This window comes from Vitis vinifera, chromosome 12 (assembly GCF_030704535.1).
Source record: "Vitis vinifera cultivar Pinot Noir 40024 chromosome 12, ASM3070453v1".
Lineage (NCBI taxonomy): Eukaryota > Viridiplantae > Streptophyta > Magnoliopsida > Vitales > Vitaceae > Vitis > Vitis vinifera.
Window position 1 is genome coordinate 7494456 of NC_081816.1, and position 67354 is coordinate 7561809.

Consider the following 67354-nt stretch of genomic DNA (forward strand, 5'->3'; position numbering starts at 1 on the left):
GCACATGGATGGATGAATTGGAGGAGCTTTGGACAGTCATGCATGAGGCAAGAATGGGCTACAGGTTGGTGGGGTGAGTGTATGCATGGAGGTATAAGATATGGGTATGGTTTTAGTGTAGAGAGAGAAAAGGTAGTGATGGGTATGTGAAGGTTTAGAGAAAGAAAGGTGGCGAGATGAGTGCTTAATGGGAATGAGAAAGCTTAAAAATATGGGTATGGAGAACGTGGTGTAGAAAGAGAAAAGGTGGTGATGGGTATGTGAAGGTTTAGAGAAAGGAAGAATGAAGATGGATATGGTGATGGAAGGGTTTGTGATTACTACTCATAAAGTACTATTTCATAGCTTGTAATTAACTTTTTAAAACACTTTTGAGTAGTAGTTATCACCTTTTAACCCAATTAACATATTAAGAACACTTGCAATCAATTCTAATCAAATTGTGTTAAGTTTTGATGTTTTGATAGCCAAAGCAATCCGAGATTGAGGAGAGTTCTTTGGAATCCATGGCAAAGCAATGGAAAGCTCAGAAACATGAAGAATTGAAGCTTTGAAGTCCTTTTCCATGAGCAAATCCAGAATACAAGGAGTATGGGATCCTTAAAATTTTCGCATCCGGACACACCATCGGAGAGCGGCAGAACATAGGTTGTGGCAGGCTGTCGGAATGACGTAGCAAGGCTTGTACACTTTAGTCAATGATCCGGACAACATATCCAGATAGGATATGCTATCATCCGGGGTGTGATGATCGCGAGTGTCGGGTGCTTCTCCTTGAGGGAGTCCGGATAGGGGAGCGCGCCACGTGTCCTCTTGGGGAATTCGGATGGAGTTGCTCCGGATAGCGATGCGCGATCCGTGTCATCAGGGGGAAGGGTCCCTACACCATGCACATGCAGACGGTCACCCTTGCGACGTTCCATCTTCTCCGAATATCTCACATCCGGAATTCTGTCCGGCTGACGTTCCACCTTCTTCGAATATTTCACATCCGGTGTCTGATGCCGGATGGGAAAGGAGGGCGTTTCAACTTCCCTGGTCAGGCATACCCGGATCTTTTGATAGCGCTTACTCGGAGAGTTTCGCAACCATTTTACACAGTGCCGTAGTGTTCTCCTGAAGCTTCCCGATATGTGCGACCGACATTTTGAGATATTTTGCTTTAAATATTTGATGTCTAAATCCCTAAACTCTCCTTATAAAGCACCTATCATAGGATTCCTTAGTCTTTAAGCAAGAACAAAGGGTGAATAACCTCTTATATATAGTTTGTAATCTTCTTTAGAAAAAACATCTCTCGGGAGCTTGTTCTCAAAGACGCGTCCTTTGTACAATTTTGCAAGAAATATATTTTACAGAGCATTTGCTCTGTTTTTCCTACATATTTTTGTTTTCTCATTCTTTTTGTTTCTAGCCAATCAAACTCTGAGGATTTTTCCTCAGAGGATGAGAGGCTAGGCTCTTCCTCTCTTGGAGTGAAGAAAGCCGGGTAAGTTTCCAAATGCATAAATTGGAAGTTTTGTTGTTTTAGTTTTTAATGAAGAGAAAGTGTGACCCGTTAATGGTTTTTATCTTTTTAGTTAACTTAAAATGCCTTTAAATCACCTGGGCCAACACTTGATAAGGCAAATGATCTCCGTCCATTGAGATGCACTAGTTTACCTCTTGCGAGCCTTTGGGAGGTGGTTTAAAGGTAGGATTTTCTAGAATAGCCAACACTTGATAAGCTTTTGGACTCCACGGAGACATCCATTAGTTATCTCTTGCAAGCTTTTGACGGGTAATCCAAGGTTAAGGATCATCTTGAATGGCAAATGCTAGGTGAGAGGCACAAGACATTGCAAGATGCATCAGTGAGAGGGATTTAGTGTTTGAACTCATTAAAGGGAAGCATCTGTACCACACCGGTTAGAGAATTAACTATATGTTAATTCTCTAATGCGAGGAAAAGAAGCAAGTGACCGGAACTCTTCTTTTTGTATGAGGAACTTGAGCCTAGTGATCTAAACTCCAAGAAACACTTTTCTTAGTAAGTAATTTCCATTACTTTATTTTTTATTTCACTTAAAAACCAACCTTTTTAAACATCTTTATGTTTTCTTTTAGAGCTAACCTTGAAATGAAAAGGCACCAATTCATCTTTGAATTAATATCAATTGTGAAGTGAAAACTCATCCCAGTGAACGACCCTAGAGCCACTATGCTATGCTAGCTAAGGCTATCCTAGTACATGGTGTAATAGGTTATAAATTTTGTTGATTACTCCCTTCTGAGGACCACAATCAAGGGACACCAGTTGGACACGTATCAAATGGCACCATTGTCAAGGACCATTGAGAGGATGTGAATCAGCTGAGACACCAATTGGGAACGAATCAGTTTGCATGGGCCTCTTCTACGTGGATGAGTGGATTGGAGGAGCTTTGGACGGCCATGCATGGTGCAACTGACGTGATATAAATTGGTGGAATGAGTAGGGTGTTTTAAGCTAAGAAAGGAAATGAATTTAAAGGGGAGTTGTGGGCATGAATGAACGGCTTGTGAGGGTATGGTAAGTGGGGGTGTGGGTGATGGGTATATGCATGGGGTGTATGGAAGATAGGATATGTATATGGAATGGGTACCTGAGGAGAAGCCGCAGGTAGTGAGAGAAGGGTAATGGTGGGTATGTGAGGTAATGGAAATGAGAGTGAGAAGATGGGCAATGGGTATGATGGAATATGGGAGATGGACCTAAGGGAAAGTAATGGGAGTAAGGTTTGTGGTGACATTCAGTGCTAACAAGCGGGGGTGCCATTTCGGCACATCTTGAAGTACATGAACTTACATGCCCCACAGATGAGTACCAGAAATAGGGAAGTAACCAAAATAGAGCACAAAGTGTAAGAGTGGAGACGAATTCACAAACTACATCTCATGCTTGAACTCGTGAGCTTAGGTGTTGGGGTAAGTTGAAAATGTATCTCAATCAAGTCTCAAAGGAGAATCAAAGCAAAAATACCAAGAACAGAGCCCAGAAAATAGGTTAAAAACCAAGCATAAAATGGAGGCAAACGAGCCTAGATTCCACAAGAACATAATAAAATCCTCAATGCTCATATTCAAACATCAGAATAAATAAACAAAAACTTAGTAATCCCCAGAAATCGTAAACAAAACGATATGGAAGCAAAGAGATCCAACTGACAGAAAGCATACATGTGCTATCTCCCCCTCGGCCAAACCTCTCTCTCAAGAAGACCAATCGAGCTCCTCTTTCTGACCAGCTGGAAATAACCCTCTCTGAAGCCAAAACCTGCCTCTCCAGAAAACTACCATGCCCTTCTAAAAATATCTTCCCCCCTCTTTCTCTTTCAGACCAGCACTCTTTCTCTTTCAGACCAGCACTCTTTCCCGCTCCCTAGCCTCCTCTGCCAGATAAGGAAGAAAAACTCTCCTCCTCTTGGTCAAAACTTTTTCTGCAAGCCATGGACCTGCTCTCCTGTTCACCGCTCAGCCTATCGCCGTCCCAACCACCATGGTGATGGTCAGTTCCCCCCAGCCACGCGTCTCCAGCAGCTCGCCCTTAGAAGCTGTCCCCGCCCAGCCATTCCTCAAAGGTGGCGGGAAAAAGGTTGATAGTCAAAATGGGGGTCTACAGATGCATTTAACCCATTTAATATATAAGTTGAATTTGAATTGTGCATAAAATAACACATATAACGAATTAACATGATTGAAACTCATTAAACCTATTAACACAATTCCAACCTATTAAACCTATTAACTTGAGTCCAACCCATTAAACCTATCAACACAATTATAACATGTATAATCTATTTAAAATTGTAAATGTATAAATATATTATTTTAAAATATTTTTTAGTTTTTTTTAATTTTAAAATTTTAATTATCTATATTAATAATATGAAAATTAAATTAATTTTTTACACTCAATTACCCTTATTCATTATTTTTATTCGATTATTTAATTATAAAATATTTTTAATCTTTATAATGAAATATATAAAATTTTTGTTAGTGTATTTAATTTTTTAAACTATATGATATTTATAATTAAAAAATTATTTTTAAATTTTAAATATATAAAATTAAATAAATTTATATAAGTTAAATGATCATAATTGGATTAAATCATACAAAGGTCATCAATAAATTTAATTGTCAAATGGATCAATTCGACACGATTAAGTGGATGGGCTAGATATGTTGTGCAATCAAATATGTATATGATTTGTTTATATATCAAACAGGTTGTATGAGTTGATACAAGCATAATACAAATATAATTATAATTAATCCAATTTGACTAAAAATTATGTCACTTTTTAATTTTGTTATCATTTTGTGTCAAAATTGGCCACCCTTAACCTTTAGTTTCATTATTTATGGTTCATTTAGTCTAGCTATTTATGCTTAAGCAAAGCACTAAATTCAAACATCTAGTTAGCCATGTGGCTCAGGCTCAGGAGGCTTGAGTTAGGTAGTGTTAACTTGTCTAAATTGTATTCCTAAAAATAAAAAAAAAATAAAAAAGTGTTTAATAAACTTTCAAATTAATATTCACTATCTGTATTTAACTTAAACTTGCTCTCTATATATGTTGTGGGCATCTTATCATCCATGTGAGGGATCTCAAAGATCAGAAAAATATCACAAATTCTTATATCGTGGGCCAAGTTCCTTCTGTCAATCCCTCCCTTAACCTTTTTTTTAATGATTCAGAATAAAGACAAAAGGGTCAGAAGTAAGCAAATCACGTTTTACTCCTTCTCAGTAAATGTAGGAGAAAATGCGTGCATCCATCTATTCATCGGACGATGCTAGTCTTTATGTCGGTGATGGCAGCTATCATGTAGTCAAATGATCCCCACTCAGCGTGCGGGAAAATAGGTTTTCTAGCTGTCGACAAAATGAGTTTTGAGACACAGAAGAAAAACGGGCAGGGGAGAATGGGTTTACACTTCTTTTCAAATATAAAATATTATTTTTACAGCATTTTAAAAATTAATTTTCCGATAACAGTACATTCATCAAAAATCCTATTCTTAAATATCATAAATAGTCTTTTAAAAAAAAATTATTTAAAAAAAAAATCCATTCCTTATAGAAACTACCATAGATTTAAAATTATTTTTCTTATTATAATAATTTAAAAATTATTTTTTAAAATTATCGTACTTTTATAAAAAATTCTCTTATCATTACCAACCGTATGCATTTCTCACAAATTTATCATCTTTATTTACTCTTTGTTAAGTCACGGAACGTGCAACACGATGTTGAAGAATCTTTGAATAGAAATCACTATTGTAAGTACTCTTACATTTTGACACGTAACATACCCTAATTCTGATGAAGTAGAAAATTACATGCTTTTTTTTGTTTTAATCAAGGAAAAAAAAATATTTTTATTCAATTAAAATTTTAAAAAAATATTAAAATTATCCTTACCTTCAACAAAAAACATTTTAAAAATAGATTGTCCAATCATAAAAATCAAATTAAAATGGTAATAATTACTTCTTCTATCACAAGCATCCAAACCAACCCTACTCAAAAGAGTCAAAATTAATTAATCACATGATAAAAAATATTAGCATTGGATAGTGATCTCTTTTCACGTGGTGCGTGGTCATATGTATGATAATACTATTAAGCATGATTTAGGCCAAGGCCTTAGCCAAACTTGGCTATATATATGCGTGGGGTGTGTCTGAGCTTAGCATTCAGATCAACTACCTATCTTCACTTCTTTAGGTTTGAAACTTAGCTTAGAGCTCTCCAATGGAACTTACTCTCGCATCCCTCTCACCCTTGGCCTTTGGTGCCGTCAATTGTCGTAAAATTTTTGCCCTGGCACCCCCAAGAATGAGAATCAAACAAGGGAGATCAGAATTGCCCTACCTCACAATCACATCCAAGATTGATGAGTTGCAAGTGACCGAAAGACGGTCGGCTAATTACCATCCTAGCATTTGGGATCCCAAATTTATTGAGTCCTTAAGCACTCCCTATACGGTAAGTGTAACATATATATACATATATGTACATAGTAAACCAGGTTTGCATATGAACTTTTGAATTGTTTTGCAGTCTGACGACTTTTCCAACCGATTAGAGGACTTGAAGGAAGAAGCTAAAAGGCTAATTAAGGACGCTAGAGACACTTCCTCCCGATTAGAACTCATTGATTCGATTCAACGGTTGGGAGTTGCTTACCATTTGGAGGAGGAGATCAAAGAGGCTATTGATCTTGTTCATTTGGATGATACCACTACCTATGATCTTTTCACAACTGCACTGCGATTTAGACTTCTACGACAACATGGCTATTCAATTAGCTCAGGTTTTTTTCTTTCTTCATTTTTTTAGTAGAACTATATACAGTAATAGTTAATGTTTTTGTGATCAGAGGCAAGTCCCTGAAAATTTTGGCCTTTTGTTGACTCTGAAAACAGATGTGTTCGATAAATTCAGAAGTAAAGATGGGAGATTCATGGATGGCATAAGCCAGGATATTGCTGGGCTTTTGAGTTTGTATGAAGCTTCCCATCTTGGAGTAGAGGGAGAAGATGACTTGGAAGAAGCCAGGAGGTTCAGTACCATGCATTTGAAGGGACTGGTTGGGAATTTGGAGGGTGATTTAGCTGATCAAGTGCAGCAGTCCCTGGAAGTTCCCTTACACTGGAGGATGCCAAGGCTAGAAGCCCGAAACTTCATCGATATCTATCAAAGGCGCAATACAAAAAACTCAGCTCTCCTTGAGCTAGCCAAGTTGGACTACAATCTAGTCCAATCAGTATATCAGAAGGAGTTGAAGGAGCTAACAAGGTAAAACTGTACTAATTAAAACCCCAGTTGTTTCATGGCAGCAGGTTGACATGTCATATTAACATGTTTGAGACTTGATTCACTAGGTGGTGGACAGACTTGGGATTTAAGGAGAACCTAAGCTTTTCTCGGGATCGATTGATGGAGAACTATTTGTGGTCAATGGGGTTCACTCCTGAGCCCCATTTCTCCAAATGCAGGATAGGACTCACCAAATTCATATGCATATTTTCCGCCGTGGATGACATGTATGACATATATGGATCACCAGATGAGCTTAGACGTTTTACAGATGCTGTGAATCGGTATGAAATATATAACATCATAATAATACAAGCTGCTAATCTTTTGTATGTCTTGTTCTGTGTTACACTTGGATGCCAATTGCCTTAATCATTTTACCTTTCTTTGTTGTGAGCAGATGGGATATTGAGGCACTGGAGGACCTTCCAGAATATATGAAGATATGTTACTTGGCCACATATAACTTTGCTAATGAAATGGTCTACGATGCATTAAAAGATCATGGCCTGAATATTTTACCCTACATCAGAAATCAGGTATTAAGCTAACATTTCGGATACTCAAGAAAAATGAACATGTATAGTCCTGGAATATTTAAGCATTATTTCTCACTAACATTGGCTGATTGATGTTTCCTGCAGTGGGTAAATCTTTGTGCAGCATACTCAATAGAAATGCAATGGTTTTACAGTGGGCACAAGCCAAGCATTGATGAATACTTGGGAAATGCATGGACTTCTGTGGGTGGTCCTGGAATGATGACCCATGTCTATCTTCTCATGGATTGTGTCACCAAGGGAAACTTGAACGATTGTTTGGATCAAGCCTCTAATCTATTTTATTGGTCATCTTTTATCACTCGACTCAGCGATGATTTGGGAACGTCTTCGGTATATTAACTATGCTTATTCCGTTAAACCAAATTATTTTGTTGTTAAGAGACGATTAGATGGTATTGCAAATTGAAACTTCTCTTGTTCTCATCCTAGGCCGAGATTGCAAGAGGCGATGTAGCAAAATCTATCGAATGTTTCATGATTGAAAAACATATATCCGAAGAACAAGCTCGTGATCAAGTGGGGCAGCTGATAAGTCATTCATGGAAAAAGCTTAATGAAGAAAGTGCTAAAAGTTCTCTCCCAAAGTCCGCGATAAATTCTACATTGAACATGGCAAGAACAGCTCAATGTATTTTTCAGGTTGGAGGTGGCATTGGTACATCAACTGGGGTGACTGAAGATCGACTGACTTCATTCATCATCAAGCCATTCGACATTTGATATGATTTAGCACTAGAGTCTAAGGTTCCTCGCTTGGAGATCCAATCAATAAGGCAACTATATTGTCATTTAAATATTAAATCAAGGGAGAGTTTGCAAAATGTATCTTGATTAATTTCTGTCTTCTAAATTTATGAACTTGATTACGATAAATGACAGAAGGTCAAGAAAAAATTAATCTCTTTTGTCAAATCCTGACCAAAGCTTAGGACTAGCAGTGGTGCTCTCCATTGCAACCATGTGCTACGAATTCAAAAGCTATGTGATGCAAATATATACTAAGTCAATCTCAACGTAACAAAAGAAAAACCATGACATAAAACAATACTATAAAGAAAGAATTACATAATTAACCATACAATCAAAACAAAACTCCAAAAAAAAAAAAAACCTAAAATAAATAAATACAAACAAGGGTGTTCTGATGAAGAACGAGTCTTGAAAAATATGAAAAATAGATCAAGTCTTGAAGATATTTGACGTTTTTGCAAGGTAGACAAACATGAGTTTGATTTTTATTTGATTAATTTATTAAAAATGATGAAATTATCCTAAATTCGTATATCTAGTTAACTTATCTCATATTTGAACTTGAAAAATAACGTACTTCTATATAAATACTCTTGAGAGTATTTTTACTTTGAAAAAATATAGAATGAGATTTATAAAATGAGGATTATTTCATCTTTTTAATCAAATAACTTTTTCTTAATTATTTTATGTTTTTTCCCCTAGTGTTTTTAAGAATAAATTACATAAAACCTACCTTCATTAATTTAGTGATGTAAAAGCATATATCATTAATTTTTTCCTAAATTAATGAGTTGAACTAATCCTTAGTTCTTACTTTCTCCCTTGTTTCCCACAATTTTTTTTTTTTTTTGGATTTATCCTTTTGACCCTTGTTTGGGTTTGGTTTTTTCTTTTGAATTGTCCAACTTGAGAGAGAGAGAGAGAGAGAGAGAGAGAGAGAGAGAGAGAGAGATTTGAATTTTAATTTGAGGGAAGTAAAATGCAGTGAATTTGTAGGGATTTGTTTCATTCCGATTTGTTTGTTTGGTGAGAAAATTTTGATGAAGAATATGAATTATGAAAAGGAGAATCAGATTGTACATTAAACCAACAATGGTACCAAGAAAGAAGATAATAAAAGTGCATATATTTTGTACTTTGTTATTATTATAATGGTAATTGACATAAGGACAAGATGAAATAAGAAAAATCAATATAGAGTATATATATTTTGTACTTTGTTATTATTATAATGGTAATTGACCTAATGAGTAATATAAAAAAAATCAATATAGAGGTTTATTAATGACTTTACTTTAAGAAATGTCTCCCATGGTGGAGTGTCATCCCTTTAATCCAAGTAATTTTTTGTTGTTCATGCCAAACTATGGACCAACTTAAATAAGGAAGAGTCAACTTGCATACATGCTTTGGTCATGAGTATCGATGTATGTTAGAAAAGTATCATCAATCAAATGATATCATATGTGGAATTCAAATCTCATTACCTCACAATTGAGTTTTATTGTTTAATATCTTATACATAATATTATTATTCTATATTGTAATCTCATTTTTTATATCTTAATTTTTTTATTTATATTATAATCTCTTTTTTTTTTCTTTTTTTTTTAGTAAGTTGTTTTCATTCATTTATAATATAGTCTCATATGTATGTGTCATCATTCAACGATCTAAATTTAATACATATTTTGAATGATTTGGATTAAAAATTTGATATACCAAATATCTTATTATGTATATGAGAGAAACTTTAAAAATCACCCATTTGTGTCTTGAAAAGTAGTAGTGAGAGTTATTTGATTAGTTGTCAACATCATTTTTCACACCAACTTCTATATTGTAAAAGCTTTTATCAAAAATCATCTACTATCTTGATAAGGCACATAAAAAAAAACAAAAAATAAAAAATAAAAAAGGTAATATTAATTTGTGTTAAAAATGAATTTTGTTATATATTTTACGAAACACCTAATCCCTAAAAATTAAAAAGAAAAAAAAAAGTTTCCAAACATTAAAAACCACTGTGTCATAGTCATTATCAAATGTACTTTAAATATAATGAAGTATATAAAGTTTTATATTTATTTAAACTTATCCTTCTTAGTGTAAAATAGGAAATAAAGTGAAAACGATGATAAAAGAAATAGCTAAGACACGACTTATTTTAATTTTTTCTTATTTTCTATTATTCAACCTTTCAAAATCCAAACTTCAAATCAAGTTAGGTAATTAATCTCAATAAAAGGAAAACAAATATCACAAACTCTATTTACATTGAATGTCCGACAATTTAACCTCAAATCAGAATATTATATGCACTAAGCCACAAATTGTCATGGCTCTATATAGATGCAATGTATGTGCTGTCAATCATTGTTATGTATGATCCAATGATATATAATCACATTGCAAATGTGTTTCCATGCATTTGAATTAAATTTTACTTGTTTGGATTTGAAACTACAAGGGTTTAATTGGTATATAACTTAAAGACTAGAATATAATTTAATTTAAAATTAATTTAAATCATTAAATAATAAATCTTAAATTTTATTGAATATCTGCTAAAAAAATGTTTGATAAATTAATTTATTAACTTAATAAAATTTAATAATTTGACTTAAAAAGAAAACGTGTCACCCTATGTAACTTGAATCCCATGTTATTAATGTTTCATATCTGACATTTATTATTATTTTGTTCCCTAATCTTGATGTTATTCATCTATAGCATGATATTAGGGGGTTGGGATTCAATTTATTATTTTATTTTCTATTCTTCAACCTTGGAAGGTACCACATAGCCTTAAATCCAAACAAGTTGTAGTAATCTAGAATTAAGGTGATCAATGTCGATAAAAAGATCCATCTACTTGGAAGGGCTGAACCCTGACTATTAATCTCAAATCAGTATATAGTAACAAAATTTTTTCACTAGATTGCATGTGTGACCTAAATTGGACAAGGGAAGGGGGTTGTTTAACCATTCAAAAGTTAAAAGCACCTTTTACTCATTATAACATGTGTTTTTATTTTATAAGTGTTTGAATTTTAGAATTAATTAAACTGCTTAGAATTAAGAGTTGTTAAGATGGTTTTAATTGCTTTTTGATGGAGTTTTAAAAATCACTTTTAAAAATTTAAAGAATCACTTGGAAGTCGTTTTTGTATTAGCATTAATAGCCTATTTGAAAGTAATTCTGAAAAGGTTAAAAGCAATTTCTAATCCAATTATGATACATGGTCATAACTCATAAGCGTGTTTTTACGTGTTTGAATTTTAGAATTAAACTTCAAATCAAATTCTTCTTGTTTAGGCTTAAAATTAAGAGTTGTTTAGATGGTTTTAATTCTTTTAGAAGTAATTTTGAAAAGGTTAAAAGCAATTTCTATTTTAATTATGATACAAGCATGGTCGTAAGTGTTTTTACGTGTTTGAATTTTAGAATTAAACTTCTAATCAAATTCTAGTTGTTTAAGGTTGAAAGTAAGAGTTGTTAAGATAACATCTTTTATCTCATAGAAAGCTGCTCAAGTCTTTAGTCGGCATTTATCAAGTCAAGAGCAATTTTAAGCCATACCAAAGCCCAAGCTACATTAAAGTCTAAGTTATACCATCGCCCAAATTATTCCAAGACCCAAATCACGCTCAAATCCAAGTCACACCAAGACCCAAGTCAAGATTCAAAACTAAATCAAGACAAAATTCAAATGAAATTCAAACTATTCAAGATCAAACTTTTTGAAGCCCCTAATTAACAATAGGAAAGGAAAATTAGAAAACAAAATAAAAATTATACTTTCATTATTCTTTCAATTAATAAAAGCGTAATATGATCATGTATTATATTTTTTAGAAGAAATCGGTGTGTATAATAATGCATTATTAAAGACAATCATTTTTTTTTTTTTTCATTTATAACCAAATACCAAGTAATTCTCATTAAAAGTGTTTTTAATGGAAGTATAAAAATTGATCTAACAAAGATTTTATGAAGGTTAAAAGTGCTTTTTAATACTTGAAGCTCTTCTTTTCAATCACTTTTAAAAATCTAAAGAATTACTTGAATTCCTACACAATAACTTGTTGTATGATTATTTCAAAAAATCAATTTGTTTGCTAAATTATACATTACCAAAAACACTATCCAAATGGGCTCTAACTCTCACATCCTTAATCCTTCCAAAATCACACGGCCCAAAACACTATCCAAATGGGCTCTAACTCTCACATCCCTAATCCTTCCAAATTCACATGGCCCAAAACACTATCTAAATGGGCTCTAACTCTCACATCCCTAATCCTTCCAAAATCTCTCTCTCTCTCTCTCTCTCATTTTGGTGATATTGATTGTCATAGAAATTTAGTCCTTGTGTTGAAGAAATCAAAATAAAAATTAAGAAAGAATCAAATATGGGCTCGAACTCTCACGTCCCTACATCCCTAATCCTTCCAAAATCACACAGCCCAATGGGCTCTCTCTCTCTCTCCTTTTGGTGACAATCAACATTACCCTACTTCATGATCACCTCAAAGATTAATGGGTTTTACGAAGATCTCTAAATTTGGTGTAATTATTTGATCCAAGTTGAAAATGAATGAAAGTTTTAAAAAGAGTTTATATTAAAATTCAATATCTAAAGCCCATGGACTTGAAGAGAGATAATGGAGGCTTATGTGTGAGTACGAGGCCCAAGCCCAGAACCAATGAAATTTTAAGGGCCCAATATACACATGGACCTAAAATTGAAAGCTAAAATCTTAATTAAGCATAAGGAGGCTCCTCCTATATTTTGAATTGAGTATAGATGAAGATATACTACTTATGATGCCTTATGGAGAAACCATGCCTTGGTATCATCCTATCCTAGATTAGGCAAGGGATAAAGCTAATGTCTTTTATGATACTCTAAACAAAGGAACGAATAAGTATAATGTTGCTTTCTTCAAAACCAACTCTTTGAACAACCTTTTCTGATACCACAACGTTATTTTTCACTAATATTAATTAATTTATGTTCATCGTAGTTGTCAAATCTTTGAAAATTATATTTGATAAAAGCAAAATATTTTTACAATAAGTAGAAGTTGAGTATCATGAATACTCGAAAAAGCATAGGAATTGATTTCTTATGACTAATTTAATCACATCAATATGATACGAATCATAAAGCAACAATTAATACTATTTTGTAATTGAAGATGACTAAATTATATTGCATATATCCTAAGTTCACCACAGGTAACATAGTCATAGCATCTATCTAATATCACATGATCAAAGAAATCATATTAGAAGTAGGAGAACAAGTGACACAACTAATAAAGGTCTGCAAAATGAAAAGAAATTAGTTCAATTTTTTACGGACATGGAGAAAGAAAGGAAGAAGTGTGAGTTGATGAAAGTTTACAAGTGTCATTCTAGCTTGATAGAGAGAAAGAGAGAGAGAGAGAGAGAGATTAGTAAAGTTCTAAGAAAAAGAAAAAAGTAAAAAAGTGGGGGTTAAGCTTAAGCATGACCACCATGCTTTTCTTCATTGAGAGCGGCTGTGGCAGAAACGTAATAAGCAACACAAAAGAGGGCATGCACAAAACACAGAATGCCTCCAATGGACAGAAAGTGATGGTGTGAGAAGCCACAGGAAGTCCTTGACTTGTGGTTTGACAATGTCCCTATCACCAGCATGGAGAATCCAACGGCTAATATTATCCTGATCAATCATTCCAAAAAATTAAAAAAATCAAAATCAAATATGATCTTCCTTGCCCACAATCAGTGGGATAGAAAATTAGAAACAATGCATAGAATCATACCAATAATTCACACCCAAACAAGATTACTGTTGACCCACACTTTCTGAAAAAGGTTACATGCCATGAGAGTATGGGTTTTGAATCATTTTGAATCAAAGTCTTGGATGATCAAGCAATACCCAAATGAAATTTTTTGCAAAAATTCAAAGAGAGGGAGGTATATATACCAAGAGAAAACGAGGCAAACCACTGAGAGTTGCCTGTTGGGGGAGGCCTTCTGGAAGTCTTCTTGGCTGCAGATGCACATGCAGCCACCAAGCAAGTTTGAAAGAATGTGGGCAAAGGCCAGAAGGGCTGCTGCAGCTAACCCTAGCTTGAAGGCATCCTCACTGGGCTCTCTACACTCAAATATCCACAGCCTCAAATGCTTAACCTAGACCCAAAAAGAAAAAAAACAACATTCATAACTTCAAAAACTTTACTCTTTTTTTTTGTAAATCTAAACTAGAAGAAGAAGGAGAAGAAGAACACACCTTGTTTTGAGCAACTTCTGCTTCGATGCCTAGGATGCCTGCTCCTACATCCATGGCAACAATCAACATACAGACAAATAAACCACAAAGTTTAGCCATTTTTGTGGGTGAAGAGGGAAGGAGAGGAGGAGGAGGAGTGGGGTTTGATGGGGGAAGTTGGTAGTGTGAACAAGGATATAATATATAAGGAGGATTGATTGATATTGGAATGATAAAGTGAGAAGGTGGAGATAAATAATGTAAGGGTAAAAGTTTCTTTTGTCCACACCGTTCCAATTCGACTTTAGTTTTCTTTTTTCATTTTTTTTTTTTTTCATCTCCTTTTTTCTTCTTATTCTTTCTTTTCTTGCTGTCTTGGATTCCATTGATGGGGTACAAGGAAAGTAGGGTATATAACCAGCTCATAGATGTGGTGCCCTAGGCATCCAACAATGACAAAAGAAGAATCGGTGGGTAATCATTTTGAGTATTTTTGACTTTTAAGCTGATTCCCACTGGTAGGGCGAAAGATGGGAGAAATGAAACAAACAGGATTCAAGAAAATTTCTCTATCTTACTTTCCTTTTTATTCTCTATCTATTCCAACCAAATATGAGGAATGAGGGGTTTTGTTTTTGTTTTTCCTTTCTTTTTTTCTTTTTTTTCTTTTTTGGGTTTTTTTGATAAAAAAAAGGTTATTTAATTAAAATGGATGAGGTACTCACATATTTTGAAAAATAACTTCTATTTTTTATAAACATGAAATATAATCTGTTTTAAACAAAAATATTCAATTTTTTTTTTAATTCAAATATTCAGATTATGTTATCCCTTTGTTACAAATATAATTCCTTCAAAGAATACAAGGGATAGAAGGCCTTTCATTTCTCATATTTTTTTGGGACGGATATAAAACAATTTTTATGTCAACAAAAAATGAGAATTTGTTTGATTATATAAATTAGAAATAATTTTGAAAATAATGAAAATATTGTTGTAAAATAAAAGAATTAGAAGAAGAAACTAGAAGATTAATTATAAATTGAAATGCTGAAAGAAAAATAGAATAAAATTTTATTAGCAGACCAAGTCTCCCTTAAAAGATAGGAAAATATAGATGAACATCCACAAGTTCTCAATATGATAAATTTTCATGTTTTATAACACTCTCCCTTAATTATCATAAGAATATATCATATTAAAACTTTAATAGGAAAAATCCAATGGGAAAACCCTAGTGAAGAGGAAAAAATATAAAGTTTTTAAAATTATTTGACCATTAAAAATATCTCATTAAAAACCTTATCAATAAAACTTAATGGGATAAAACCTGAATGAAGGAAAAAAGAATACAATATATTCATATTAGTATTTTCTCCCTCATATAAACATAATGATATATGTTTTCTTTAACACTTTAACAGACTAATCTCTCGTTCCTTGCATTCCAATATCATATTTTAATTAATTTTTTCAATGTAGTCAATGGTAATATTTTTGTAAATAGATCTATTAGATTATCATATGATTAGATCTTTTGAAGATTAATTTCATTGTTTTCTTAGAGCTTGTGAGTATAGAAGAATTTGGAGATATGTTTAATTTTATCACCTTTTATAAATTCTCTTTTAATTTATGCATACTAAGCAACATTATCTTCATATAACTTAATAACATTATCTTTAATGGAGGATAATCCACGTGATTTTTGAATATATTGGATCATTGACTTTAGTTATTTATTCACGACTTGCTTCATAAATTGAATTGAAAATACCTTTAAATGATTTGAAAAAGCAACTATCATTGGTTGTTTGATTGATCTCATGAGATTATTGCACTACCATAGGTAAATATGTAGCTCATTTAAGATCAAGCTTTGTCAGGGTTTGAAACATAACCAACATCCACATATCCAAGCAAGTGAGATTCTTCTCTTTTTAAATAAAATGAACTCATGTAAGTTGTTCTACAAATATATTGTAATACATGTTTAATCTCATTCCAATGCCTTTGCATTGGTGTAGAACTTTATGTTAGTAGCAGAATCACAAAAAATGCTATTGTGATTGGGTACAATTTGCAAGATACATCAATATGCCAATTCTTATGAGATATGGTATCTCTAAACCTAACACTTTTTCATTTTCTTCTTTGGGATAAAACATATATTTGTTCACTTCAAGTGAAAAAACAATCATAAGAGAGTTAAGTGAGTGTGATTTGTTCACATGAAAGTGCTTTATGACTTTCTATGTATGCTAACGGATGGCCTAATATTCCATTTCACAAGTATTCGATTTGCAAATTAAGACAAAATTTTAGTTTTCCAAGATCTTTCATTAGATAATTAACCACTCTTATAAACTTTTCAAGAGTTCTAATAACATTGTAACAATTACAAACCTCTACTTTAATCTATACAAGGATATAATTTGGTCAAGTATGTTATCATCATGACTTGATTGAGAATACAATATGGGATTTTCAATCATTGTTTTAGAAATTTTTTATCCTTTAAATAATTATTTGCTTCAAGTATGTTAATTATTCAGAGAATTATTTGCTTCAAGTATTTTAAATCCTTCAAAGACTTGGTTATTCCATACATTTTAAATCCTTGAGAGATTTTAACATCTATGAATTCATATACATTCTAAACTATATATCAAGTTTTTAGGGACTATGAATCATATGATTGAATCATTATATGTATTGATACTAGATCTTTGCAAAAAAAATATTTTGGCGTAATTTTTTTTTTATAGCATAATAACCTAATTTTTAGTTTTATATATGGAGGTATCCTTGCCTCTTCAGGAGACCATTTATTTAATTTGTATATCTTTAGTTGTTATTTATTTAATATGTGCCTCTTCAAAGGCTATCCGTTTCAGTTGTACACCTCTTTTAAGGGCTACAAGTTTCTCAATATCTAACTTATCAATTATTTTGTGACTTCTTTAACGATATATTTGCTTCCCAGAAAATATTAGGGAAAGAAAAAAAAATGTTAAGGAAAATGATTTTCTCATATTTAGTTTTCTTATAAAAAAAATACAAAAGAAAGTTAAATATAATTAAAATTATTAAGAGATTCGTATATTTTTAAATTATTTAATATTTACATAGAAGAATTAAATAAATATAAAAAGTTTGACATAGTCTATAAAAATAATTTATTTATTTTAAATCTATTTTTAATTTTCCTTCACTTTCTCTTTCCTTTTACTTTTTCCCTCTATTTTCTTTCCCTTGCATTTTCCCTCAAACTTTTCAGAAACCAAACATAGCATAAGAGTATCAATTTTTTCATGTGTTTTTCCTTATGTTTTCTTTTTGCAAGAAATCAAACCATTTGGAATGACAAATCTACCACACTTCAGACGTACCTTGGATTTTTTTGTCATTATAATAACTACTTATCCTATCAAGACATTAGTTTTTGCTTCAATTATTTTACCATGCTACAAAACATGTGTCTACTACTATGTCAATTAATTATCCTTTAGGACATTAATTTATCATATTCACTAGTATAAAAAATTCCACGAAATTTCATGTCATTTTTCTAGAATTAACTTTCTCCCCTACCAATGGGAAGATTTGTTTTATCTAAATAATAGTTTACACAATATGTCATACTATCCTTTGAGGGTACAGATAAACTAGTCATTAAGTAAAAACTTTTAGTTTTATAATATATGTTTACATGACTTGTAATAAGTTTATGTATTATTGTTCATCCCGAGGACCATGTCGGTCATATTGGATTCTTTTGGATCTGACAAAATGTATGGTGTCATTCACATGGGATTATATGAATCACAATTAACATAATTTTATCTCTCCTATAGCCTATAATCAAGTTTACTTTATACATTAATATATATGTTGTAAAATTAAGGAGACAAATATTTTAGAATAAATCTTTTTTCAGAGTAATAATAATTATATAACTTTTAGTTATGCATGATAACACAATATTTTCATAGCCATAAAGTATTTTTCACATAATTATTGGTTCTATGAACTTCACAAAGGTGTACAAAATTGTTAATTAATAATTTTGTTCTTTATATCTTTATATGAATTTCAATATCTATTAATTTGCTAGCATGTTCTTTATAATAAAAATAATATATTTATTTCATTATCATTTTTATTTTTTATCAAATTCATTTAAAGAAATAAAATTATGACTTCAAATTTTTTGTTATCCCTTTGATAAAAAAAGTTTAATTCTTATAAATGAATTAAATAGATTTTGTTTAGAATAATAAATATATTATATTAAATAAATAAGAATAAAGGATATTATTTTAAAAGAAATTTCATTACAATATAAATTAATTAAAACGTGAAGTTTTATTTTATATATTCAATAAATCAACCAAAATGGGTTCTTGGATAACTTTATTTTTATTACAAGAATAAACTAATAATAAAAATTAATAGCATATCATTAAACTTTTACCTTCAATAAATGATAACATTTTTTATCATATTCAATCATGACTTACCATTTAACCAATTTTCTAAAATATAGGGATGTACATTGGGCTCTGCAACCCATATGGCCCTGGTCAAAGCAGGCCCAAGTCCGAGGTGGTCTGACTGCCGATTGCAGAAATATTCAGGCCACTGGGCCTCACATAGGATAGAATTTGACCCTCAAGCAAGGCCCAAAAAGATGAAACTCAAGCCCAGAAGAGCCCATGTGTGTAGCGCAAGGATTTGAATGGGACATCATTGGAAAGGACCATTTTTATCCACGAGCCCAGAAGAGAGGGAAAAAGGCATGAGCCAAAATTTTCCTCTGCAAACTGAAAATTTTCATCCATATAAGTTCCTACAATTCCCTTACGTGAAAAATTCTAACCCAGAAGTTTCAAGAACTAGACAAATATTCTTCAACTTTGTTCATCTACTGTGTCTATTTAAAACAAAATTGAAAAAATAAAGGAAGGAGAAGACGCTAACATACCCATGAGATTCCCAAGATCCGAACCCGGTTAAACAAAACCCGAGATTCGCAAAGCATCCGAAACGTAACCCGCGCGAGTGAGCAGCACGTTTGATCACCATGAATAGTTCAGGAGAGCTTGGAAGGATCGAAGAGCAAGTGCTGGAGAAGAAGCCTGCTCTCGGCTAACTTCTTCAGCAGGATCAACTGCTCCAGAGAGAAGACGCAGCATCCCCTCGAGTATAGCATCGTTTGAGCCACTGGCGAGTTCACCAGAACCTGAAGCAGCTGTTGCCGGTTGAGCCGCGTCAGTCCGCCGAAGGGGCCGGTGTCGTTGATAGGGTCGTGCGGAACGAAGTTGGAGTCGCATGGCATGGATTGCAGTGCTCTGATCTGCGCCTGGAGGAACTTGATGTACTTGTAGGCCTCTTCGAGCATCGTCGCCATGTCCATCTTCTTGTCCCACGGCATCAGCTTCTGCAAGCATCGAGTCTTGTCGCTGATTTTCTGCCGCCTCTGCCTCGCTAGACTGCTCTGCGGCACCACCGGCGGAGGAGGAGGGTCCGGCCATCTGTACGGTGCGGAGAAGCAGTTCGATAGCTTGAAGCTCTTCACTATGGCGTCGAGCGTGTACGAGTCGGTCGGCGAGTAGGATCGGACGCGTTTGTGAGACGACTCGGCATGAGTAGAAAACTGTTCGACAGAGCGGAGTTCCGGCAAATGTTGAAAGCTCGAGTCACAAAGAATAGGAAAAGTATCTGAGGCGTTGGAGGTGAATGTAAATGGCTCACTAGACTTGTCCGTCTTCTCTTCATTCTCCACCAGCTCTTTCTTCGGCATTTTGAGCTGCTTCGAGCACTCGCCAACCTGTTTCTGATGCAACGCCGTGAAATCCTCGCTGGAAAAACCAAAACCAGTCGCATCGGTCACCGGAAAAGTGCTGGTTCCGTAGTCCGGTAAAGAACCCAGGCTCTTCTCCTGATTAAGGCTGACAAATGTCTGAAGACTGACCCCTGAAAACATGGCGTTGAAGCAAAAATCATCTGTAGTTTGTCCAGCGAAGGCCATAGGGTAAGCCCCAGAACCCTCACCGGTGGGCAAACTCGCTTGCAAATCCCTCTGCATACGTTAAAATTTCAAGACCCCACCCCCCAAAAAAAATGGGAAAAAAAGGAAAAACAAAGCGGAAGAGAGAGAGAGAGAGAAAAGAACCCTGAGAAAGTCCCTAGGCACAAAGTGCGGCGATTATATAAGCTAACAAGGGGAGACACGTGTCAAATTCATATAGGGGCAGAATGTCCGTACAGGACCGGTTGAGCGGCTACAAGATCGAGAATGATTGTGCGAGTAAAGGTAACCGACAGCTGGCGACGGCACTGCCGTTTATTGTCGGTTCAGGTGACCGGAAGCAGCCTTTTCGCTCTCCCTCGCAATTTTTGGCATTTGAACTTTGGAAGCTGCGGTGAATATGCACCGTTGGATGAAGGTAATGGGATGAGGTGGAGACCAGATAGGACGAGTAACGTATGCAGCGTGATGTAAAGCAAAGCGGTTAGTTATAAAGTGGAGGGCGTTTTAGGGAAATCGTAACTGATTAGCTAACGACAGAAGAAGGGAATGATAACGTTTATGGGGGTGAGTGGGTTTAACACGTGCTGCCTGGCATTGCCAGTGTTGTCACATAGTGCTGATGAGCTCCGCCAATGGTAGAAGTTGATAACAATTAGCATGAATCACAAATGGAAATATTAATGAAAAAGTTTATATAAAGATAAGAAGAAAAAGAAAAATGGGAGAAGAACAGAGACATCAAAGATGGGGAACTGCCTTCAAATACCTTTTTCTTTGCTTTCATCTTTCCTTTTTTTCTACTTAAATTAAAGAACCAGAAAAATGCCCTAATAATAATGAATACAAATTACGAAGATGAATAAGCAAAAACTGTACACAAGAATTGAGGATAAAGCAGCGCAAGGAACCCTATGGACTATTCTTGGAAATGACTACCAACTCCCACGTTAAAAGGGGCAGCTGTGAACTAATAATACCCGAGGGATCATTCCAAAATATTGCTTCTTTACCCAAGCCCCCTGCAAAAAGTTCGTCCGTATCACCGAGCGAGAGATGGCAAGCTCTGTTTCTCTCTCTTCTTCGGCCAAATGTGTGGCAGCCTTGAAGCCATGACAAGTCATTCCAAATCATAAACCAAGCACTGGTTAAGAATCCCATTGTCGCTTTCTCATCAACACCTACAATGGTTCGTTCATCTATCCCACATGGCCTGGAATGTGGCGGGTCTATTCTTCAGCCAATGCAGCATCTCTCTGTCCAATGGAGAATTATGCAACACGGCATCCAGCATCGGACTGCCAAAAATTTTTGGACAACTCTTGAATGACCATATCCGATCCTTGGGCCACTGCCTCTGAGGCTGTTTTTCCTGATGAAACAACATAACCATGTCAGATAAGCAGCTAAAACTCTACTAGGAGCTCAGAGAGTAAAAATCAGTCTGGCAACCACTCAATATGGAATGATCCAAGCCACAACAGGGTAAAGTCCCTTCCCAACATAGGTAGGTTCTTGTGGGTTGGGTTATGCAGTAATTCAGAAAACATAAAACACACACCATATGATAAAATATTAAACAAGTATAAATATACGCTATTTTCACACCATTAATAACCATATGGGGGGCGGCTTCTTCAAGTTTACCAATGGACTGCAGGGCTAGTCATCATGTATGCCAAATATCAAGTTCATTGGGAATAAAAATTATCCTATGAATAAAACCCTCAAAACTCGAGTTCATTTAATTTTTTCACATGGTTATGGATTAAATAGACTACATTATATGTTCAGTAGGATATCCAATCAATTGGCAGAGTACACATGAGGTTATAACTGATGCCAGGAGTAATTTGATCTAGACATACGTTGGAGTGAACATAAGAACTTACCATCCTTGCCAGCATAAATCTGAGAGTTCTTGGGCCATAAACACGCTGTCGTGATGGCTTCTGAACCTTGGCATAGAACGAACCAATGTCAGGTAATGACAAACAACCCCTACTCGCTCGGGCTAGGTTACAATCTGGATCAGCATTAGTCTGGTTATGCCAATAAATCAGCTGTCCTAAACAATAGTTCTCACCATATGTTTTGCAATACTCCTGGATACCTGACCCTAGTTTATCACTGTACTTGGGGCCAAGATCAAGAGGGCTAATATAAACTGGTGGAGAAGTTACAGATTTGTATTCCTGCATGCAATAGTAAAAAATTTGCTTTGAATCAATCAGAAGACAAGCAAGACAATCCTATGCAAGACAAACACAGTTCCCAGAAATCCCAAAAATTACACTGCTTGATAACAAAACTCACCCGTACTCTAAAGAAGCACTTGGTATAAGCGTAAATGTGGATCAAGTCAGCAGCTGCATCATGCCGACACTTGTAATTACATGGAAGGTTTCGAACTTCATCCCTCAACCTAAGAGAGAAAGAACAAGTTTCATAAAAATTCCATGTTATACAGGGTTGTGGCAATAGTTAGAAAAGAGAAAAGGAAACAAAAGCCAGAAATGCAGTTCAGAAAATATAGGGGATATGTGACATGAGAAATAATTTGAAATCAAATGAGGAACTAACAGGAAACTTAGATATATGAACATGAATCCAAGAAAGTTCATATTGGAAACCAAAATCTAAATTTTAGGGAACAACTAAACTGTTAGAAATTTTTTATCAATTATTGCAGATGAACTTAAAAAACATGTAAAAAGAGGGAGTCTTGTGGTTATGGGGAACAAGTTTCTCGCAAGTAACACAAGGATGTCCTCAGAGCTTCCACAAAATCTCCTGTAAGTTATCCAAGAGTTTCTGAATATTTTCTAGAATGTCCTCCAAGGGTACCCAAATCATTTCCAAAAGGTTTCCTCTTACATTCCTCAAATTCCCTCCCAGCTTCCAAAATGGGCTCAGGGAAATGGTTACCACCAGAAACTTAAGTTTCCAGAAACTACAATTTGCAGCATGACATGCAAGGAAAAAAATATAAAAAAAACCAAAAAAAAAAAAACAGAAGCTTAAAATCTGATGATAAAGGCTTAAAAGAATTAAGGATGCTAACCACAGCAGAGATTTCTGAAGTTCTTTGTGAATGTCATCAGAGCCAGATGGATCATGTGCACGAATCTTGGGCTTGAGCTCACTCAACATACCATCTTCCATATGAGGAGCCATGCACTGAAGAAGTTCCTCAACTAGTGATCCCTCTCCATTCCAAAGGAAGGAAACTACTTCTTCAGCACTGAGCCTCTCCAAAGGAGGTGGAGCTTTCTTAGGGTCACCAAAAACACATCTCATGACATACCTCACCTGTGAAACAAATTTCAAAATTTTTTTACCAAGCAAAGAAATTAAGTGTCATGGTTGATCTATATGTAATGAATCTAGAATTTGAGCAATAATACCTCGTTAAGAATAGAATATCATGAACGCATGGATGTCAAGTTGAGAGTAAAGACTAACAGATCCAAATATTCCTAACAAAGTGATAGACAGTAAAAAGAATGTGTAGAATAATCCAGTGATTTTGTATAGTTCTAATTTTATATTTTGGTTCCAAACAACTGGGTTTGCATTATTTTTTGTTCTGAAAATCTCCATTGCAAGTTTCATCCATGACGATATTAACCATCATTCACCTCTCATGAATCATACTGGGCTTCAGCACCCAATGGTTTTAATAGACAAAAGATGCTCCATTTCACAGAAGACAAAAGAGAGAAGTAAGAAGGATAAATAGCTTCTCTACAAAATAAAAAGCACCCACCTTATCCAGAGTAAGAGCCAAATTTTGAAGCCTTTGGTTGTAAACACCTTCAGCCTGCTCCAATCAAAGAGACATGATGAATATCCACAAAGAAACAGCAAGCATATCCTTACAAATGCATATCAAGAAGTGCATGACAAACTGACGCAGGGTACATTACACCACAGAGAGACAGATAAGGGAGATGAATAAGTTGGAGTCAACAGCATTCACCTGAAGCTCAGCATCACTTTTTTCAACCTCAAGACTGATATCTGCAAAGTATTTCCTCTTTTCATCCAAACTATGCCTTAAAATCTCCTCCGGAAGCTTTGTTCTTTCAAAATTTATAAACCTCACCTTCATCCAAATAGGTGTGTCAGAAAATGTAAGTTCAAAAGGTTAATCAATGAATGAAAAAAGAAGGAAATAAATATACATACCAGGCGAGCTGCATAAGCAATTAGCCAATCAGGCAACCCACCAAGCAAACAACTGCCCAAGCCAGCCCTTCCCAAGTCTATGTAGTCTTCTTCAGATACCATATTTAATTCACAAGCCTCAAACATCATTTGATACCGATCCAGAATTCCATGACACTCCTTCAGTACCTGATGAAAATTATACTCCAGTTAATGGAAAGTGGCTTGTGAAATTTATGCCAGGAAACTTGCAATCATATCCAGTAGGCTACATCGACCTCAATGAGATAGTCAACATTTTGCAAATACTGATCAGGAAGGACCATTTTCTTTTTGATAGGCTAGGAAGGCCTTTACACTACTTTAAACCCAAAACCACCTGAGAACACCCCAAAGTTGTTATCCTTCTTTACTTTGGACACCTGAAGTTGAGAGTTAAACTGGAAGGACTTTTTTCCTCATTTTTTTCTTTCGTTTTTCTAGGAAGGCCTTTTACACTACTTTCAACCCAAGAACACCCCAAAGTTGTTATCCTTCTTCACTTTGGACACCTGCAGTTGAGTTAAACTGGAATGCAAATGCAGAAGGAAAATGACTTGGGAGTTTCTGGTTGTACCTTTTGAAATGCCCCTTCACCTGTTAGATTCAAATAGCTCCCTCGACAAACTTGGCTGCCACACAAACAAACAGAAGCCTCGTACTCTTCCTTACTCTGCATCAATTTTAAAAGACCAATCATTAGAAACAACCAAAAGAAAAGAAGAAAAGGAGCTTCTTAAGGTGTAGGGTAGACAGGCAGAAGACACACCTCTGTGACTGAGTTATAATCAAAGGTGATCTCCTCACCATATTGAATTTGGCGTACAGTGTAGATTCCAATCTGGTACTGACCTTCTACAGCAGTAACTCTGCTTTCATGAAAGAATAGGTAAGTACAGAATAAGTAGACCAGATATCAATCTATCAAAAAACAAGTACTATGCACATATATGTATTTGTGCATGCATGCATGCATGCCTGAATGTATGCATGTATATGTGTCTGTAGGAAAAAATGAAGGAAAGCTCATGCAGCATATAGATTCATTACAATTTGCCTCCTGGGGTAATCAATTTTTCATTTTCAAGAAACTTGAAGAATACTGAAACTTTCAGGAAATAAAATTCTTCTTATAAAGCACTCATATTGTCATTGCATGATTTGGTTGTGAGGGGTAATGAATTTAAGAGGGGCAATTCTTAGTTTCGAGATTCCTATTATTCTGCACCAAATTTGCACCAAAACATTTCTTTTATCACTTCCACCCTTACTTGATCACCTCACAGAAGGCCCTTCACAGAGCTAGGCATGAAACACAATATGCCAAACAAAAAGACCCACCACCAATCAAGAGCTCCCAAGGGATTGAATAATGACACAGAACCTGTTCAACACCTATTTGGAATTGTCCACATTCCATTCCATTGTTAAACATTTATTCCTAGTCCCCCCAACCACTAAGATAGAGCTACTTTCATGCAGCAGAAAATCCTCAAAACCCACTTGTCCAGAGGATGCTCATGCACAGTGAGAAGTAAGTTTTTCTTGAGTTCAGTTGAGTATTGACATATTAAAAATGCCAAATCAAATGCAATTTACTGGAAATGAAAATCAGAAAACCATGATAGGGGTGAAATTTTTTATTCTCTAGTTCTCTTTCCCTTTTAGCCTATTTTGAAGATCATTTTCTATGTTGCTCTATAAATATTTCCCAAATATAGAGTATCAACAGGAACAGGCCATTCACTTCCTAGTACAAGAACACAGGTTTCAAATGGTTTATGACTTGGGACATAGAACAAAAACTAGGAATGGCAAAAGAATGAAAACAGTAGTTACTTTGCTTCACAATTAGGTCTGCATGAGTGACAAATTCGGCTTGCATAGTTAGCCTTGTGCATCGCATCAACAACAACTAAATCATATCCATCCGCATCACCCTGCAAAAGGGAAGGCACAATCAGGTGCATGTTTTGAGGAAGCAATAAGAGACATACAAGCATGGCAGCTCAAGGCAGAAAACTTGTTCATGTAAGAGTACCTTTGGCCTCTCAAGATAAATGTTGTAAAATTCTGGAGCTGGATCTTTACTGTTTTTCTGCAATGACCGAATTCCATCTTGCTTCTCAAACCATTTCCAAGCAGGATAAACCTACAGAAATATTTTCAAAATGTTTTAAAAAAATACAAACAAAAAAACTAGCATAATAAACCTGAGAACTATCATAAAACAAGTACCTGCAATAAAAACATGGATGAACATATTTTAGGACAAAATTTGGAAGTTCCTCAATAAAATATGTGACGATAAAAATAAAATGCTGTACAAACAATGTTTGAATTACGTCATATACTTGGATCTCTTAAAATGAGAGGTTCAAGAACATGAACATTCCAGATGATCAACCTCAGATAAAGGCATTGAACAATTAATACCCCACAAGGTGACAGACTTTATAAGCTAATCTCACCTACACAGTTAAAATTCATCTAGAGCCATACTAAAACAGCAAAAAAAAGAGTTTTCATCTTTAAAAAGATAAAGGGCAATATAAATATTTGTCCTAAGAAATTGACAATCTTAAAATGGACTCAAAAGGTGGAATCAGAGTCTGAAACTAAGAACTGTGCACAATTCTTTTGGGAATCAGCACCGATATGGATAGATCACCATACACCAGCTAACAACCAAAGATACCACATTATTGTAGGAAAAACCATCAGAACTCTTTACCCTTTTACTGAACACAAATTTATATCCACAAGAAGCATTACAGTCATGCCCACTTGCTTTTGCAACCCATTAGAAATAGACACATTTTAAACAGTTTGACATATAATTTTGTAAAGACAAATGGGAAAACAGACATTACTCCACAATAATAAGGAAATGAAACATGCCCTAGAAAATATTCCCATGAAGGGATATGATAGCCATACCTCTCCCAAAAACTCAACAACAAAATCCTCCTGACTAAAGCCGCCTTCTTTGTTGCAAACCACACCAAGGCCCTGGTCAATGGAACCCAGTAGCAACGATATAGAATAAGATAAAAGAATAATATGATAAAAATAGGAAAAAAGAAATTCAACCAGTTTACAAAAAGGAAGAAGACAACAGAATGACATTTGGCTCTTAGAACATGCATGTATGTTACCTTTCTGTAAGCAACATAATTGTCATCAGGACGACTATTCATGGCCTTCAGAATACCCTGGCACATTTTCAACGTTCGTAGATCAAGTTCTTCTTCAGCAGTTTTTTGGATATCTTCAACAACAGGCTGCAAATGGTACATCATAGGAGTGTTTCCAGTGCCAGTGAAATGCCTAACTTGCTTATTTAGAGTACAAAGGAGCACTTCTTCAATAAACAAATGCTTCTCAAGTAGTGGCCAATCCAATTCCTCAGGCATTGAGTCAAGAAGAAGATTATGAGTATAAGGATCTATGCCATAAACTTCTTGTTCTATTACCTCATCTCCAAGCTGTTTTCTAGGCTTATAGTCCTTGACTTCAGGAATCTCCATATCCGACTCCTCAGTGCCATTTTTCTGTGCAGTGAGCTTCTCATTGTAGTGCTCAGGTAAAGAAACCTTCATCTTCCTTTGCACTTCATCCTCATCTGCTACAATAACATATTGTTCAATGACTTCATATTTTCTAGTGACAGGAGGCACAAGGCTAACTTTAGTCATGCGAGCACCCCATTCCCGGTCATCAGTCATAGAATATAAACCCTCATCAGCTGTGAAGTATCCATCTACCCTTGACTCTGCAACACCACCTTCAGAACGGAAATCCAAGTCACTTTCTGTATCTGAAGCAGTACTTTCACTACCACTACTGCCACCTTCTGAAGATCTGTCAAGGTCATCAGATGTGTCACTTCCTGAGTCCATAGACTTTTTATTCAATTTGGATAAACGTCTTCTGATTTCTCGATCAGATGCATACTCTCCATAATCAGAACCACCATTGCTCCTGTGTTTCCTTTCAGTCACTATTTTATTGAGCTTCTTCTTATACTTGGACCCAGAAGAGCATAACCCTGAAGGTGACTCATCTTTCCACCTCCTCACCATCTCCTCTCTTCCATTAGAGGACTTAGAACCCTCTTCCAAACATGTGGCAAGTCGGATAAATAATGTAATAATTCGATTCATGTTTCCAGAATCACCCCGATTTTTGGCTCTGCATTTGCAGAAATGGATTGAGAAAAAGAAAGAAAGCAATAAAGAAGCAGATTGTCTCACAAATTACACCCAAAACATCTAAGAGCACAAAAAATACAATTAAGTAAAAAGGAAATGAACTACGCAATTGAGTAAAAAAGAAATAAAATATCCAAAACAAAAAGGAAAGAAATAAATAAATAAACACAGAGGTAAGGCCAAGTAAAAAAGATGGTTGGTTTAATGAAAAGATTAAAAGAGTGTGCAAAGCCCATTTAGAGGAATCGATGTCTCCCAAACTTAACCAAAACAACAAAACAAACTTCAATACTATATCTCAAAATCCAAATTCTCATTTCAGGGTGTTTAAGAAGAGGTTGTACTAGAGAAACCATTCCCAGTCATGTAGTATATTACCACCTATTGGAAAATGACCAACAGATTATTTGACAACAATACTATCACAACTTCTAGGGCTTTCATTGCTTAATGAAAGCTATATGGTTCTACCATTTTACAAGGTTCTATATCTTTTACTTACTCTTAAAGTCATTTTACCAAAGCTACAAAATGAAGCCATAAAAAGTAAAATAAAAATAAAAAAATAAAAAAATATCTCACTTTATCGCATCCCTGCACATTCGACTGATATCCTCTTTGACAGAGCTCAATCCATGGCCAGCATAATAACCATTCTTCATTCTGTCTTCAATTTCTGCAACCTGATCAACAAGGAGAAACAGTAAGGTTAAAACCTACATGATATATATTGTACAGGACATAAAGAAGAGGGCAATTCTTAGTGAAGAAGTCCAAGACAAATGACTGACAGCACCTTGGGCACAAAGAAATCAAAGGTATTCTCCTTCATGATGTCCCTCAGGCTTGAAGCAAGAAATTCTTCCATTCTCTTATATCCATTTTCAGAGTTCTTGATGGACCAACGCCTCATTCGGGCATCTCTAGACAGGATTGATGAGGACCTTCTGGCATCAAACAGTTTTGAACGTTTGTAATAGCTACGACGGAATGATTGGCTAGCTGATTCTCTCCTATCCACACTATCAAAATACTCTTTCAGTTCACTGGAATCATCAACATGACTACCCATACCCTTTAATGGTTTAGATACAGATGGTCTTTCAGTTATCTGTTTAAGAGCCTTTATTTTAGAGTATGACTCCTCAAAGACCTTCATTACACGGATTCGGCTCTTGATCCAGTTTAGGTTTGAAAATTTATCCGCCAACTCCCAAAACTGGCTGCAACCTCTAATATCTATAGAAGATAAAGAAGGAAAAGAACCAAGAACGTCTTCAAGCATGCCTGGTGTTATGTTTGTGCAACCAATTAGAATCATAGAGGTTATCCTTTCCTTGTTGTAACCATTCTGCAGAGCAAACAAGCAAATTAAAATTTTAGAAATGAATTTCCAATGTCTTGTAATACCAATCCCCAACCCAGGGTGGAAAAAGAAAAAGTGAAAACTTACTATCATGCTCCAAATTGTAGAGTCAGTGCAGAGAGAGCCAACAGATGACAAATCAACCTGCCTGGAAACACCCTTGTAGAACCTTACTGCAGCTCTCCAATGTTTACAAGTCAAAGCAGCAAAAGCAAGGGATTTTACATCAGTTCTCAGAAAATGGAAGACTCGTGCCAGCACATTACCATCCAGTAAACCCCAATTTTCTGAGCCCATTTCAGCAAGTGCAATGTCTTCTTGGTAGAAAGTAGCATCACTACACAAATCTTCAAATGTGGATTCATCCTTCTGAACTAGTAGTACATCTTCTTCCATTTCATAGTCATCTTCACTTCCATCAACCAGCCACCGGCCTCTTATTCCTGCACAAATGTGACCTTTATACATTAAATAACTTCACCTTCAGCGGTTTTACAACCATAAGGAGAAATCTTAGCATGTGGAAGATTAAAAAATAATAATAATAATTCTATACTCAACAAAACTGAGACGATCCCAGGAACAGAAGGAACAGATATAATACAGTGTCGAAATTTTTTAGTAGGAACAAATCATTGAGTACAGGAAAGTCAGATGGACCCAGAGAATAGGAAATCCTGATGACAATATGGTAAATACAGTAAAAGCAACAAAAGTATGGCATGTAAGGCCACAAGATAATGTGCACTAACAAGAGGAGATATATTGTTTTACTTTAAAATAGTATAAGACTTTGAGTAATTTGTATAAATAAAAAAGATTTCTTTTTTTTTTTTTAAAAGGCACATAATCAGTAGAGACAAATAATTTATAATTAAAAAATAAATAAGTTGGGCATCCAATTCAAGGAAAACTACATTTCTCAAGAATCAAAGAAATAAACCATTACATAGGGCTCCGTAAATCTTTATGTTCCAGCCACAATTTATCCCGACATATTTCAATCAACCGTAGAAAAATATCTGACCAGTGAAAAATCCTATGCAGGAGATTAAGTGGAATACCCATTCCTAGAATGTGCACCACAAATATGGCATCAGAATGAAAGGAAGATTATCATACATCAAGCTAAGCTTAGTTTTCCTTTCTGCAAGCAAAAAAACCATGGTCCTACTCAAATTCTGAAGAACTCACTCATACCTGATGTCCGGAATTTGTTCAAATCATGAAGAGAACTGTTACTAACAGCTGAATTAGCCATTTCTTTCTTTGGCTGTTTTGAATTGATCCATGGATCCAAAACCTCATTTATAGCAGCAGCAAACTCACGGCTCTTGTATGATTTCATAACCAATTCATGTAGCTTCCCACAGGTATAACCAATGAATTGAGGATGTAAGCTGTGCAATGATCTGGAAATTGTGTTGTTTCCACCAATTGCACCAGCCAGTGACTGCGCAAGAGAAGGTCCAGAACAATCAGTAGAAGTTACATTATTCTGTGGTTGGATTTTAACAGCAGCATCAGGAACATCTGCAGCAGAGGTAATTGGAACCCAAATTTTATCATTTTTCCTAAAAACACTGCTATGCTTCTGGATTGAACCTTGATCAACTAAAGCCTGGAGCTCTGAAAATGATGAGGGCCCTTGCTCATGTCCAGCACCATCAAGATAATACCAGTCACCCAAATGTAATTGTAAGTCCTCCGCTGTGCAAAGACGGTCTTTTGGAGTGTTAATGGATGTGATGCACTTCCAAGAACCCTGAGAATCATTTTCACTAACACTTTTTGAATGAGAAGCACTTTCTGCAGATGATCTCTTGACATCAGTTGTTGAAGAGTAAGCCCGAGCAGACCTCGAAGAGTACCTATCCTTCCCTCGCACTTTAGCAGGGGGCTCAGAAACGCATGCATTTATCCTAACTACTGGTAGCATGCTTCCTTTCACTCCCCTGACAACAGGCTTAATTTGACTTGCTCTGCTTGCACTATTGCTATCACTCCTCTCATCTGGCCAGGAAAAAGCCCAAATTGGGAGGTCAAGCTTTCTACCGTGTGAAGGATAGTACAACTCATCTTTCCGATGCCACCGAGGGTCCTCATACCCAGATTTTGGCATCTGGCACAGTGGGTAACCATCATTTAATACAAGTTTCTTTCTCGACAATCTATCTTGGGCAGACTCATCATTTCTCTTCCAGTCCCCACCCTTGGATGCCCATCGTGCAGAAAACCAGTCACTAAAATCACCAAAGGCAAAGGCATAATCCTTGTCAGAGGATGTGCTTGACCTAGAATCTGAAGCTTCTTTTGATGTGATTTCTGGGTATCTGGAAAATTCGTCTGTTCTTTGATCAAACTGTTCCCCAATGCGAGGTTGATGCCAGGATAAGCCTGCATGTGCCAAAAATGAGAAGTTGAAAAATATTCATCCATGAGCATGTTATATTTTTCAAAACTTAAATACTGAAGGTTTCAACTTTAAGAAAGTAAGACTACATATTTAAAAACATTCAAGAACACAGGGGATTAATACAATATTTCTTTGAATTTCATATATTATGTGTGCATCAACTTTCATGCTCTGCAGTGAAACATAAAAATAATATTTTAAAAAGCTATTGAGGCTTAGGCCTTGAGGCAGGGCTATGCAAATTAGCCTTGAGTCTATAGCCTCAATAGAGAGTAATGAGGCTTATAGCCTTGAGGGTATAGCCTCAAGGCTATTGGGGCTTAAGCCTCAAACATTCAAAAGGTTTTAATGGGTTTAGGGTCTTTATCGGCTTTTTGTATACATTTGTTAAGAGGTTTATGCCTCAATATTTATGCTTTTATGGCGTTTTGGTATAGATTTATAAGTTTTTCCTTGCATTCAAGATTACGGCTAAACCTTTTGAAAAAAATAAGGGCTTGCTTAGTTGACTACCAATTAATCCTTTAAATGGAAATACAAGGAAGAGATTGGGAAGGAAAAATAATTGTTGGTCACTGTAGTGACCAAGCATATATATAATCATTATCTTATTATTGATGGATAAAGGAAAAAAAAATCCATTGTAATTAATGAATAAGGAAGAAAAACAGATTGACATTAACATTGATGAAGAGGATAATAGAGCAATTGGATATAATTTTTTATTTTTTTGATAGACAACAATTGGATAAAACTATGATTCATTAAAGGATCCTACTAATAATAGTGATGGTAGTTTAGAAGATCATGTGATAAATGCATGAGAGAGAGTTGGATTTTAGAAAAGACAAAAAAACAAAAAAAAAAACAAAAACCTAAATTAGAAGCTATTGAAAATGACATACAATTAATTCAATTATTATATATTGTATGATTTTTATTATTATTTATCTTTCATGTGATTTTATCAGTACTTTTTTTTTTTTTAAGATTTTTTTCTTTTTATTATTATTAAAATTGAGGCTTATGCCTTGTTCAGCATGAGGCTTCTGCTTCACCTCATTTGAACAAAACACCTCAAAACCGCCTTTAGCCTTTTAAAACATTGCGTAAAAATTCTTGGCCTATACTTGGACCTGAAAAGTAACATAATGACTTGAATTTGAGCTTTATCAACTTATGCACAAACACAGCAGCAAATTTGGACTTGAGCCTACTCAACTCTTATCCTGCAAACCCTTAATCGGTTAGAGGGCTAAGTGTCTTCAAAGAAAAGGAGCTAGGAAGGGCTCAACAGATCATGAGGTTTAAAAGAAAATGTCAGAAAAATGGGTTCAAAGAACATCCCCTAAACTCTTGGCAAATAGACAGATTCTGCAGGCAATACCTTAGCAGCTAAACTTGTCCATATGCATCTATATTAAAAATCTTATTCTACCAACTTCTAATGCCATCAGTTATGGTTCACACTTTTTTAGCGCTTTTATATATAATATATAAACAAAAAAAAACAATTAACAGTTTGTATATATCATTTGCTTACAAAAATTATATTGTCCCAACTCATGATGGCACACTGCAATATAATTTTTTAATTTCAGTAATGATTACGCAGATTTGTTAATTTAAGTAGCATGAAATTTCACAGTTCACTTTCAGACATTAAGAATCAATTGTAACTCTTAAGTCAGGATTGCAATAAAGACATCAGTTCTGAACAATTAAAAAATGGGAAATAGATATCAATATCAACTAATCAGGTCTATTACTGGGCAATGGAATTTCCTAGGTTGATCAAAGAATTAATACACCAAAACCACCTGTATCACAATGACAACTGATGGTAAAATGAAATTCAAAATCATTTAACAACAAACTAAATACTAAATCTGTGCATGATTCAATTTCTTGATGTACCATATTGTTTATCATATAATGTATTTGTCAGCAGCAAAGCAAATAGATGCCAAGTTACCAGTACCAGGCACTTATTAGAAGAGGAGTGTCACAAAAAACAGCTCTAAATGGTAAGGGTTGTAGCAGAAATAAATAAATAGATAGATAAATTAATCAAATACAAATAAAAGTTGTACCTTCAGCTCCCAATTTCTCCCACTGTGCATGCTCAAACGACACCTGCAAAACTTCTGCAAGATAATAAAATTCCACAGCATGTGAGGCAATAATAAAAACCAATTATCCCAATGGAAGGAAAGGTCAATAAGAATCGTAGATATAGAAATAAGAATCATAGATATAGAAAAGTACCCCCCAGAGTCTCCAGCTCCCTGCCAGGAATGACGGTAAAACCTTTTAACAAAGCTCTAACCCTTTCATCAATCTGGAGATCTTCTAATGGCTCAGATGCAGTGGAACTGTCATTGTTGCAAGACATTGATTGCAGCAAAGTGGCAGGTGTTTCCTCATCCAGCAGTTTGCTGGACTCTGTGGCATCTCCAGCCTCTGCCAATAGATTACCAGGAGCCTCTGGAGGACTCACCAGTTGAGTTACAGTGTCCGAAACAATGGATGGGAAATTCACAGGCACTAATGGAGAAGCTGCATTTTCAATAGTTAGCCATCTGTCACTATCTACATGCTTGATCAGGTGATCAGAAACCAGAACTCCTTCTTCCACGAGTTTCTTGAGGTCACATAATTTAGAAGGACCCCGTTCCATACCAAAATGATCAAGGTAAAACCATTTCCCGGTGGTTGAATCAGCCACCAATGGGACATGTGGTGGTGTATCACATATATCCATATCTTCTTCCATAGAAGCCAACTCTTCAGGAGCAACAGTGATCTGTGGAGGTTCTTCTAAATTCACACATGGACTTTGAGGCTTCTCTTCCTTGTGAGGCTGATGGTTGGCACTTTTCTCATCTGATCCATGACCATTAACAGTATGCAGAGAGCTTCTATCTTGAGATTCCTTAGCTGAGAAATGCGGATCCCTGCCATTAGCATCCCTTTGGTTGAGCTTCTCTTCTTGCACTTTGTTTCCATATTGCCCATGCCGCTTTTCACCTGCCCCACCCTTGCAACTTGCTTCCCTGTAATTATTTGGCCTACTGTGATCAAGTGGGGACCGCTCCAGGTAGGTTGGGGTCCGATCCCTACGTTCATGATATCGAGGTCGATCTTGTGGCGACCGCTCTGTAGGAGCAGGGCTACGGTTTCTATGATCATAGTGGCGACTCCTATCATATGGGGACCTATCACGTCGGGGGGAACTCCGATAGGCCGGACTCCGGTCCCGATGATCATGATATCTTGCCCGGTCACGTGGGGACCGCTCAGAATGAACAGGGCTACGTCCATGCCTGTCATGGACTACCTTTGATGAGAAAGAAGATTCATAATGCCTGGAAGAAAACCTGTCAGAGGAAGAAATTCTTGATGAAGAAGAATTTCTATAAGACCTCTCCATTGAACGGCGTGAATAGTGTTCCAAGTGGACAGTGCGGTTGCTGTCATCAGAAAGCTTACGTATTTTAGAACCCATATGATCACCATATTCACCATGATGTTTACGCTCACTGCCATCTGAATCAGTACCATACCGCTTCATGCGAGTCCTAGACACCAATTCCCTTCCATGGTTCTTAGAACTGTTATGTTCAGTTTTATACGTACCTTCATCATCTACAATTTTTGAACTGATCCTTACATTCCTTTCTGGGACAGCTTCCCACCTGGACCTTGAGGACCGTTTTGCAAACTGACTCCCGCTTCTGCTAAATTCTTTCCTCTGAGAAACATCATCACCAGAATACTTACCAGAAGGAGGTGTCCTCTCGCGTTCATGATCATATTCAAATTTCCAACCCTTGTCTTTAGCCAGCTCATGCCTCCGCATTTTTGAGCAACCATATCCATCCCTCCCCACATCTCTCTGCCATCTGTCCGGTATAAACTCTCCCTTCTCCAGTTCATCTTTTGATCCTCTCCATGATCCAAAATCAGCCTTCTCACCGTCTCCTTTTCTAAATCTCTCAAGAACTAACTCCCCCTTCTCTATATCACCCTTTCGCCATTTTCCTGAAACAAATTCTCCCTTCTCTACTTCCCCTTTCCTCGATTTCTCAGCAACAATCTCTCCCTTCTCACTATCACTTCTCCGAGGTTTTTCTGGCTCGAATTCCCCATTCTCCACTTCCCCTTTGGGCCACTTCAAAGTACCCAATTCACCTTCTTCTACTTCCTCTTTTACTATCTTATCGTTACAAATTTCTCCGTTCTCAATTTCCTCAGTGCTCTTTCCAAATTCAGCTTTCTCCAACTCCTCTTTTTTCACCCCCTCTTTCACAACTTGCACTTTCTTTACCTCTTTCCTTACCACTTTCTTTATCACTTTCTTAACCTTCTTCATCTTCTTTGGCTCTGAATCTCCCAATTTAAGCGAGTTCGAATTAAACCCATTGCCGTTGTTGCCCCCGCAACAAGCCTCCGGAATTGAAAGCCTTTCCATAATATGCTGCAAAGGCATGCATGCGACGCCTCCATCGCCCATGGAAATCCAACCAAAGCCCAAATTTGCGAAACCCTAATTCTCCCCTTTCCCGGGGCTATCGATGCTCATGCTGCAATTCCTTCAACTCGATCAATCTTCGCTCCAACCAGAAACCCTAATTTCCACAAAACAAAAAAAAAATGTCACATCAAACCAATGTAGACTTTCACGAACAAACACCTTAAAACCCCGAATCGCACACGACAAACACTCCAAGCATTAAAATTGAAACCCTAGGGCCTCAATCCCACCGAAACATAAACTAACCCAAACCAAACGCAACAAAAAGAAAACACGAGAAACTGACCAAGAAAATCCGCGGGGCGGAACGGCGGATCCAGGAACGAACCTTGGACGCTTCGAATCGGACAGCGTACAAACGGATTTTCTCGAGAAAATAGATCGAGAAACGGCGAGAAAACAACAGCTCTGAAAAAACTTATCTCCCTCTCTCTCCTCTTTTTCTCCCGTCTCTTCTCTTCTCCTCTTCGCTTCTTTCCCTGCGCTATATCTTTCTGCTCTCCCTCTCTATGTGTTCTCTTGGTCTGAAACACGAAAGCCTTCTTGCGTTTTTTTTTTTCTTATTTCCAATTTCACCCCTCCCTCTTGAAGTATTTATTATTCAATGGCCCCCCGCTTCAAATACTCCGCAACGGTGACCAAATTTCAAGGGTAAAAACGTCAATTACTTTTATGAAAATTTATATTTCATACCATTCATGAATCGAAAAGGCAAATCTAACAAACATTACCTGCTTAGGTCAAGATGTATTTTTTTTTAAATAAATATTCAAAAAATATTATCTTTTATTTTAAAAATTACTTTCCAAGTTTTTTATCAAGAAAATAATTTTTTTTTAAAAATATAAAATAAAATTAATTGGCATTATATAATGACAAAAATCAAAATATTTATTTAATAACTGTTGATTGAATAATTAAGTTGGTAAAAAAATCTTAATTATTTTTAATCACATTCAAATTTATATGAATAAATTAGATAATTTATTTCAAATAATAATTAAACTTACAAATGGGAGATTCCTTTATTTTTATTTTAAAAAATAATAATATTTAATGAAATTTATTTACATCCGATGCCAACTTGATGAATTTTCCTCGGGTGTGTCAGGATTTTGTTACTGTGGGATATTAATATTGGGTTTGGTACGTTGAAGGTACGAAATTACTGAAATGGGACTGGAAGCTTTGGGGAGTGAAGGGTGAGGGTGTTTTGGTAATTTAGATGATATAAGATGGGGCGAGGGTATTTTAGGAAAATGGAATTCGGCTTGGCGCTCATAGGTCTTGAGTGGAGGGAAATATTTTGGGAGTCCACTCCTGAAGGTCACACTTAATTTTACTTAATTTTTTTAAATTTAATTTTATTGGGATTTTTATACAATAAATTTATATAATAATATTTTAAATAAAATTTATAAAAAAAATGGATATAGTTATTATAAAAACAAACTTTTCCAGATTTTTTTTTATAAAATTTAAAAATATATCAAACTTTTTGAATTAGTGTCCAATCAAAAATGATAATTTATATTTATATATTAGATAAAAATAATTAAAATTATAAAACTCACACATTTATTTCCAAAAATAATCATTTTTATGTTTTTTATATAGAGGGGGGAGTATTATGTAGCGTCCCGCCGAAGGCGAAAAACCATCACCATTGTATAAGAAGAAACCCACGGGCTTTCACGGAGTCTGCATACACTGGCAAATTACAGTGAATGGAACTCTTCTATCACTGGGCCGTGCGTTCACTCTCAATATGTGCGCGTGGATGCAACATTTGTTGGACAACCAAATGGTAAATAATGTAAAATGTAAGAGCAAATTTGGAACTTGAACCCAACAAAGGCAGCTTGAATCGTATGACGTAATATCCGACAAGGCAGAGAATCTCTGCAAAACGTCGCCGTTTTGCGTCATCATCGTCTTCTTCCACCGCATAGCAGGTTCTAGAGAGAAGCCAGAGAGAGAAAATGTCGAAGAAGAAGGCTTTCACCGGATCCACCATGTCCCTCAAAGCCTTCCACGGCGGCTCCATTCCCTCCGATCTTCCCCTTCCTTCTGCTCCTGGCGCGTACGTCTCCCCCTCTATATAGATTAATCCTTTTTTTTTTGTTGATCTCGTGTTAAATTGAGTTTGATCATTTTCTATGTGTTGATTGTGTGTGTTTTAACTCAATTTTGGATTAATTCATTCAAAACTGAGTTTAATGGTGTATATATACGTCTGAATGAATCCATTTCCGGTATAAATAGTTCTGATAATTTGGGAGATTTTGCAAATTTGTCTGTGAATTCTGATAATTTGTTTGGGATAATGTTGCATTCTTAATTCGATTTTTGAATCGAATGTTGAAAACGCTTTAGTTAACGATTGGTTCAGAGTCGGGGAGTCTGATTCTCACAGGCGGATATCAGAAGCTTGAGTGGTCTCTCTCTATATTTATGGATGAACGAATTCATTCATATGTTTTTAAAATTGAGTTTCATCATTTTCTTTGTGTTGATTCTATGTGCTTTTAGCTTTGAATTTTGATAATGTGTTTTTACTTTAAATTTTGATTTAACTCTGAAAGTTTGAGTCTCAATTCGAACTCCTGTTGAATATGTTTGATGATCGGAAATATTAGCTTTAAGAATGAATGTTAGAAACTTTGCTCAATCATTGATTCAGAATTGCAAGGTCTGGCTCTGAGCGTCAGATTTCAGGAGCTTGGGGAAACAATTCGGGAAGATCAGAGAACCGTTCACGACCTGGATCATCGGATGCAGTGAGGAAATTTGATGAGAAGGGTTCTTTTTTCTCTCAACCGGCACACATAGGTAGAAATTTCGATGAGGATGAGCGCAAGCCATTAGATGGTGCATCAGGTCCACGCAGGACTTTCAGCGATGAAGGCATTCGGTTGGGTCCTCCAAGTCCGCTAGATTGGAAGCCAGACCCTTTGCCCACTGGGAGGGTGTCTGAAAGACAGGTATTGCATTCCGTGTTGCAATCTCCAAGTTTAGCTCCAAGCTCTTCCCCGGTAAGAATAGGAGGAGCAACTTCTGTTGGCATTAATTCACAAATATCAACTGGTGATGATGGCCAAAATGTTACCAATTCTCAGCCTAATGCTTGGGCGGTGAGAAAAGAGGTTATGGGCGTCACTGAGCCTGTGCCTTCTTCTAAATTTGCTAAAGCTAGTGCTCTTGAGAAAGTTGCTTCGGGAATGTGGCAGTCAAAAAATCCCATTGAGCTTCTTCCACATTTACTCTATTCAAAGGATAATGACATATCAGGTGGTGTGGGTTTGGTTAATGAAAGGGGTAGTTATGATGATGCATGGGAAACTCATGCAGAAAGGAGTTGGATTGCTGAAGATAGAATTGGGAGTACAGCAAAGATATCACCAAGTTATGAGAGGGGAAGGCCTAAGGTGGATACAGAAGAGATCCTGACTGAAGCTAATTTTGGTGAGTCTCAAATTCAAGCAGCAGTGGCCACAGAAGTATCAGGACCACCTAAGTTAAAGCTACTTCCAAGATCTAAACCAATGGAGACTTTGGAAAAGGATCATAAGCAGGTATAATGTTGGCTGGCTGTTTCTTGAATATGCATTTTGAAATTGTGCATTAGTTGATTAATGATCAATTTTCATTTGATTAAATTTAGGGTTATCAACAACCCATGGAGTCTGGAAAAGTTGTAACTGTGAACAGAGTACATGGAAACACAGATCCTCCAAAACCAGGATTTTCAGGTTCTGTTGATGGGAATCGACCAGTTGAGCGTCCCAAACTTAACTTGATGCCCCGCTCCCTGCCTCTTGAAAATTCAGAAGAAAGTCTTGAAAGAGAAAGGTTGGTAAACTACTCAAATGTTTCATTTTCCTTTTTTCTTTCACTTTTTTTTTTAGTGTAAGCTTATTTTTTCTTCCTTTATTATTAGTTCAATGCATGAAGTACAGAGAACTGAGGATTCGATTCATCTGCATTCACTTGTGTAGATTTTGTGGAGATCTTATATATTATTTTAACTTTATAATTTTGTATACACGTGACTTTTCTATCTGCAGATTTTTGGCTTGTAACTTTGGTTAGCCACCTAATCTGTTAATGGAGGTAGAGATTTGCACTTGCTGATCTAGAAAATCTAGATTCAAAGCTAGTCGGTCATAAGTCATCTCCTTTACTTTAAACTACTACAATGGCCAACTAGTTTCTGAAACATGGTTGGAGCTTGGGTTGATTATTTGGTCAATTTGTAGCCCTTTCTTGCTTTAGCCATGTTATACCTATCATATTTTGCCAGTATTTTACCATCCTCTGCTGTTCATCTACTCAATCTATTCAACTTTGAGGTTTGACTGATTTACTTGGACTGGAAAGAAAGTTGTTTATCTACTACCATGGTTTTAAAAATCAGACCAGACTGTCGGTCGATACCGATCAGGTCAATTGGGCCAAAAAGTAATCAGACCAAAATTAGACCGGTTGAACCTACGGTCTGACTGGCGAACCATTTTTTTTTTCTAACAACCCCTCCCATCAGTAGAACCCACGCAACGAAAACCCCTCCCCCACCTTCTTCCCCTTTTTGGCCGCCCCTCTCCTCCCTTCCTTTCCATGTATTTTTTTATTTTTTACCTCATCTCATTATTATTTATTTTCTTTTATATTTATTATTTTTTTACTTTATGATTTTTAGAACTTATGATTTTAATTTAAATTAATGAAAACATTACAATTTTAAATAAATTTTTTATTTTAAAATAAGTTTTTAATTTAAAAATAAATTTTAAATTAAAATTATGATTTTAATTTAAATTTCTAATTTGAAACTAATTTTTTATTTTTAAATAAAATTTTAAATTTTAAATAATATATAAATTATTATTTTTATTTTTATAATTATTTTAAATTTTAATAATTCATACATTATATATTTATGACATCACCGGTTCAATTGCCGGTCTGACCAGTGAACCATAAATCGGTAACTTTTCCAATTCAATAACCGGTCCGGTTCTAAAAACTTTGGCTACTACTGGTGTCTATGTTGTGAGAATAAACTTTTAGTTTGTACATGACTTGAAACATTTTACTTTTTGCTAGATCTAAAGAAAATGGGAACAAGATTTGAAAAAAATGTTTTGGGGCTGGTAGAACTTTCCCTTTGATGTGTGTGGAGAATTGATGTTAATAGTTTGATTAAACATTTAAGCTTTTAATATTAAACTACTGGCGGCACTTGCAAAGCATGAGAATGCTGCTTTGTTGTGTATGCTTGGTACACCAAAAGGCTGATCCTAGAAGTTTTGTTAGCTTGTAGATTCTTTTCACAGATCCTTGTTTCGGGAGCCATGGATCACATGCCTACTAGGATGATGAGGATATGAAAAAAACAAGGAATCCATGTATGTGTTATTAAGGATCTGAAATAAGAAGAGACATGCCAACCATGAAGGATGAAGAGAAGGAAAAAAATGAAGTGATGCCTGACTTAGCTGTAGCCCCCTTTCATGAATCGTCCTATCCTTTGGTACTGAGGAGGGAATTGTAATCATACTCCCCTGCTGTGGTTGTTACAACCCAGAGTGTTAATACTGCAACCACCTTTTCAGTAAAGCAACTTGTGGGTTTTGTAGTTGGAATAGATCGATACTGTATTTAGTTTAGACGTCTGAATTGATCAACTTATGGAAGGGGTAAAGCAATGTAATTCTTATTGTCATACAGTCATACTCAATTTTTTCTAGGAGATTGCAATGAATTGATACTGAACGCCTCTCTCTGCCAAGTAGATATATGTGTTTATCAAATGATATTTCTTCTTATTCAAACCATTGATTAACTCACAATGTCATCTGCAACTGATGCAGGAAAACAGTGTTTGGTGGCGCTCGTCCAAGGGAACTGGTACATGTCAGAAATTGTCCTTTTTCTGCATTCTGAAGTTTGATTAATTGAATCAGTCGCTTGTTCTTACATCATTCCTTGGCTAATAGCTTCAAGTTTCAATGTCTTTATTTTTGGGTCTTTATGGCTCTCTGTTCAAGATGGAAAATTAAAATATGGTGGTTTCTGTGATCAACCTAGTCTCTAGGACAGAAATATTGTATCCTTCCAACAATGTTACTTTGGAACCCGCATCTGATTTCAACTTCCACATGTTGCTTGTCCTCCCCAGGTTCTGAAGGAGCGAGGCATTGATGATCTTGCAACTTGTAATGTCAACCTCAGACATACACCGAATAGGTATTAGTCTTCTATGCTGAATTATTCTCATTCTCGGTGATGCACATGTGCACATAACCGATAGATGAATTCGATGAAGTATTTTAGTTCTCGCATCAGTTCAGCTGCATCTTTCATTTGTCTACAACTTCAAGCATGTTGTAATAGAAAACCCGTCTTAATAAATTATCATTGGCATGTGAAGGGCCAACGACTCGCCCAAGGTTGAAGCATCATGGGACCATTCTGTTCCAGCTGCTCGACATAGCAAAGGAACCAGTACTCACACTTCTGAAAGGAGGCTTGGGCGGGATTTGGATAGGAAGGACCAGTGGATGGAGACTGCAAAACCAGATATTCAGAGGAAGAGTTGGTGGAACGAGAACTGGAGGAACAACAGCAGGGAAGCTGAGAGGCAGCCACAGCAGCGAGATCATAGATCCAAACCAGCAACTCGGCACAATCCTATTCAGCAACCTAACCACCCTGAGCCGAATGGTTCAGTGACCCATCGCGGGAAAGTGTCTTCTGCACTAGAGCTGGCCCAAGCATACTCAAGATCTGCCTCGACTCCCAACACAGATGACCAATTTTCCAGCCAAACGGCCTCGCCGGGGCGGAACCAAGTGCCGTTTTCTAGGCTGACGGATAACTCCAGGCATCATATCAAGATCAACGGTTACTGAAGAAGCTGAGTTTGGATGAATATGGGTGTTTCCCCTTATCAAAAACAGCCATTACTCATTTACACAGCTGCTTACCTAGGAATAAGACTAGTGTTTGCGGCTCTTTACTGTATAGTCTGATGCCGTCATTGTGGTTGCCTGATACTTCCATGTTTGAACATACTACAAACAACTTGCTCTCAAGTCTCAACATTCCAACATCAATCAAACCTGATTTTATTTTCTTTGTTTCTCTTTTTCCTCATAATTCGAATTTTTCAGGTCTAACTTTAAAGTAAGTTTTCGAATAAGGGTGCAATTCAAATAAACTTGTAAGCTTTTGTATATATATAATTATTTTCTTTTACAATTAAATTAATATATATAGCATTGTGAGTTAAGATAATCGATCCACCGAGACTACGTTTGTTTTGGAATATTTAAGGGAAATACGATGGGAAGAAAATAACACCATATGTGGAGGAATAATAATATTACTCTTTAAGCATTTAAATGAGTGTGACAAGAATGTCATCAAAGGTTTATTTTATTATTTTTGAATGCCAATTGATTTGATGAGATACCAAAAATTTGATCCAAAAACTGAAATTATAGTCAAATGTCATGGATTCGAGTTATGAGAGTTTCATGTCAGGGAGAATTGTAAGTTACTCAAATGATAACTTTTAGAACTAATTTGTCAGACCTCTTAAATCCCCTCGATGTTTTGTCTACAAATTAGATACCAAATTTGAAATTTTGATTTTCATATGAGATGATCAAGTTAAGGTCATGGGATTGTTATATTAAGGGGAAAATGATACTAAAATAAAAAATAAATAAAAATAAAAACAATCAAGAAAAAAAATTTAAGTAAATAAATTATTTTTATACCTTATTTAAAAATTATTTAACTTATTTAATCTTTTTAGGTAAAAATTAAATAATTTGGATATCATAAATTTCTAACTAATTTTATATGTAATCACACAAATTAAATAATTTAAAAATCCGTAAATAATATAATAACATTTTAGCATTGATTTTCACCAATAAAAAATAAAAAATTCTTCTTCCCCTTAAATAAATAATGAATAATAATATATTTATATTTAAATAATCAATTAATTTTATTTTTTACACCCCGCTCTAAGAATCAAATTTAGCATACATATTGTAAGCTTGATAATATTCACTTTCATTATTTGGAATATCAATGTACAAGATTGTGATGAACAACATAAAAAAAAGGAAAAAAAAACATAAAAACATAAAAATAAAAGCCAAAAGAAAAGAAAAAAAAAACTCAAAACAAGAATGGCGTTGGCGAGAAAGCCGGAATGATCATCTGGAGCTGCAATTTACTGAAAAAAATAAAAATAAAAAATTAATCAGTAAGAAATATTTATAATATAATATGAAAATAATAATTTCTGGGAATTATTTTGAAAATAAATTTTCAAAAATCAAGTCCCCTGAAGAGAGAAGCTCATAATTTTTGTTTCCAAAAAACATTTTGAAAACAACAGAAGCATGTTTCAGAATTTATTTTTTATTTTTTATTTTTTTAAATGGAAACCTTCTTTTCAAAAAAGGCCGGGTCATTGTCGTCTCCTTTTTTCGAAGAAAGCAAAAACCGAAACCCGAAATATCGGGTCAGCAGAGCAGCCAATTCACCTGTACTCCTCGCTGTCGCTAGTCCGGCGAACCCTGCCCCTCGATCCACCTTCCTGAGACGCCTTCTTCTCAGATCCCGCCACCCTCTCACGCCTTCTCTCCGCCGCCGAAGCGACGCCGTCTTCCGAAATCATTGAAAGCCCCGGCCTCCACTGCCCAGAGGAGCGCCTTTTAGTGCTGCTTTTCGGGCCCGACACACGACCCACGTTTGTCAGCAGCCCCGACGAGACCTCTGTCTCCGGCTCCGGCGCTGGAGCTCGGCAGCACGACCCCAGTTCCGAGAAGAACTTCATTGAAAGGGCTGATTTCGGAAGCGATTGTTTTGTGAAGCCAAGTTTACTTGGGTCCAGGCTTTATATATCAGAGGCTTCGAGGAGAGCATTTATGGAGGAGATAGAGGGTTGGTCTGACGTGGGTTTTCGAGGACTGTCCATATATGCTGAAACTGTAAGTCTGGGACTGTTAAACTCTACAGTTACGACACTGAAGTCTTTGCAATTAGCCACGTTTCGGACTCTTATTTGTCTCTGAGGCTATGTATTTATGATGTTAATGATTATTTTTAGAAAAAAAAAAAAAAAAAACTGTTCTCAAATTAATTGAAATATTTAATTGATTTCAATATGTTGGGAATTTGGGAAGAATTAATTGGCCATTTATTTTTCAAAAAAAATTGTGCTGAGGTAAGTATATTTTTTATAATTATAAGAAAATAAAAAAACTATTAGGGTAGATGAAAAAGGAAAAAAAATTATTTATTCAGGTATTTGACAATTTTATGAAATAAATAAAAGGAGGAAAACAGAAAATAGAAATATTACTAATAATAAATAAAAGGATAATTATTTACATATTATACACTTTTATGTCATATTTTATATAAAAAAATAAAAATAAAAATAAAAATAAAATAAAAGTTGGATTGGGGTGTAATATTTTCCTTTGTTTCCTAGCCCTCCTAATTTTATTAAATATAAATAAGAAAACTTGAAAATATACTAATTTCTTTTTATAATTTTTATTAACAATCTTTATTTTCTATCAAAATCAAATTTAAAATTGAATTTTTCATTTTCATTTTTATTTTTTTTTAACAATGAGAAATAAACATTATTTTATGTCCTAAAACCATGGTGCCAATCTTATAAATCTGTGGGCAACATCCATATTGTACAAAAACTTCATCATATTTGTACCCTACCCACCCATAATGCATGTATGGAAACTATATGTTAAAATGATTTATTTAAAAAAATTAATGATTTTTAAAATTTTAATTAAATTTAAAGAAATTTCTCATTTTCATTTTTGAAATCAGATTGTGTTTAAAAAAGAAAAAAAAACATTAATTAAAAGGGAATTAACAATTAAATGACATGGGTGTCCTTTTTTTTTTTTTTTTTTTTTTTTTTTTTTGGGGGGGGGGGGGGGGGGTGTGGTAGGGGTTGGGAATTTTAGTAGGGTAACCCATGTGAATGACAATGATTGGGTCCTAAGAAAAGTGATATAATAGCTAACTAAGTTTCATTTCATATAGGTAAATGGTCAATGGTGAAGTGGCCTAAAACAAATTCAGCCTACATGTCAAGTGGACTGCCTCATGAGTTCATCAAAATTAGGGTTGAATTTTAGTGTACCAGAGGGCCCTTGTTAAAAGCTTTGATAAAGATATTGTGACCTACCCAAAAATGGCCAAAATGTAGGGGCAAACAAAATTCCATTTGAATATGAAAATAATTGAAAGACAATGCCATCATTTAATCCTAGACTAAAGTCCATGAGTAAAACCATGATAATGAAATTGCCCTATCTTAATTTCATTAATTAAAAATTGTTTTTAGAAAATAAAATTTTACCTTTTTTAGAGAATTATTAAATACACCCCCCTAAAATCCCTTTAAAAATAAATTTAATAAATAAAATAAATTTATAAAGGTATTAACTAACAAAATTTGAAATCATGATGATTTTATATTTATACCAAATCTGAAGGGTGTAAATAGAATTAATCGTAACAAATAAATAGATGATAAAGATAAAAAATAATATAAAAAAAATAGTGATTAATAGTTCAAATTCCCCTTCATCCTAATTTATTTTTATTTTATTACAATAATTTCTTTTGGTATCTTTCAACAATGTTTTTTAATTCAAAAAATAAGTTTTTGGTAGAAAATAGTTTTTTTTTTTTGAGAATCTATTTGAAAAAGATATTAATTTTTAAAACAAATGTAAAATGTTAATTTTCATTTATCTTTTGTAAAGTGTTTTAGGAAATCAAAAAATAATTTTAACAAAAAAAAAACCATTTTTCATATCTATGATTTTGAAGAAAATTTTATTCTTAAAATAATTAATATTATTTTCGAAAATATTATCAAAGTAACCATTTTATTTCTCAATTAAATTATTTAAACTATTTATATCATATAATTTTAGAATAATTTATATATATAATTCTCTTTTACACTATGGCCATTATTATATTGATGGGACCTTGCTGATGTGTAATAAGTGGGACATGAATGATAAGAAAAATCTAGAATTACAACACATTCACAATGGCAAGTACATTTCCAAGAATTCATTTCAACCACCAACACTGCTAGCTAGGAAAATATGATGTCCAGAAAATTCTTCCTCCCCATTAAGACTAGAAGGAAAAGTAAACCAACTCCAAGGCAACCAACCACCTCAATTATTCTGAGAAAATGCTAGAACAGTGGACATAACTTTGAAGGGAAAGTTGTGATGGTCTCTCTAAAATTTTCCCAGACATGAGAGCCAGCAAAGCACCTTGGAATTGAAATATCCATTTGTTGAGTTGCTTTCCGAAGTGATGAATCCCAATTAAGTGGAATTGAAGGGCATGCACTCTGTGGAGGAAATGGGATTTTCCCAAGAGGTTGTGTTATGTCATATTCCATGTCAATCACTGTTACTTGTGTGAGAGGGTACTAAACATAATTGACAAATGCAAATTTAAGTGATTTTGATTTTCAACTGACTCCCCTAAGATATTATAATTTTTTTTTGTCACTTTAAAATGAGAATTATGAAATAATAAAATAATTTTTATATTATAATTTGTTGAATATAATTGCTATATATAAAGCGTTGGGTTAGGTCCACAACTCCATGCAACATGACAAAGTGTTGGGCCAAGGTTTATGCACCATGTTTGTACTATCAAGCTTCTTATTATTGTGACTCGAACGAAAGATGTTTTTATGCTTTCGATAACATTGGAGTGTTAACCATTTGATCATCTAAAAACTAATTGATGTTTACGAAAAAGGATTAACCATTTTTGCGATATTCCACATAACACTTATATTAAAATTATATCACCAATTAAGACTTATTTCTTACACCATTATATAGGTATAACCTCATTATTGCAAAATGGGTGCATTGATTGGAAGTTTAAGATGAGTTGCAATGAATCCATGTTGACTAGCAAAACCCACCAAGAATTGGGAATGATTTGTTCATACTGAAGTATACAAATTGAAAATGGGTCCAAGCTATGCCTATGACACATGACTAGGTTGGATTGAATGTATGGCACATCACACTGTTTGGTATTATTTCCACATTATGTACTTAGCCAGTTTACTCCCACCTTACCAGTTATGACCCCTTTTTTCAATGGTATTTTATGCAGTTGTGCATACCAAATGAGGTTCAACATTATGGGTTTTCTTCTGTTTTGCGCGAAGTCAATTAAGATTGATTATTGGGTTAATGAGAGGCAATTAAAGGTGTCAATTTGTTGGAGATTTTTGTTTCCTTATCTGATCTTATCCACCTGGAAAGAGAAACAGATGAATGTCCCTTCATGGTCAATTCTCTAATTGTTGCCTGAGCTGGAGGAGCACCCAATACTCATCTCATCCTTCCCATTCCATTGAGGTCTACTCACAGTGTTATTCTCATCAATGGATAATGATCATTAAAACTGTAAAGTAATAGTGGTTCCCATTACACTCCATGCTCTCAAAATAAAAGATTAGTTGCAAACAATGAACTAAAATAATCTTCAAAGCCAAGCCTCATGATATCTCCAAAAAAAGATGGTGACACCTTAGATGGTTTTTGGACATTTGTTGAATTTTGGGTAGTGTTGAGCCCATGGCCGTGAAGCTTTTGGGATTGGGCTCTCAAAGAACAACCATGGGCTCAAGCTGACTTGAGGTTGTCTAATCAGCTAGCTCTTTCTTAATTCTTACCGATGAAAGAACTTGACAGTGTATTTAGTTTCAACACAAAGAGCTCTAAATTAGGAGAGTTTGAGTACTAGCAGATTGAAAAACTTGGGTAGGACCATGAAAATAGTTTCTTTCCAAGATTTCCTCAACAACACCCACCTAGGTTTTGAAATAATTACTAAGCTTCTGATTAGCTTTGATACTAAGTGATGATGTGTTATTATAAGCCTCTATTAATTCTTGAAGTAAAATCCAAGCTTAATCATTGAATCTGGGGTAATATCAAGCAACAATAACTCTCAGTACTTAGTTTATATGATACAGTACTTCTGCATAAACAAAGGCCCCAAGACCATTATTTTAGGGTTGAAATGTGTCTAAAAAACATTCAAACCTACACCATAACAAAATCAAGTAGCATATTTATGATCAGAGGGGTGCGAGTACTATCTGTTCATTTCTTGATTGATATTGTATTAATGACAAGAAGATAGTGATTAATCTGACTGCATACCAAAGTTTAGGCGAAAATTACTATGCTAAGCTTATTGATTAGTGTATATATTTTATAGTAAACAAGCTTTGGATCGCATTGTTTCACGTGGCATAGAAGCTGTCCTTGTACATATAGATGCTGTCATTGTATAGATATATATGTATATATATATACAAGTCCTCAAATCACCACGAAATAAAACAAAGCTGTATCCAAGTGTTTTGGGTTTTGTTTTTTCATGGGCTTCCTCTCTATTTCGAGTAAAGATTCTTTCTATGGGTGATTGATATTAATCATTTCTGTAATCATCAGCCTCCTCCGTGCCTGAATATTATCCTCTTTGGAGCTAAGGCTCACATCACTTCAAATGATAGTTAGTTTGAGTTTAAATTAAGTTATATTTATGCGAGAGACTATGTTGTTATAGATGTTAATTATCTCACATAGCATACGACAAGAACTTCATGTAGATGCATTTTGAAGTCCTGAGAGGTTCAAGCTCAAGGGTAGCAATATCTACACGATGGGGAGTGAGTAATTACACTTTCTCACTATTAATTTAAAACAAATTAAACTAAGATGACTTAGAACCAATTAATCTCAATTGTACATGTTCATGTGTTAGGAGGTGGTGCTCTATCTTTTTCTTTTTCAAATGTTAAAGCTGCATATGTTGCAGAGGTTCTATGAATACTGTGGAGAGACTAGCTAGGGGTTTCCTTTTACATGTGAAGAAATGTGTAATCAAAATCAGAAGATTTGGTTGGATTGTTCTAGGAAAAGTGACAATGACATGTCTTCATATGCAGCAGACCACACAGCTTTGCAGTGAAAAATAATTGTGAAGGCATGTTGGTCCATCTCATTTCTGTGTTCGTTTCTGTCCATGAGAGGAGAAGCGTAGTCCATACATTTTGGGGGTCATTTAATTTAAACAAAAACATTACACGTTTGATTAATTACCTAAGTGGTGTTTGTTTTTTTAGTTTTTTGCTGAAAACTTGTAATTTGTTTTCAAAATTTAGATTGCTTATTTTTCTATTTTTTCATAACTTATTATAAATTTTTTATTAAAGTTTAAAAAATCAAAATATGTAGCTTTTTCTAAACAAAAAAAATAACATATTGGTTTTTTTTATACTTTTTATTACTTAATAAAAATAAAATACTATAAAAACAAATAACCTAATATTTAACACTATTAAGCATTAATGTTCTATTTAGAATTAAGTAAAAAAACAAACATCACCTTAACTTCTTAAATGATTTTGTTTATAGAGATTGTAGTTGAGGCCTTAAGACTGCTAAAGCTTGCCTGTGATCGCTTGCACATTGGTACCTATGAGGAACAAGAGAAATAGTGTAGCTTTATATCTGCATGGCCTTTTATGGCTTTATTCTAAATTTGAAGTCTTGGGGAACCCATAGTGAAACCCTATTTGGCACCAGCGATGACGACGCCTACAAATAGGATTTCCATTGAAATGACAAAACCTTGGAGTTCCAACATAACCCTAATTTGATCATCCATGTTGGTACAATTTCTCTGAATTTGGTTACTATATTCACCATTGCAAGCTTTGATTGGAAAAAAACAAAGTTTTGAAAGTTTATTATAATATTCGGTGATCTTAACGAATGCATGGAGTGACATTAATTTTAGTGAAATAACCAGCTTGGTCCTCGAGGGAAGAGGGCTATTTGTCTTATGCTGTGGCATTACATGGCAGAAGCAACCAAATATTACATGTATGTGGGAGGATGGGAATGAAATGTAGCAATCAATCATTAAGCTCAATGAGAAAACCAAATGAATTAAACTAATGATATCGCGTTGCATGAACACAAATTCGACAAAGTAGTGGCCGGCTAAGACAGCTTCCTTGACCTACTCTTAGGCAATCAAATGAGCGAAGACGCCATTTATTCGCTTTGGGTGCAGAAAATGAGATTGAGAAGTGAAGAACAATAGGCCAAAATTGCTTAGAAAAGCTCCAAGTAATGATTTTGGAATAATACAGTAATTGACATGATGAAGCATGGTCCAAGGACTTGGTTTCAATAATGAGTACTCAAGTGGATCCATAGTACATAATAGTTCAAATTTCACATGTGTACTCAATCAAAGAACCCTAACTAGACATGGCTGGGATTGAGACTAACCTAAGTGGACTCCAGTATAGGGATGTGAAAAGTACCCCAAGGCTCATTCTTCCGTGGGTAATGGGCCTCCCACTAGTTCCATGGATTTTAGGCTAGGTTGGAGTTTATTCAATGATTTGCAGAAGGAAATTTGGACTCATCTGATGAGGAAAAGGCAGCAAATCGAGACGGATAAGATGAAACTCAGCAGGTACTCTTGTCATTTTAGAATGATAAAGGTTCATTTCATTACAAATTTTGGATAGATAGTATCTTGATTAATATTATTCCACAAAGGACCTTTCTTAGTATATATTTATATATCTATATATATAATATACGGTTCCTAGTCCATACTAGAAGATAAACTAGCTCTCAACTCTCTCTCTTTCTCTTCCTCTCTCTCTCTCTCTCTCTCTCTCAGACATGCACAAAAATTTAACACCAAAACCATGTCCCATGTTCTGATTTCCAACATCCAAGGCCTCATATTTTCTTCAGCTTGCAAGGTCAAATCTGCAATCAGATAATACCCTAGCTATTCAATCCTAACCACCAATATCGATTTGACGCGTGTCATGAAACCGATCGGATTGCTGTCTTCCCCGGAGATACCAGGCCCTCCATGCACGTAGAAGGGACAAAACCCTAATTATTTTTTGGGTATTCTCAGTCATCAAGGCTGCAGCCATGAAAGCTGAGCTAAGAGGGAACCCTCCACCCATTTCTCTACAAAACAGTAGTCTCTTCAACACCCCTCAAAATTCTCTATCAGGTGCACTCAGAGGATGCCTTGGCAGCCTTGATGGAGCATGCATAGAGAAGCTTCTGCTCCACTGCGCAAGTGCCTTAGAGAGCAACGATGTGACTTTGGCTCAACAAGTGATGTGGGTGCTTAACAACGTGGCTTCTTCTATGGGTGACCCTAACCAGAGGCTGGCCTCTTGGTTCTTAAGAGCTCTCATCTCCAGGGCTTCCAGGGTTTGCCCTACTACAGCTATGAACTTCAGTGGCAGCAGTGGTCTTCAGAGGAGGCTGATGACTGTGACTGAGCTCGCCGAGTATGTTGATCTAATCCCTTGGCACAGGTTTGGATTTTGTGCAGCAAATAGTACCATATTTAATGCAATTCAAGGGTGCCCAAGAGTTCACATCTTGGATTTCAGCATCACTCACTGTATGCAGTGGCCTACTCTCATCGACGCGTTGGCAAAGAGGCCTGAGGGGCCTCCTTCGCTCCGAATCACTGTACCGTCTTTCAGGCCACCGGTCCCTCCTTTACTTAATGTGTCGAGTGAAGAAGTCGGCCTCCGTTTGGCGAATTTCGCTAAGTTCAGGGATGTCCCTTTTGAATTCAATGTGATTGAGGACTCATCATCATCAACAATGGGTGAAATGATATCTAGAGAATCCTCTAGTCTCTACTCTGAATCACTCTTAAATCATTTGAATGCTTCCATGCTTGACCTTAGGGATGATGAGGCTTTAGTAGTCAATTGCCAAAATTGGCTACGATATTTGCCGGATGACCAAAAGGGAAGGGCTCAAAATGTTTCTTTGCGTGACACCTTCCTCGAAGTAATCAAAGGCCTTAACCCTCGAATTCTAGTTGTGGTGGACGAGGATGCTGATTTGGGTGCATCAAGTCTCACTTCTAGGATCACTACTTGCTTCAATTACTTTTGGATCCCATTTGATGCCTTGGAGACATTCCTCCCCAAGGACAACCACCAAAGAATAGAGTATGAGGCCGATATAGGCCATAAAATCGAAGACATCATCACCTACGAAGGGCTTCAGAGGATCGAAAGGCTCGAGTCCGGTCCCAAATTATCACAAAGAATGAAGAGCTCCGGATTCCTGAGTATACCATTTTGCGAAGAGACGGTGAGGGAAGTGAAGTTCCTACTAGATGAACATGCGAGCGGGTGGGGAATGAAGAGAGAAGAGGATATGCTGGTGCTCACATGGAAAGGTCACAATTCAATCTTTGCGACAGCTTGGTTCCCAAGTGGGCTTGAGGATTAATCACAAAGGGTTGTGACCTAATTAAGTTCCCTAAGATTAAAGGGGACAGTGCCCTTCAAGTATCTCACATCTAGCTAGTTAGGGCATGGCTTTACTGGGCCTACCATGACATGGGACTTTTGATTTTTATCTTCTGAGCGTGGTCCAAAAGATCCAAATCAAGGGCAGTGACAAAACTTGGTTGCTTTTCTTTTCTTTCTTCCTTTTTTTTTTTTAATTTATTTTTCCTTTGTCAAAAGGCTGCAAATGGGGCACCAGACAAGAAGGACAAGGGCAACTTCTCCAAAATAACTCCATTTCATCACCTTTGTCTCCTAATCGATCTCTTGCTGTCATCACATGTAAGGCAAAGAGAGAAATTGTACATACCTTCTCTGTATGAGACAAAAACTCTCACTTTGTTTCTGGAAATCTGAAAGTAACCCACTTGCTCTTATTAGTCTTAATCACACTAGCTATTGTTCAAATTCTCCAAGTCCCCCTTATTCTTTCCCTACATCAAACAATCTTCTAAATACCGGAAAGTTTGGATTTGAGTGAACTTAGAGTGCAACATTTTTTAGTTACCAATACATACAAAAAAACAAATTCAGAAATGACAGTACCTTAGAAAATTTTGGTATAGGAGAAATAGTAAGCAACACGTTACCTTTAATTTTATGAAGAGTCCTCTTCATGCCCACCATGTACAGCTGACATGATGTAGCAGAAGGAAGAAAATCGTGATAGTTGAGTCCACATCTAACAAAAGATAACTAGTTTTGGTTTACTAGGACATGAAGCTGCAGAGGGTAAAAGCTATTGGTTTAGTAGGACATGAAGCTAGCAGAGGGTAAAAGCTAAAACAATAGGAGATTTTTGGTTTATATATACTGGGTACATCAGTCCAAAATTTTCTCGGGAAAATAAAGATTCATTTCTCATTCATCTCACTGGAAATTTCAACACTTTCACTTTTTTTTTTTTACTTGTTTGACATACATTGTTGAATTGTCTGTTAATAACTTCATGTACAGGTGGTTAATTATTATGCTTCAACCTCCTGGTGTATTTGAACATGAAGATCATGTTTGGTTCGTCCGATATAGTATGAGATAGGATAAAAGAGGGAATATTATATCATATTTTATGTTTGGATGGTAATGAGATAGGATAAGTTATCCCATCACTTCATCACTTATTCATGTTTAATCAAATATAGAATGGATAAATGGTGAGATATATTATTAATTTTTTTTTTCATCATTTTCACATGAGATAAGTTAATCCCATGGCAAAATATTTGATATGCATATCCCATATATAAAAAATTCATTATTTTTTAATATACTCATTTTACAAAATAATTTTTTTTACTATGAATTGAATTTATAATTAAAAAAGAAAACTAAAAAAATATTTATAAAATAATAGTAATATATGATATATCGATTATTTTTATATATTAAATAACATAATATAATAAAAATTTATTTGTAAAGTTTGAATATTTTAATTATGAACATTATTAAACATAACAAAATTTTCATTTTTTAAATAGAAAATATTTGAATGTGATATAATATTTATTTTAAACATTGAAAATAATATATATTTTATATTATTTTTTATTTCTTTCACAAATTAAATATAACTATAATATAATATGATATATTTCATTGGATATATTACCTTAAAATATTATGTCCATATGATATGTATATCTAAGATATCATGTCCCATTGGAAATCACATCCTAAGACATGCATATCCCTATCAAATGGGATATGATATTTTAAGATATATATATCCTATCCTATCCCGCCAACCAAACATTACTTATAATTTTATGAACAATCACCTTCATCCCTAACATGTACAGTTGACATGATCAAATGGAAGATATGAGAGTAGAGTTCAAATCAAACATAAGGAAAAATTAACTGGCTCTGGTTAAAAGGACTTCGACTCAGAGGCTAAAACAGTTAATAGGAAAATTTTTGGCTTTTACACCAGGCATTACCAAAGGTTTTTCCCGGAAAGTAAGACTGCATTATTCTTCTTTTTTTGAGGTGATTGATGAAATTTAATAATCTTAATAATCTAAGTTTATTATGCTAAATTATTTTCGTGTGTATGTAAAACTTATTATTTATTTTTATTTTAAGCCTAATTAAGATTATTTGATAACGTTAATTTAATTTAATTTTTTTCTTAATTACCAAATTAATATATTTATCATTATTAATTGTAACTAATATTTACATAGATTAATCTTAAACAATAAATTAATTTATTAAATAATCATATTAAAAGTGATTACAAAAAAATAATTTTAATAAAAAATGAGTCGTAGATTGATGTGGACAAATAAGATAAAAGAGATTTAAAATTTAGAATGAATTAATTATTTTGACTTAATACTTAAAGTTATTTTTAATTATAAACTGTTATATTAAGTTATTCTACCAAATAAGATTAATATGCTTAATGATTTAAATTAAGTTATTAAGTAATATTAAATTACTAATAGCTTGTATGTTGTTGAGATATTAGAAATGCTTTCCTTATATCATTATTTCCTTATATCATTTAGTGTTGAGATATTAGGAATGTTTAGATATTAGGAAAGTTGAGATATTATGAATATTGAGATATTAGGATATTAGTTGTTATTTCCTTATATCATTCTTTCCTTGTATCATTCTTTCCCATTCTTAGAATGGTGATTACCCTCTATATATACTCTGTACATGAACGAATGAAAGTATGAATGGAAAAAACTACCATTTATCAATTTGAAGATGGTATCAGAGCCATGGAACTGAAATCCTGGATATTTTGTCGCTATGGTAGTCCGACAACGATCATCCATCCTAAGACAAGCCCTAATGTTGATAAGTCAACCTTCAAATGCACTCACTGCAATAAGATTGATCCCACCAATCTGGATATCCCACAATTTCAAAGCAACGACTTTTGGTATGACTAGGAAAACAATAAGGAACCGAGGGTTTGAACCATGGACCTTTAGATCATGTTTAGGCTATCAACACTTTGTTATTAATTATAATAATCGTGACCAACGGAAGAAGGATCCCAAGAAAACCTCGACTGCAACTGTTGCCGAAATAAAAATAGAGGCTAATGTTGCTGAGAAAGCCTCTGCATTGGTAGCCGCTACTGATCATGGTGGTAAGTTTTTAAATACTTTTACACTTGTTATTAATAGTGCATGGATAATTGATTCTGGTGCTACAGATCATATGACTTTTGATTCTAGACAGGTTTCACCCCTTAGACCTTCCTCACAAAAAATTGTTTCCACAGCCAATGGTAACACAACCCCAGTCATTGGGGAAGGATCCTTAACTCTTATTGATACTTTGAATTTGGATTCTGTTTTAGTTGTTCCATCTTTAGATTACAATCTTTTGTCAGTTTCTCAAATCACTACAGCCTTATCTTGTATTGTCATTTTTTGGCTTGAATTTTGTGTGATTAAGGACATCCAAACAAGACAGACAATTGGTTGTGGTATTAAACGAGGAAAACTCTATTACTTGGACTTGCAATCAAAGGATTCAAATAAGTTGCAACAAGCCTTGAGGGCAGATGGATTTGAGGGGGAGAAGAAAAAGTCTAAAATTTGGTTGTGGCATCGACGTCTGGGACATGCTTCCTTTGGTTATTTAAAAAAATTGTTTCCTAGTTTGTTTGCAAAGAGTGATATTTCTGGTTTCCATTGTGATATTTGTGAATTGGCTAAAAGCCATCGTGCTTCGTTTCCGTTAATTTTGAATAAAAGTCCGTTTCCTTTTATGGTTATACATTCTGATGTTTGGGGCCCATCCAAAGTCCCAACTTTGAGTGGCTCACGTTGGTTTGTTACTTTTATTGATGATTGTACCAGAATGACATGGTTATGCTTGATGAAGACCAAAGATGAAGTGAACTTGTTGTTTCAAAAATTTCATAAAATGATTGAAACTCAGTACAATGCAAAGGTTCGGGTTTTGCGTAGTGATAATGGTGGAGAATATCAAAGTTCTGATCTTCAAAAGTATTTGGAAGGACATGACATCATTCATCAAACTACTTGTTCCAATACACCCCAGCAAAATGGAGTCGCTGAACGAAAAAATCGACACTTGTTAGAGGTTGTTCATGCTTCCTTGATAGCAGCAAAAACACCGATATCTTATTGGGGAGAAGCAATCACATTTGCCGCATACTTGATCAATCGGGTACCTTCTAGCTCAATTAACTTTCAAACACCTCTCCAAGCTCTTACTAATGCCGTAGTTGCCCCAACCGTCCCAAATCTGCCTCCTCGTGTTTTTGGTTGCGTGGCATTTGTGCATCTACACAAGCACCAACGCACCAAGTTAACTTCCCATGCATTGCAATGTTTGTTTGTTGGATATGCATTGCACAAAAAGGGATATTGATGTTACCATCCTCCAACTCGACAAATGTATATTACAATGGATGTGGTGTTTCATGAAGATTCAATGTATTTTTCATCTGAGTCTGAACTTCAGGGGGAGTACCATAAGGAAATTCAGACTCTCGATTATGATTATCATATCTCTGAGGAAGATGAATCTGGACAATCTGAACTAGTGAACCAGGAAGTGGGTGAGTTGGATATGAGTGGTCAACAATTTGGGTTCGAAGATGTCTTCACTGAAATACCAAACCAATCGTCGTCTGTTGAGGGTGTTCTTAATTTGGAACCTGATCCATTCATGAAACGGTTACCACATCGTCATAATAGAGGTATTCCTAAACCCACATATGAACCTAAATTGTTTACTAAAGTCAAATATCCCATGAGCAACTATGTGTCTACCCATCGTTTGTCTGAATCAAATAAGTCATTTGTAAATCAATTATCTATTGTAGCTATTCCTAACAGTGTGCAGGAAGCCTTAGCTGATCCAAGGTGGAAAGCAGCCATGAATGAAGAGATGAAATCATTGCAGAAGAATGAAACATGAGAACTCGTAGAATGTCCACCAGGAAAGAAGCCAGTTAGGTGTCGTTGGATCTATACTGTGAAGTACAAGGCAGATGGTAGTATTGAACAATTTAAAGCAAGACTGGTAGCAAAAGGGTACACTCAAACTTATGGAATTGACTACACAGAGACATTTGCACCTATAGCTAAGATCAACACAATTCGAGTATTATTGTCTTTAGCTGCAAACCTAGATTGACCATTACAACAATTCGATGTGAAAAATGCCTTTCTGCATGGCGAGTTATCTGAAGAAGTATATATGGATCTTCCACCAGGATGCATGGTGTCAGAAAAGCAATGTCAGAAGGTGTGCAAATTGAAGAAGTCATTGTATGGGTTGAAGCAATCCCCGAGAGCATGGTTTGGAAGGTTCACAAAGTCAATGAGAGTTTTTGGCTATCGTCAAAGTAATTCAGATCACACTTTGTTCCTAAAAAAGCAACATGGTAAGATTACGACACTCATCGTATATGTGGATGACATGGTAGTTACAGAAAATGATCCTGAAGAAAGAAAAGCTCTGCAAAATTATCTATCTAGAGAATTCGAAATGAAAGATCTAGGTCCTCTGAAATACTTTCTTGGGATTGAAGTTTCTCGATCAAGTGAAGGAATTTTTCTGTCTCAAAGAAAGTATGCCTTAGATCTTTTACAGGAGACTGGAATGTCGGGATGTCAACCTGTTAATACACCAATAGAAGAAGGTCTGAAATTGTGTGTTGAGCCTAATCAAGTATCAACCGATAAGGGAAGATACCAGAGACTTGTGGGGAGATTAATGTACTTAGCTCATACAAGACCAGATCTTGCTTATGCATTGAGTGTAGTGAGTCAATACATGCATAATCCTGGAGAGCAACATATGAATGCAGTCATGCGTATTTTGAGGTATTTGAAGAATGCTCTTGGGAAGGGAATTTTGTTCGCTAAAAATGTTGATCATCAGAGTATAGAAGTATATACTGATACTGATTGGGCCGGTGCAGTGAATGATAGGCGATCTACATCTGGTTACTTTACCTTTGTAGGTGGTAATCTTGTGACATGGAAAAGTAAAAAGCAGAATGTCGTCGCTCGTTCAAGTGCAGAAGCGGAATTTAGAGGTATGACTCTAGGACTTTGTGAGGCATTATGGCTAAGACTCCTCTTACAGGATTTAGGTTACCTATCTAGGCAACCAATCCGATTGTTTTGTGACAATAAAGCCGCATGTGACATTGCTCATAATCCAGTACAACATGATCGTACAAAGCATGTCGAGGTGGATAGATTCTTCATTAAGGAAAAGTTGGATGATAAGATTGTGGAATTGCCTAAGATTCGATCAGAAGATCAATTGACCGATATCCTTACCAAAGCTGTCTCAAGTCAAGTGTTCTCAAAATTTTTAGACAAGTTGGGCATGTGTGACATCTATGCACCAACTTGAGGGGGAGTGTTGAGATATTATGAATGCTTTCCTTATATCATTATTTCCTTATATCATTTAGTGTTGAGATATTAGGAATGTTTAGATATTAGGAAAGTTGAGATATTATGAATATTGAGATATTAGGAATATTGAGATATTAGGATATTAGTTGTTATTTCCTTATATCATTCTTTCCTTGTATCATTCTTTCCCATTCTTAGAATGGTGATTATCCTCTATATATACTCTGTACATGAACGAATGAAAGTATGAATGGAAAAAACTACCATTTATCAATTTGAAGATATGTTTGAGATAACTTCTTATATATTTTTTGTTTTAGCAAGAAGATGAAACTAAAGTTAACATTATAGTTTTTAAATGACAATATTTGTGTCGAAAGTTTTATCAAACATGAAATAGCTTTTTATATAAGTCAAAATATAACTTTTCCATGAATTAACATTTTCCTTACACATTAAGTCATAAGTTCTTTAAACAAAATTAGTCAAATAGACATGAAAGATTTTATTAATTTAACAAAAAATTGCTTATCAAACGTAATACAAAAATATTTTAAGTTGATTTACCAAAAACTCACTTAGTATTGAATTTTTATTGAATTTTTTTTTCCATTTGATAAACCAATGTATAAAAGAATAGTAGTATCAATACCTTTAATTATCGTATGTGATGATTAATAGACAATATCACATCAAAATCAATAAAATCAATTCAATTTTCAATTATTAACGTTGGTTTAGCTTGAGAATTATAAAAAGTGACTTAGGGCCTGTTTGGTTGCTGTTTTTGAAAATTGTTCTGGAAAACAGTTTTTGAGAACAATTTTAAGAACAGTTTTTGGTGTTTTTAAAAAAAAAATTGTGTTTGGGAACTGAATTTTGAAAAACAGTTTTTGTTCTCAAAAACAAAAAAACATGTTTGGTTGAGTTAATAAAAAAAAATTTAGAACAAATATAACAAAAAATACGTTTGAAAGATGTTTTTTTTTTCTTTTCTAATTAATAAAATATTTTCTTCAAGTAATTTTATATTATAAATTTATAAATAATTTTTAGATATATAGTTCATTTAAATTAAAAAAATTATATATTTTATTAATTTAAAAATAAAAATATTTTTTTATTTAATTTTTAACTTTATTAAAAATTATAGCATATTTTATTAAGTTGAGATAAAATTGTTCTCATGATTTGTTAATTTTTTTTTTATCTCTTCTAATTCTAAAATTCAAAATGCCAACCCTTTCTCCACCCACTTCTCTCATCGGGCATCAAGAAGCCCTTTTCTGAAGTTGCCCTCTAGCCGAGAGAATCCCTAAAAGGCCCTATTTTCTTCTGCCACTCTCAATCCTCGCAGGTACTAATCTAATCATGTTATTATTATTATTTTTTTTTTTGCAACCCCCGTTTGATTCCCAAGAAAATCCATCCCTCATTCGATTTCCGGGAAAATTCATCCTCGTTTGATTTCCGAGAAAATCCAAGCAAAAACCCTGCAACCCGTTTGATTCCCAAGAAAATCCATCCCCCATTTGATTTCCGGGAAAATTCATCCTCGTTTGATTTCCGAGAAAATCCAAGCAAAAACCCCAAGGAAAACCAAAAAAATGGATTTTCTTTTGCTCCCTGCGTTTTCTAGATCCGTTTTAGGGTCTCTTTGCTATTGTGCCATTGGATTTAAATTTCACGAACCTTGAATCAAAACTGAGAAATGGGAAAAATCAAGAAGAGGCGAGCGACTGTGCTGGAGATGAAAACGGGAAGAAAAAGAAAACACGGGAAACAGATTGTTTTTTTTGGTTTAATTTTGTTCTTTGAACAGTAAAAAAACGGGGAAAACAACATTTTGTTGTTCTCTAAACAATGTCATTTTGAGAACACGGGGAACAACAAAAACAAAAATGACTCTCTCAACCAAACGAGTTTTTGGTGTTTTTTGTTTTCAAGAACAGAAAACAGTTCTTGAAAACATTAAACAAACAGGCCCTTAATTGTCGGTTTTCGACATTCTTGTATTCCAGTTGATAAAAACTAAATTAACCAAATGGACATTTTAGAACCTATTTCTCTTGTGGTTTATGATTAATTGATGTTAATTAATTAGACGATATATATATATATATTTACTATTATGTATATTTTGTAAACTTTATTAAAGTAATTGCTATAAGAGTATGGTTAAATTAATTTTTTAAATGTACTTATTATATTTTGGATTAGAAATTTTAAATTTATGAAGTTGGTTTTAAAAACCAATTAGACTTAAGACCTAAATTAATTTTTATCATTTAAACCAAACAAAATCCACCATAAACAAACTTGGCTTGATTTGGTTTTTCAATCACAAAAAGGTCAGTTCAATTTTAATTCAACAATAAATTGATCTTAACAATTTTATTCATTTTTCTATAAAAAAAAAAAAAAAAAAACCTTTTAACACCCTTACATCAAACAAATCATACCCAAAAAAATGAAGAAAAATAAAAAATAGATCAAAATTCAATAAATTATTTTTATAGTCTTCTTCAAATTCATTTCACTTATTTTCCCTAATATATAAATATTAAATAATTTTAAAATACATAAATTTTTAACAAAATTTAATTATATTTGATTTTTTTTTTCTTATTCTAAGTAATGAAACCAAATATAAAAAAATTACTTTCTTTATCATTTTTTTTCTTTTTTTTTAATACTTTCCGGGAACTTAGAGAAGTTAATTCCCTTCTAATTCTTCATTTGAATTGAAACTTTTGCCCTATCAAACATTTCAATACCAACCTTTAAACACACTAGAACAAGGAAAATTGGCCTAAAAATCATAGGTGTTGTGAATTGTCTGACCCATACCACATGGACCGTGCTTGAAGGGCTCCTGCAATGCTTGCAAAATACAGGGCAGCCCATGGTTGAAAAGACCCAAAAAAAGATACAACCAAACTGCAATTCAGAGCTGTTGTTTTCATGTGGAAAAGTGTGAATTTAAGGGAAGGAAGACACCATTTTGTTGTGCATATAAGATATAACCATCTCTGTCTCTCTTGAATCTTGATGGGGGTGGCTCTTTCATTATTTCATATCAGATTGTGTCATGGCTTCCACATGACCTTGCCCTCCATTTTCAGGGCATCCATGCAGTTAATGGAGGACTCTGGGTTGGTCAATCAGGCCAGTTGCCCTCACCTGCCCCACCCTTTGATTTAGATTGGGGTCCAGTGATTTGGTTTGCCCACCAAAATGCTGTGAGCCTCTTATTTGTTTCATAAAAGACATTTATATCATTTTCCTATAATATCCATCCCATTTTTTCTACATAACAATGACCAATTTTTGGGATAAATTATCTATTGAACTTATTAATATTAAAATTTTTATTTTCTGTAATAAAAATCTTGGTAATGGTTTTTTCCAAAACGCTATTCCTAAGGCTATATTTGATTTTCGAAGAGTAATAAAAAAGAAAGTGTTGAAGAAAATGATTTAGTTAAAAGTTTATGTATTTTAAAAATATTAAATTTTTATATAACGAAGAAAAATAAGTAAAATAAGTTTAAAAAACATATAAAAATAATTTATTAACTTCAAATTTATTTATTTTTTATTTTTAAAATTTTTATTTACTTTAAACATATTTTCTTTTCCTCACATTTTCTTTGAAATCTTATAAAACCCAAACATAATCTAAAAATTGTTGATAGTGTTTCACAAATCTTTTCTTACTGAAAAACTTTTTCCTTGTAAGAATATATATTAGTCGAATAAGAAGTTATCAATATCAAGACATTGTTTGATAATATTTTTAACAATAGCTTTGAAAACATAATTTTTATAAATAATTTTATAAACAAACTTCTATTCAAAAACTTAAATGTAAAAAATAATTTTTAAAAAAAATTTATATACAAGGTAAAAGTTTCGTAAAATATTTTTCATATTTTCAATTATTTCTCAAAATAATTAAAAGAAAAAAAAACATTCTATTTAGAAATAGTGAGGAAAAATCATATAGATTTTGAAATTGTCTTGTGTACATTAAAAAGAAGGAAGATATTTAAATTTGAAATAAAGTAAATTTTCTATTTAAAAAATTGACTTTTAAACTAGAGGGTGTGAAGCCGTAGAGAACAAAAAGGGGTCTGTCAATCTAATCTCTTTCTGTTCCCAATACATCCACTAAAATCCATCTAATTTTGTTTGTCTAAGCAAAAGGTAAACATGGTGACCCACCATTAAGAGAAACCTAGATGTCTTATATATGTGTTCAAAATTTCAAATTAGAGCTTCAATCCATGAGTACCAAACTATCATTTTTCTTTTAATATAAACTATGGCAATTATTCTTGGACACACCCTAATTTTCTTTAGTGTGTTCATAAATATAAAATCTCAATCTAACTTTTTGTTGATGGTCAAATACATTTATGCAACATCCCATGTCTTTGTCTCCCCCACAAATATTTCCATCCTAACTTTATGGTAGGCAAGAAAAGGGGTGGACTATGGCTTAAATTTAAAGGGGTTGCAATTTTTGAAAATAAAATACTATTTTTAAATTCAATTTTTCATTCATAATTTTCAAAATTATTGTCACTATGTTTGATAATTTTTGTTTTTATCAAGTGATATTCTTCCTTTTTAAATTATAATTTTCTATATTAGAAAATATTTTCAAAGATAGTTATCAGATCATAAGTTTTTAGAATAATGTTTTTTAAAACAAAATTTTATTTAAAAACTCAAATATGAAACACTATTTTCTCCACTTATTTTTCAGTGCATTATGCGTTTATATTTATTGTAAATATTTCTAAAATATTTTTTTATATTTTTAATTATTTTGTATAATGGTATAAAAAACACTTAAAAGTATATTAATTTATATTAAGTCTTAAGTGAAATTTCAAATTCTTTTTTCTAAAAAAATAAATTGATTAATGAATGTGATAATTAATTAAAAAAATTGCATGAATTAATCATGAGAGGATTATTGGGTAGCAGTGAAACCATAAAAAGAGATGATTGGGTAATGATTCTAAACCATGGACAAATGATCATGAAAAATGTCCCATGATGAGGTTGGGAAGGATGAAAATTGTGTAAAGACTAAAATGCCCTTATCTCCATCTTACAATTTCAAAAATCCCTCTCCTCCAAGGGCTCTTTCCAAAAATTTGATTGGAGAGGGAAAAGTTAATGGCAAAACCTTAAATAACAGGACCTGCTGAGGGATAAAACCGTCATCTAAAATATTGGATCACGTGACTCCTGTTTCATCCATCCACATGCTGTTGTGACCTTGTGGGGATGCCTCCAGTTTTCAAGGCTTGCTTTTGGAGAATGTCTAGGGTACTTCTCTTGCACACCAAGAAAGTGTATCAGTGCTTTACCAAAAAAAAAAAAAAAGTTAGGAAAAAAAAAAACCATCAATAATTCTTAAAAATATTTTTATAGTAAAAATTGAATTTAAAAATTCAAATATAGAGAAAATTTTCCAATTTATATTATCTTTTAAAATTGCTATATTTATAAGGAGAAAATTCTTAAAATTTTATCCATATTTTCATAATAATTTTTTTTTTTAAAAGTTAAAGAGATAGGCTATTTAGTGGACCATGTAACAAATTGATTTATTTATTTTGGCCACACACATAACAAACTCAATCCAAACCCATTATTTTTCTATATAAACAAATCTTGAAAATTTTAAAAAAATTGAGTTTGTCAATAAAATAAAAATCCAAGTGGTTCAATATTAAAAATGGTCCAAACCCGAGATGAACTCAAATTCAAGGACCATTCTTTTTCACGATGACAATATTATACGTTCATTGGTTAAAAGTAATAACTAAGATAATAAAAAATACTACCTATATTATTAAAAGATAGTATATTTAATAAAAATATAAAAAATATTAATTATTTTTAAATAACGACTTAAAATTTGTATTTTATAAAATTAGATCTTATATTATGAATTTTTTTAATTTTTTTTAATTTTTATGAGTGTAAGAAAACATAATTTTCCCTTGTATTAAATTTTGAAACACTATTTTTAATGTTTAAAAACTTTTTCTAAACAAGACTTGGAAGCTCTATTTGAGGGGAAATTTAATTCTTTTTTTTTTTTTTTTTGAGAAAACTTTCTATATAAGCCTTAAAGCCTTGTTTGGGGTAATGTTTGATTTTTTTTTATTTTTAACAATAAAGAAATGGAACTAGAAGTAATTTTATTTGGAATATGATTCAATTTTG

General features: G+C 34.4%; 8 protein-coding genes across 10 annotated transcripts; 4 read left to right on the forward strand and 4 right to left on the reverse strand.

Annotated features, from left to right (window-relative positions):
- Positions 1-5747: 5747 nt before the first annotated feature.
- Positions 5748-6869, forward strand: LOC132254771 (probable terpene synthase 9). The gene is made up of 3 exons (XM_059741249.1): positions 5748-6021; positions 6097-6349; positions 6462-6869. Exons 1-3 carry the CDS (start codon positions 5788-5790, stop codon positions 6836-6838), a joined length of 864 nt encoding a protein of 287 aa, XP_059597232.1. The 5' UTR covers positions 5748-5787; the 3' UTR covers positions 6839-6869.
- A 127-nt stretch (positions 6870-6996) lies between these two features.
- Positions 6997-8138, forward strand: LOC100251703 (probable terpene synthase 9). Its single transcript, XM_002275237.4, has 4 exons — positions 6997-7139; positions 7256-7394; positions 7500-7748; positions 7848-8138. Exons 1-4 carry the CDS (start codon positions 6997-6999, stop codon positions 8136-8138), a joined length of 822 nt encoding a protein of 273 aa, XP_002275273.2.
- A 5374-nt stretch (positions 8139-13512) lies between these two features.
- On the reverse strand, positions 13513-14707 carry LOC100246598 (protein VASCULATURE COMPLEXITY AND CONNECTIVITY). Its single transcript, XM_002281149.4, has 3 exons — positions 14462-14707; positions 14156-14361; positions 13513-13885 (listed from the first exon to the last, which is right to left on the reverse strand). The coding sequence occupies exons 1-3, from the start codon at positions 14558-14560 to the stop codon at positions 13684-13686; spliced, it is 507 nt and encodes a 168-aa protein (XP_002281185.1). The 5' UTR covers positions 14561-14707; the 3' UTR covers positions 13513-13683.
- A 4465-nt stretch (positions 14708-19172) lies between these two features.
- On the reverse strand, positions 19173-21102 carry LOC104880888 (transcription factor bHLH117). Its single transcript, XM_010659037.3, has one exon. The coding sequence runs from the start codon at positions 20529-20531 to the stop codon at positions 19536-19538; it is 996 nt and encodes a 331-aa protein (XP_010657339.1). The 5' UTR covers positions 20532-21102; the 3' UTR covers positions 19173-19535.
- Positions 21103-21230: 128 nt separating this feature from the next.
- LOC100263702 (histone-lysine N-methyltransferase ATXR3) lies at positions 21231-37792 on the reverse strand. Of its 2 annotated transcripts, none has more exons than XM_010659038.3 (20): positions 37503-37792; positions 34948-37310; positions 34773-34826; positions 31464-32660; positions 30351-30706; positions 29694-30248; positions 29480-29580; positions 27842-28877; positions 27624-27695; positions 26725-26835; positions 26523-26623; positions 25453-25552; positions 25261-25356; positions 24666-24833; positions 24457-24582; positions 24244-24297; positions 23539-23786; positions 22791-22899; positions 22367-22669; positions 21231-21846 (listed from the first exon to the last, which is right to left on the reverse strand). In XM_010659038.3, exons 2-20 carry the CDS (start codon positions 37193-37195, stop codon positions 21670-21672), a joined length of 7212 nt encoding a protein of 2403 aa, XP_010657340.1. In that variant the 5' UTR covers positions 37196-37310; positions 37503-37792; the 3' UTR covers positions 21231-21669. The 2 variants fall into 2 exon arrangements, with proteins under 2 accessions (XP_010657340.1, XP_010657341.1); XM_010659039.3 differs by having other exon boundaries at positions 37545-37778.
- Positions 37793-39064: 1272 nt separating this feature from the next.
- Positions 39065-44360, forward strand: LOC100258551 (uncharacterized). Of its 2 annotated transcripts, none has more exons than XM_010659040.3 (6): positions 39065-39299; positions 39900-40791; positions 40881-41068; positions 43090-43132; positions 43398-43465; positions 43650-44360. In XM_010659040.3, the coding sequence occupies exons 1-6, from the start codon at positions 39199-39201 to the stop codon at positions 44128-44130; spliced, it is 1773 nt and encodes a 590-aa protein (XP_010657342.1). In that variant the 5' UTR covers positions 39065-39198; the 3' UTR covers positions 44131-44360. The 2 variants fall into 2 exon arrangements, with proteins under 2 accessions (XP_010657342.1, XP_002275372.3); XM_002275336.5 differs by having other exon boundaries at positions 39066-39299; positions 43090-43126.
- A 926-nt stretch (positions 44361-45286) lies between these two features.
- Positions 45287-46215, reverse strand: LOC100253416 (uncharacterized). The gene is made up of 2 exons (XM_002281257.4): positions 45787-46215; positions 45287-45473 (listed from the first exon to the last, which is right to left on the reverse strand). Exons 1-2 carry the CDS (start codon positions 46077-46079, stop codon positions 45416-45418), a joined length of 351 nt encoding a protein of 116 aa, XP_002281293.1. The 5' UTR covers positions 46080-46215; the 3' UTR covers positions 45287-45415.
- Positions 46216-52966: 6751 nt separating this feature from the next.
- On the forward strand, positions 52967-55130 carry LOC100248290 (scarecrow-like protein 32). Its single transcript, XM_002275384.4, has one exon. It carries the CDS (start codon positions 53326-53328, stop codon positions 54661-54663), a length of 1338 nt encoding a protein of 445 aa, XP_002275420.1. The 5' UTR covers positions 52967-53325; the 3' UTR covers positions 54664-55130.
- The last annotated feature ends 12224 nt before the right edge of the window (positions 55131-67354 follow it).

Bases quoted from the DNA above. Each gene is read 5' to 3' on its own strand.
- LOC100253416 (XM_002281257.4), bottom strand. From the start codon at position 46,079: ATGAAGTTCTTCTCGGAACTGGGGTCGTGCTGCCGAGCTCCAGCGCCG. The intron at 45,474-45,786 runs GTGAATTGGCTG...TATTTTTTTCAG, and splicing joins AGCGACAGCGAGGAGTACAG to TAAATTGCAGCTCCAGATGA.
- LOC100258551 (XM_010659040.3), top strand. From the start codon at position 39,199: ATGTCGAAGAAGAAGGCTTTCACCGGATCCACCATGTCCCTCAAAGCC. The intron at 43,133-43,397 runs GTCAGAAATTGT...TGTCCTCCCCAG, and splicing joins GTCCAAGGGAACTGGTACAT to GTTCTGAAGGAGCGAGGCAT. The intron at 43,466-43,649 runs GTATTAGTCTTC...TGGCATGTGAAG, and splicing joins CTCAGACATACACCGAATAG to GGCCAACGACTCGCCCAAGG.
- LOC104880888 (XM_010659037.3), bottom strand. From the start codon at position 20,531: ATGCAGAGGGATTTGCAAGCGAGTTTGCCCACCGGTGAGGGTTCTGGG.
- LOC100246598 (XM_002281149.4), bottom strand. From the start codon at position 14,560: ATGGCTAAACTTTGTGGTTTATTTGTCTGTATGTTGATTGTTGCCATG. The intron at 14,362-14,461 runs GTGTGTTCTTCT...TTTTGGGTCTAG, and splicing joins CAGAAGTTGCTCAAAACAAG to GTTAAGCATTTGAGGCTGTG. The intron at 13,886-14,155 runs GTATATATACCT...ATGATTGATCAG, and splicing joins GTTTGCCTCGTTTTCTCTTG to GATAATATTAGCCGTTGGAT.
- LOC100248290 (XM_002275384.4), top strand. From the start codon at position 53,326: ATGAAAGCTGAGCTAAGAGGGAACCCTCCACCCATTTCTCTACAAAAC.
- LOC100251703 (XM_002275237.4), top strand. From the start codon at position 6,997: ATGGGGTTCACTCCTGAGCCCCATTTCTCCAAATGCAGGATAGGACTC. The intron at 7,140-7,255 runs GTATGAAATATA...TGTTGTGAGCAG, and splicing joins TTTACAGATGCTGTGAATCG to ATGGGATATTGAGGCACTGG. The intron at 7,395-7,499 runs GTATTAAGCTAA...TGTTTCCTGCAG, and splicing joins TACCCTACATCAGAAATCAG to TGGGTAAATCTTTGTGCAGC.
- LOC132254771 (XM_059741249.1), top strand. From the start codon at position 5,788: ATGGAACTTACTCTCGCATCCCTCTCACCCTTGGCCTTTGGTGCCGTC. The intron at 6,022-6,096 runs GTAAGTGTAACA...ATTGTTTTGCAG, and splicing joins CCTTAAGCACTCCCTATACG to TCTGACGACTTTTCCAACCG. The intron at 6,350-6,461 runs GTTTTTTTCTTT...CTCTGAAAACAG, and splicing joins TGGCTATTCAATTAGCTCAG to ATGTGTTCGATAAATTCAGA.
- LOC100263702 (XM_010659038.3), bottom strand. From the start codon at position 37,195: ATGGGCGATGGAGGCGTCGCATGCATGCCTTTGCAGCATATTATGGAA. The intron at 32,661-34,772 runs GTACAACTTTTA...TGGCACATGCAG, and splicing joins GGAGAAATTGGGAGCTGAAG to GCTTATCCTGGCATCAACCT. The intron at 21,847-22,366 runs GTAAGTTCTTAT...TTGTTTCATCAG, and splicing joins GATTTATGCTGGCAAGGATG to GAAAAACAGCCTCAGAGGCA.